This window comes from Amblyraja radiata, chromosome 45 (assembly GCF_010909765.2).
Source record: "Amblyraja radiata isolate CabotCenter1 chromosome 45, sAmbRad1.1.pri, whole genome shotgun sequence".
In the NCBI taxonomy this organism is placed as follows: Eukaryota; Metazoa; Chordata; class Chondrichthyes; order Rajiformes; family Rajidae; genus Amblyraja; species Amblyraja radiata.
In genome coordinates, this window is record NC_046000.1 from 5,335,117 (window position 1) to 5,406,999 (window position 71,883).

The 71,883-nt window shown below is 46.4% G+C and overlaps 1 protein-coding gene and 1 long non-coding RNA gene across 2 annotated transcripts; both read right to left on the minus strand.

Annotated features, from left to right (window-relative positions):
• Window positions 1–13,944: 13,944 nt before the first annotated feature.
• On the minus strand, window positions 13,945–14,673 carry LOC116968438 (zinc finger protein 436-like; the record flags this gene model as incomplete). The annotated part of the gene is made up of 2 exons (XM_033015205.1): window positions 14,538–14,673; window positions 13,945–14,417 (listed from the first exon to the last, which is right to left on the minus strand). Coding segments are annotated over exons 1-2 (609 nt in total), but the record flags the coding sequence as incomplete, so codon positions are not given.
• Window positions 14,674–14,900: 227 nt separating this feature from the next.
• On the minus strand, window positions 14,901–40,725 carry LOC116968637. The gene is made up of 3 exons (XR_004410494.1): window positions 40,599–40,725; window positions 37,104–37,106; window positions 14,901–14,947 (listed from the first exon to the last, which is right to left on the minus strand). It is a non-coding gene; the product is annotated as an uncharacterized LOC116968637 (long non-coding RNA).
• Between the last annotated feature and the right edge of the window lie 31,158 nt (window positions 40,726–71,883).

The window sequence follows — 71,883 nt, forward strand, 5'->3', positions numbered from 1 at the left end:
CCATTTTGCAACGCATTGCCTCATCCAGCTAAATTTCAAATGTCTATGAAGCCTGTGAGCGGAAATGCTCACATGGAAGTTATTCAGAAATGTCTATGCTGCACATGCAGGTTGAAGCTGTTGACAATGAACAGTCCATATCTCCCATAATTGTGAGCCTGCCTTGAAGGCAACTCCAACCATACCTGCTGTGCAGTATAAACTTATCTCATGTTATCCCAAACCAGTGTAAATATTCAAACCAGTGTAAATATTACCAGCTTGTATCCGTGACAGGAGGCATCATCGATGTGGCTCGAAAACTTCATACCGCCGGATGGGGAACCAGTTGTGTCATCCTTCCACATCCGAATGGTAGGACTTATGCTAAACGACCCAGTAGCTGCCTTAACCTTGTGTGCATCATTTTGCACATTCTGCTCCTGGGAGGTAGAGGAGCTTCGAATACGGGGTTGGCGCATCTTCCAGGAAGGCCGTCCTGGTTGTACGGCCTTCAAGCTTTCACCAGTTTCCATGGTTTGCTGGTGGGTGTGTAGGGGTGCTGCCACCGGAGATGTCATTCACAGCCTTACTGCTGGTTGTTGTTCCTGCACCCCCAGCACACTTGTGGTATCTTCAGCCAAACCCCTGTCTTCATAGTCAGCCCAGAAATGACTGCTAATGCTCCCCTCTGTCGAGGGAGATGTATTATGCAGCCCTCTATTAGGTGCAGCCATGGACTATACTCCACATACTGGAGCATGTCACGTTGGAGCATCTGCTCCTTCAACCTCTCCATGCGGGATATGCGATCACAGTCTTCACAGCCCGACTCCCTTCGGTCTGTCCGACTTCTGCTTGGACTTCCCGCCAGTCTGTGATGTCCATATGGACTGTGCAGGTGCCAGGTCGGAGACTGATGATCGATTAGCGGTCCAGGTGTAGCCAACCGCTGCTGACTGCCCGCACTCCCGCAGTCTCCGCAGACAGTCTCCATTTGGACTTAGTTCATGGTTCCTTTCCTGAAACATCCTCACAGAAATAGAATTAAACAACCTGAGAGTAAAGAATTTACCTGCAGGTCCTGTTTAAAACCTTCTGCTGCGGGGGCAACAGTCCTCCCCCCCCCCCACCTCGAGCTTGGCCTCGAGGTCCTTGTATGCAGCCGGGGTTCCCTTTATAGTCGAGGCTTCCCCCCGCCGAGCTGGGTATCCCCGCGGTTCCTGCAGCAGGGATATCCCCGCGGTCCCTTTGAAAAGGGATAGCCTCGATATACATTGTCGGGGGGTATCCCCGCTGTACCAGTATGAAGCCGCTGGTTCCAACGCCAACGGCCCGAGAGGCGACTTCTCCGCCGCCCGCTACCCGTATTCCGTGGTCTTTCAAGTGGCTATGTGTCGGGGTAACCCCGCTGTGTTTTCCCAGGTGCCACCGGCACCAGTATGAGGCTGCTGGCTCCAAAGCCAGCGGCCCGAGAGGCAAATTCACCGCCGCCCGCTCCGGCATTCCACTGTCTCCAAGCGATCCCTTGGTCCGTGGTCAGGTATCCCCGAGGTCATGACCGGTATTCCCTTGACTGGGTCCTCCGGACTTCGCCCCGGGCTTTAGCAGGACCTCAAGTAGAGGTTCCTGCAGGAAGATAAAACCTGGAAAAAGTTTTAAAAAACTTACCTTCAGGTCTGACTGCTGGCAGGAATCTCCAGAGGATGGAATTCCAAACACATCCTTGGGCCTCTTTATGACTCCTCACCAACAGCATTACAGATCAAATGAAATGTTACAGCTGCAGACACCACTATCACTATCTCAGAGTAAAGCCACCTCAGTTTTTATAAACATAATAAATCCAACATACAAAGGTCACATAAACCTCACCCGAACACCTTTCACTTCACATATGTCTTATCTCTTATCTCAACATGAGTATAATTAAACATAGCAAACTAAATACAGAATCCATTATTATTCCAGCCTTGTTGTCTTGGACGTATAAACAGTCATAAATCCTAAGCCATGTCATTACAACACTTCACAAGCATGTGACATCGAGAAAGAACAAATGGCCTGTGACCAAATGGCCTGTGCCCCACTGACAAACTACTTTTAAAAATATAACTTATTTTCAATACAAGATTATACAAGATACATTTAATATAAAATATACCATATATCCCCCCTTTGAGACCAAAAATTGTCTCACAGAAAAAGAAAACCACAAGCTGCACATATCTGTCGTCAAATTAAACTCAGGGTCCTTAAATTTGTAATGCTCAGCCTTATTGTGTTCTTTCTCTGGAATCCTGGATAACTGGGCCAAAAACCTACCCTCACTATACTAGGGTGGGGAACAAGATCCAGCCCTCCTCACAATCTATAGTTTAATATTTATCTGGTATGTCTTGCACATCATCATAGTATTCTATCTTCGGGGTCTGCTTCTTAGAGGAAACAGTTTCACCTTTATCCTCGATCAACGAAAGCTGCTTGGCAGTGGCTCTTACTAGAAAAAAAATTAACACAGGGTAAGACACAACATAGCGCCACAAGAACCCCCAGCAGTGCAGCTCCGCCTCCAATAGTCACCCCCATCTTAATCAGCCATGCTCCCCAACCGCCTAACATATTTTCCAGCCAATTAAAGACATCATGTCCAAAACCCACATTCTGCTTGTTCTCTTTTATCAGATTTCTCAACTTATCCATTGCTTTAGTGAAAGACCTCTCCGGGCTAGTATTATTAGGTATGAAGGTGCAGCATTATTCCCCAAACAAGCCACATACACCCCCTCATTCTGACCTTATTTACACCAGTCTCAGTCACTAAACCCTCACTTATTATCTTGTTAAAGCTCTGCTCTGCCCTCACTTCTTCGTCCTCCTGTTCACTTACCTCGGGGCTATTATCGAGTCGAACCTGTGGGGCAGCCCCCATGTAAGGATTGAGATGGTACCAGGTAGATCAACTTTCTACCTGAACAGCGGTGGGTGGTTCGGAAAGCTCATACATACACCTTGTCTCCGGGTTTAAAGGGTCCTTCCTCCTGGTCCACCTCCAACTGCTTTTGCTTTGCCTGTGCATAAATAGCCTTGTGTATCATAATTAACTGTTGCATATACAGCTTAAATTCTACCTCTAACTGTTCCAAACTCGGTCCCTTGTAGGGACCTCTCATATATAACATATAACATATAACAATTACAGCACGGAAACAGGCCATCTCGGCCCTTCTAGTCCGTGCCGAACACTTATTCTTCCCTAGTCCCATCTACCTGCACTCAGATCATAACCCTCCATCCCTTTCCCGTCCATATACCCATCCAATTTATTTTTAAATGATAAAATCGAACCTGCCTCCACCACTTCCACTGGAAGCTCAGTAGTTGGCTCGAGAGCCTTCGGCGAGGAGGCTGAGGAGAGGGAGAGACGAAATATGGAGGTCAGGCAAGCTGATTCAGTGTGATGCTTGCAGTATGTGGGAGATCAAGGACACTGCTGGTGCCTCTGGCTGCTACAAATGTGAGAAGTGCATCCAGGTACAGTTCCTGAAGGGCCGTGTTGGGGAACTGGAGAAGCAAGTGCATGACCTCAGGTTCATCCGAGAAACTGAGTCGTTCCTCGACAAGTCCTACAGTAAGATTGTTACACCTAAGGTACTGGAAGAGAGAAGGTGGGTGATGGTGAGAAAGGGAGGGAAGCATGGAATGCAAACGTCCCCGGGTGTTGTACCTCTTGTGAACAGGTTCGCCCAGTTAGAAGCTGTCGGGACAGAAGATGTTATTACACTGAGCGGCGGACTGGCTTGCGAAGCAAATAGGGCTGTTGAGCCAAACCCAAATAGGCCAACGTCAGGCAACGCCATTTTTGTGGGAGACTCCATTGTGAGAGGTACAGACAGGGGTTTCTGCGGCAACAGATGGGATTCGAGGAAGGTGTGCTGCCTTCCTGGTGCCAGGATCCAGGATGTCACGGACAGAGTGCAGAAAATCGTCAAGGGCGAAGGTGAACAGCCCGAAGTAGTAGTGCATGTCGGCACAAACGATGTCGGAAAGAAGGGGATTAATATTCTGCAGCGTGACTTTGGAGAGCTCGTAAAAATGAAGAAAAGCAGGACCTTCAAAGTTGTTATCTCCGGTTTGCTTCCAGTTCCTCGTGCTGGCGAGAGCAGGAACAGGGAGATACGGGACCTGAAAGTGTGGCCGAGGAACTGGTGCATGGGGCAGGGATTTATATTCTTAGATCACTGGGATCTGTTTTGGAGTAAGGGGGAACTGTACAAAAGGGACGGATTGCATCTTAACATGTGGGGGACCAGCATTCTGGCAGGCAGGTTTGCCACTGCTACACGGGTGGTTTTAAACTGAATAAGGGGGGGTGAGGTGTCAAATGGGATAGTCGAGGATGGAGTTAAAGGGAAAGGGTTTCTTAAATGTGTGAGCGAAGAGACAGAGGGGTGTAAAATGAGGGTAGAAGCAATAGGTTGCAAGGTGAAAAGTGGCAGGCAGCCAAATCCAGGGCAAAAATCAAAAAGGGACACTTTTCAACATAATTGTATAAGGGGTAAGAGTGTTGTAAAAACAAGCCTGAAGGCTTTGTGTCTCAATGCAAGGAGCATTCGTAATAAGGTGGATGAGTTGCATGTGCAGATAGCTATTAATGACTGTGATATAGTTGGGATCACGGAGACATGGCACCAGGGTGACCAAGGCTGGGAGCAGAACATCCAGGGATATTCAATATTCAGGAGGGATAATAATAATAATAATGGATGGGATTTATATAGCGCCTTTCTAGAATACTCAAGGCGCTTTACATCGCATTATTCATACATTCCTCAGTCACACTCGGTGGTGGTGAGCTACTTCTGTAGCCACAGCTGCCCTGGGGCAGACTGACGGAAGCGTGGCTGCTAATCTGCGCCTACGGCCCCTCCGACCACCACCAATCACTCACACACATTCACACACAGGCAAAGGTGGGTGAAGTGTCTTGCCCAAGGACACAACGACAGTATGCACTCCAAGCGGGATTCGAACCGGCTACCTTCCGGTCGCCAGCCGAACACTTAGCCCATTGTGCCATCTGTCATCCCGAAAGGAAAAGGAGGTGGGGTAGCGTTGCTGGTTAGAGAGCAGATTAACGCAATAGAAAGGAAGGACATTAGCTTGGAGGATGTGGAATCAATATGGGTAGAGCTGCGAAACACTAAGGGGCAGAAAACGCTAGTGGGAGTTGTGTACAGGCCACCTAACAGTAGTAGTGGAGTTGGGGATGGCATCAAACAGGAAATTAGAAATGCGTGCAACAAAGGTAAAACAGGTGTAATGGGTGACGACGAAGAGGATTTCTTGTAATGTATGTGGGATAGTTTTCTAAACCAACATGTCGAGGAACCAACGAGAGAGCAGGCTATTCTAGACTGGGTATTGCATAATGAGGAAGGGTTAGTTAGCAGTCTTGTTGTGCGTGGCCTCTTGGGCAAGAGTGACTATAATATGGTTGAGTTCTTCATTAGGATGGAGAGTGACATTGTCAATTCAGAAACAAGGGTCCTGAACTTAAAGAAAGGTAACTTTGAGGGTATGAGACGTGAATTGGCCAAGATAGACTGGCAATTGATTCTTAATGGGTTGACTGGATATGCAATGGAAGGCATTTAAAGACTGCATGGATGAACTACAACAATTGTTCATCCCAGATAGGCAAAAAAATAAATCAGGGAAGGTAGTGCATCCGTGGATAACAAGGGAAATCAGGGATAGTATCAAAACAAAAGATGAATCATACAAATTAGCCAGAAAAAGCAGCCTACCAGAGGACTGGGAGAAATTCACAGTCCAGCAGAGGAGGACAAAGGGCTTAATTAGGAAAGGGAAAATAGATTATGAAAGAAAACTGGTAGGGAACATAAAAAACTGACTGCAAAAGTTTTTATAGATATGTGAAGAGAAAAAGATTAGTTCAAGCAAATGTAGGTCCCTTGCAGTCAGAAACAGGTGAATTGATCATGGGGAACAAGGACATGGAAGACCAATTGAATAAATACTTTGGTTCTGTCTTCACTAGGGAAGACATAAATAATCTGCCGGAAATAGCAAGAGACCGGGGGTTAAATGAGATGGAGGAACCTCTCAAACGGCTCTCAGGCCATTCTCTCTGTCTCTCTATCTGTCTCTCTCTCTGTCTGTCTCTCTTTCTCTCTCTCTCTCTCTCTCTCTCTCTCTCTCTCTCTCTCTCTCTCTCTCTCTCTCACTCTCTCTCTCTCTCTCTCTCTCTCTATATATCTATATATATATATATATATATATATATATATATACCTCTCTCCCTCTCTGTCTCTATCTCGCTGCCTCTCTCTCCCTCTGACTCTCTCTCTGTCCGTCTCTCTCTCTTTGTCTCTCTCTCTCTCTCTCACACTATCTCTCTCTCCGTCAAATGAGATGGAGGAACTGAGCGAAACCAGGTTGGCCGGGAAGTGGTGTTAAGTAAATTGAATGGATTAAAGGCCGAAAAATCCCCAGGACTAGATAGGCTGCATCCCAGAGTACTTAAGGAAGTAGCCCCAGAAATAGTGGATGCAGTAGTGACAATTTTTCAAAACTCTTTAGATTCTGGAGTAGTTCCTGAGGATTGGAGGGGAGCTAATGTAACCCCACTTTTTAAAAAGGGAGGGAGAGAGAAAACGGGGAATTACAGAGCAGTTAGTCTAATGTCGGTAGTGGGGAAACTGCTAGATTCAGTTATTAAAGATGGGATAGCAGCACATTTGGAAAGTGGTGAAATCATTGGATAAAGTCAGCATGGATTTACGAAAGGTAAATCATGTCTGACGAATCTTATAGAATTTTTCGAGGATGTAACTAGAAGAGTGGCTAAGGGAGAACCAGTGGATGTGTTATATCTGGACTTTCAGAAGGCTTTCGACAAGGTCCCACATAAGAGATTAGTATAAAAACTTAAAGCACACGGTATTGTGGGTTCAGTATTGATGTGGATAGAGAACTGGCTGGCAGACAGGAAGCAAGGAGTAGGAGTAAACGGGTCCTTTTCACAATGGTAGGCAGTGACTAGTGGAGTGACAAGGCTCAGTGTTGGGACCCCAGCAATTTCAATATATATTAATGATTTGGATGAGGGAATTGAATGCAACATCTCCAAGTTTGCGGATGACACAAAGCTGGGGGGCAGTGTTAGCAGTGAGGAGGATGCTAGGAGGCTGCAAGGTGACTTGGATAGGCTGGGCGAGTGGGCAAATGCATGGCAGATGCAGTATAATGTGGATAAATGTGAGGTTATCCACTTTGGTGGCAAAAACAGGAAAGTAGACTCTTATCTGAATGGTGGCCGATTAGGAAAAGAGGAGATGCAACAAGACCTGGGTGTCATGGTACACCAGTCATTACAGGTAGGCATGCAGGTGCAGCAGGCAGTGAAGAAAGCAAATGGTATGTTAGCATTCATAGCAAAAGGATTTGAGTATAGGAGCAGGGAGGTTCTACTGCAGTTGTATAGGGTCTTGGTGAGACCACACCTGGAGTATTGCGTACAGTTTTGGTCTCCAAATCTGAGGAAAGACATTCTTGCCATAGAGGGAGTACAGAGAAGGTTCACCAGACTGATTCCTGGGATGTCAGGACTTTCATATGAAGAAAGACTGGATAGACTCGGTTTGTACTCGCTAGAATTTAGATGATTGAGGAGGGATCTTATAGAAACTTATAAAATTCTTAAGGGGTTGGACAGGCTAGATGCAGGAAGTTTGTTCCCGATGTTGGGGAAGTCCAGAACAAGGGGTCACAGTTTAAGGATAAGGGGGACATCTTTTAGGACCGAGATGAGAAAAACATTTTTCACACAGAGTGGTGAATCTCTGGAATTCTCTGCCACAGAAGGTAGATGAGGCCAGTTCATTGGCTATATTTAAGAGGGAGTTAGATGTGGCCCTTGTGGCTAAAGTGATCAGGGGGTATGGAGAGAAGGCAGGGTACACGATACAGAGTTGAATGATCAGCCATGATCATATTGAATGGCGGTGCAGGCTGGAAGGGCCGAATGGTCTACTCCTGCACCTATTTTCTATGTATAATCTTGTATTGAAAATAAGTTATATTTTAAAAAGTAGTTTGTCAGTGGGGCCCGTTCTCAGGTCACAGGCCATTTGTTCACAGGCCATTTGCTCTTTCTCGATGTCACATTCTTGTGAAGTGTTGTAATGACATGGCTCAGGATTTATGACTGTTTATACGCCCAAGACAACAAGGCTGGAATAATAATGGATTCTGTATTAAGTTTGCTACGTCGAATTATACTCATGTTGAGACAAGAGATAAGAAGTGAAAGGTGTTCAGGTGAGGGTTATGTGACCTTTGTATGTTGGATTTATTATGTTTATAAAAACAGAGGTGGCTATACTCTGAGATAGTGATAGTGGTGTCTGCAGCTGTAACATTTCATTTAATCTGTAATGCTGTTGGTGAGGAGTCATAAAGAGACCCAAGGATGAGTTTGGAATTCCATCCCCTAGAGATAACAAGAAGGGTGTGTGAGCTAGCCAAGAAGCAATTATCATTTATCAAGTGTGACATTTATACGACCCTGTGTGATTGGAGATAGGAGGTGTGTGTTTGGAATCAGCTTAAAAATCTTTGTAGATTTTACAAAAATAAAGCAATTTATACTTTTCAGGTTTATAATACATAGTTAATTATATTCGAACTATGTGATGTGTAATACAACCATCTGTGCTCTGGGGGTGAGGTACGTTGTGTTTGAAAGGATTATAACCATTAGGACCCTGGATTTAGGTTTATAGGTTAAGAGATAACATTCTTCCCTGAGACGTACAGAGTCTAATGGGTACAATGGGTCTTGTGTATATAAAATGAGTGACCACTGTATCTCTTATATTTTGAGGTGGGTTCTGGGAATTGAGTCCACTTTTCTTTGATTTCACTTTGTTACAATGAGACGACTGAACAAAGAAGTCAAGAGCACATGGCTGACAGAGGCCATAACAAGGGAGTCATGTGACTTTAAATATTGTAAGCATGGAAAAATACTGTGAAGGAGGAGATAAGTGGGAGCAAGTGATTGGCTGATGATGAGGGAATGTTGGCAAATGATTGGATATGGAAATGTAACAGGGGTGGGGCATGCAGAGTTGGACATGGTATAAAAAGAGATGATCCTTTGTATGTGGCTCAGAGAGCTCCACGCGGACTGATGACGTGGGGGATCCAACTCTTGTTTGCAAATACAAGTTTAAACTTCTTCTGAAGAATTCTCCACATTGCCTGAGTTAATTTTGAGTATTGGAAACCACGACACCTCCCATCCTTAACTCCACCACGCTGGCTACCTCCCATTCCCCTTACTCCCACAAGCTGGATATCTCCCATCCCTTATTCCCCAAGCTGGCTCCCGCCGCACTGTCACGGGCTGTGGGACGGCGGCGTACTCACACACGGGGCCAGGTAGAGCGGGGCCAGCGGACACACGCGGCCATAACCCCCGACACACACACCGGGGTAATTCACCCCCCCCCCCCCCCTCCCCCCGCCGCTGTGTTTCAGCCGCTACACACCAAACGATATAGGCAAGTGCAGGAACTATCTTTGAAGTAGTGAGGAGGTGTCCGACTGCACTACGGCTACAGATATGCATAGAGGCGAGAATAATTTCTTATCATTTCTGGAGATGGTTGGCATTTTCTTTCATTATTGATAGCACAACCTGAATTCGTCAGAATTCCAAAGAGCACAGTTGTCAAAGTTCGTCTCTTAAAGAAAGCAGACAGCAACAAAATTGTTAAAAGTAAACCAAAGCAAACTTTTAATCAATTTGCCAAACGGGAGTGGCGAGCTCTACAAAGAGCACACACGTTGCTCAGTGCTTCTCGGGGTCCACTCAAAGAACAAAGGAAAGTTAGTGTAATTATACATTTTCTTATCAATAAAACACACCTTCTAAATCTGATTATTCTCAAATCTTGGCATAGCTTCAGTACAGCTGCCTATTCCGGAAGGACATTTTGTTTTCAAATGACTTCCATCTTGGTTCCAGAATGGGCATCCGTCTGCGAACTAAAACAAGCTTGTAAGACTTGGATGAAAGCCATTACCTTGTCCTTAGCTGGGACAGGCAGTTCAGACATATCTAATATGGTGCTGTGCCCAGACAATACATCTCTATGTTAATACATTGTTAATACATTGTTTCAATGATTAGTATAAACCAAGCTTCCTGGTGGCGGCGCGACTCGTTGCAGCGGCTCCTACAGCCTGTCTGTCTTTTTTTTTATTTTTTGTCTAGTTAAATGTAGTGTTTGGTGTTTTTTAATACTGGTTTTTAAATGTGTATATGTGGGGGGCGGGGGAAACCGTTTAAAATCTCTTCCCTGTCCGGGAGACCCGACCTTTTCCCTGTCGGGTCTCCGTTGTCGTTGGGGCCTAGCACCGTGGAGCGGCCTCCAACCTGAACGACCCGGGGGCTCGAGAGACTGCGGAGGTGCGGACTACTCACCATCGTGGGGCTGGCCGGCCTCGGAACGTGGGGAGCGGTGGTGACTCGCTGCTGCGACTCGACTCCTGGGGCTCGGAGGCTCCCGCAACGCGACTTCTCCAGCCCGTGTCGCGGGGTTTGGAACGACCCGGAGCGGGGAAGTACATCACCCGGCACGGCTTCGTGGCCGTGGGACATTCCAGCGCCCGCCGGGGGCTCCAACTTCGAGACTTCTAGACCGGGAGCGGGGCCGTAAATCGCCCGGCACGGCCTAAAATGGCCGTTGAACTTATCATCGTCCGCCTGGGGCTTCGACATCGGGAGAGACATGGAGAGCAGGGGAGAGAAAAGACTTTTGCCTTCCATCACAGTGGGTTCACTGTGATGGATGTTTGTGTGAACTTAATTGTGTGTATGTCTGTAGGACATTGTTTTTGTTTGTATGGCTGTGGAAACAAAATTTCGTTTGAGTCTCACTGGGGATCAAATGACAATAAATTTGTATTGTATTGTATTGCTTCCAAGATTTTCCCAGACTTTATTCTGCTGGGAAAATTCTCTTTTAAATTTGACTGCTTTCTGTTTTTCAGCAAATCTCCATTTTTAATTTACGAACCAAACCTGACCAAATTAAACTCACAGTGAGATCAGGATAAACTTGCTTTATTTGTTACGTAATGCGTCAAAACTTTATTTAAAAAAACACTTTAAAATGCCGAAGAAAGAACAGCAGATGCTGGAAAATCGAAGGTAGACAAAAATGCTGCAGAAAGTCAGCGGGTGAGGCAGCATCTGTGGAGCTAAGGAAATAGGCAACGTTTCAGGTCGAAACCCTTCTTCAGACTGATTTGAGGGTGGGGCGGGAAGAAGAAAGGAAGAGGTGGAGCCAGTGGGCTGAGCGAGAGCTGAGAAGGGGAAGAGAAAGTAGTGACTGCCTGAAATTAGAGAAGTCAATGTTCATACTGCTGGGGTGCAAACTACCCAAGCAAAATATGAGGTGCTGCTCCTCCAATTTACAGTGGTCCTCACTCTGGCCATGGAGGAGGCCCAGGACAGAAAGGTCGGATTACGGATGGTAGGGGGAGTTGAAGTGCTGAACCACCAGGAGATCAGGTTGGTTATTGCGAACCGAGCTGTGTTCGGCATGTGTGCGTAAGAGTGTGAGTGAGTGTGTGTGAGAGAGAGTGCGTATGTGAGTGAGAGCGTGAGAGACGGACTGTGAGAGAGAGGGGGGAGTGTTGTGTGTGTGAGAGAGGGACAGTGTGTGTGAGAGAGCGCGAGTGAGTGTGTGAGAGGGCAAGATAGAGGGTGTGTGTGAGAGAGAGGGAGTGTGTGTGAGAGGGAGTGTGTGAGAGAGAGCAAGAGAGAGGGTGCGCGCTAGAGCAAGGGAGAGGTTGTGTGAGAGACAGCAAGAGAGGGGTGCTTGTGTGAGAGGAAGTGTGTGTGAGAGAAAGACGGTGTGTGTGTGTGAGAGAGGGAGTGTGTGTGTGAGAGAACAAGAGAGGGAGTGCGTGTGTGCGTGCATGTGTGAGAGAGGGACAGAGAGAAGGTGTGTGTGGATAACATAGAAACATAGAAAATAGGTGCAGGAGGAAGGCATTCGGCCCTTTGAGCCAGCACCGCCATTCATTGTGATCATGGCTAATCATCTCCAATCTATAACCTGTGCCTGCCGTCTCCCGATATCCCTTGATTCCACTAGCCCCTAGAGCTCTATCTAACTCTTAAACCCATCCAGTGATTTGGTCTCCACTGCCCTCTGTGGCAGAGAACTCCACAAATTCACAACACTCTGGGTGAAAACGTTTTTTTCTCACCTCAATCTTAAATGGCCTCCCCTTTATTCTAAGACTGTGGCCCCTGGTTCTGGACTCGCCCAACATTGGGAACATTTTTCCTGCATCTAGCTTGTCCAGTCATTTTATAATGTTATATGTTTCTACACCAGTGAATACAAGCCTAATCTTTTCAATCTTTCCTCATATGCCAGTCCCGCCGTCCCAGGGATTAATCTCGTGAACCTACGCTGCACTGCCTCAATCACAAGCATGTTCTTCCTCAAATTACGAGACCAAAACTGTACACAATACTCCAGATGTGGTCTTACCAGAGCCCTATACATCTGCAGAAGAACCTCTTTACTCCTATACTAAAATCCACTTGTTGTGAAAGCCAACATTGCATTAGCCTTATTCACTGCCTGCTGTACCTGCACACCAACTTTCAGTGACTGGTGTACAAGGACGCCCAGGTCTCGCTGCACCTCCCCCTTACCTAACCTAACCCCATTGAGATAATAATCTGCCCCTTTGTTTTTCCCACCAAAGTGGATAACCTCACATTTATCTATGTGAGGGAGAACAAGACAGAGAGGGAGTGTGTGTGTCATAGAGAGGGAGTGTGTGTGTCATAGAGAGGGAGTGTGTGTGAGAGAGAGGGAGTGAGAGAGGGTATCTGAGTGAGGGGGCAACAGAGGGAGTGTGTGAGAGAGACAGGGAGTGAGAGAGGGTGTGTGTGAGAGAGAGGAGGGGGGGCACGAGAGGGGGGGAGTGGAGAGAATTTGTGTAGGAGTGGGTGGAGAGAGTGGAGGGTGAGGGGAGAGAGGAATGTATATGTGCAGCTTTAAGGGATATTGGTCAGATAGCATTTGGAGTATTGTATACAGTTCTGGTCACTCCATTACAGGAGTGATGTGGAGGCTTTGGGGAAGGCGCATAGATGGTTAACCAGAATGGTTTAAAAACCAGCAACTGCAGATGCTGGTTTACAAAAAGGACACAATGTGTTGGAGTAACTCTGCGGGACAGGCAGCATCTCTGGAGAGATCGAATGGGTGACTGAAGAAACGACCAGAAACGTTACCCATTCCTTCCAGCATTTTGTGTTTACCTAAACAGCGCCTATCCATCCACGTGGCGGTGTGCCAGCAGGCTGGCGGAGCGGGCAAAGGCCTTGCCACAGAGCGGGCAGGTGAAGGGGCACTGGCCGGTGTGGACTCGCCAGTGCTCCAGCAAGTGGTCAAGGCGGGTGAAGCCCTTACCACAGGACGGGCAGGTGAAGGGACGCTCACTGCTGTGGGTACGCCGGTGCTGCCACAGGCTGGACATGCGGGTGAAACCCTTGAACACTCAGCGCACACAAAGGGTCTCTCTCTGGTGTGTATCTGCTGGTGCTCCTGCAGCCTCCGTGCTCTCTTGTCACAGTGGGAGCAGCTGCTCGCTGGCGTGGGACCGCCGGTGCTGCCGCAACCCCCGCGAGCTGTCAAACTCCTCACCGCAGTACGGGCAGTCGTAGGGCTGGACACTGGTGTGCACGCGCTGGTGAGACAGGGCGTGGGAGCCCCTGGCAAAGTGCTCTCCACACACCGGGCTGGGGAAGGGACGGTCGCCAGTGTGCACCCGCTGGTGGGACAGCAGCTTGGAGGAGTGGGTGAAGCCCTTGCCGCACTAGGCGCAGGTGAAGGGGCGCTCGCCAGTGTGGGTGCGCTGGTGCTCCAGCAGGTTACTGGACCGGGAGAAGCCCTTGCCGCACTGGGCGCAGGTGAAGGGGTGCTCGCCGGTGTGGGTGCGCTGGTGCTCCAGCAGGTGACTGGATCGGTTGAAGCTCTTGCCGCACTGGGCGCAAGTGAAGGGGCGCTCGCCGGTGTGGGTGCGCTGGTGCCTCAGCAGGTTGCTGGAGCGGGTGAAGCTCTTGCCACACTGGGCACAGGTGAAGGGGCGCTCGCCAGTGTGGATGCGCTGGTGCTTCAGCAGGTGATTGCGCTTTGTGAAGCCCTCTCCGCAGTCTCTGCAGGTGCAGGGGCGATCGACACTGTGGGTATGCTGGTGCTTCAGCAGCTTGCTGGAGCGGGTGAAGCCCTTGCCGCAGTCGCTGCAGGTGTAGGGCCGCTCCCCGGTGTGCACGCGCCTGTGCCTCTTCAGGTCCGTGGAAGACTTGAAGCCTTTGCCGCAGTCAGAGCAGGTGAAGGGCCGTTCACTGCTGTGCACCCGCCAGTGCTCCCGCAGCCCCGACATCCGGGCAAAGCTCTTGCCGCAGGTGAAGCAGCAATAGGGCTTCTCGCCCGTGTGCAGCCACCGGTGGGCCTTCAGGCCATTCATCCTCTTGAAGCTCATGCCGCAGTCGGAGCAGGTGAAGGCCCTCTCAACGGTGTGCGCGCGGTTGTGCTGCAGCAGGTTGTCGTAGCGGATGAAGCTCATGTCACACTCCGAGCAGTCGAAGGGACCTTCTCCCGTGTGCACCCGCCGGTGGGTCTCCAGCCGGCTCGGCTTCTGGTAGGCCTTGCCACACACGTCACACTCATAACGCTTCTCCTTGTTGTGTTCCGTCATGTGGTCCTCCATCGAAGCTCAGCCCCTCGAAGCTCAGCCCGCACACCGAACAGATGGGGGGGAGGGGCTCACCGGCGCCCTGGCCGCCCTCAATGGCCGCTCACGTCCGTGTCTCTCCGTCCACAGCAACGGCTCCTAAACCCTGCAGGAGGGGAACACAGAGGGTCAACAAGCTGGCAAACGGGACATTACTAGCACATATTGGGTGCGTTTATGGCGGAGGAAACCGTTATCTATATTACTTAAACTCTGATCTTGACCGCTTTTGACCCACTGTGGCGCGATTTCCAACAGAACGCCGCCACCTACCGCCGTCATTTTTGGCCACCTCGCTAAGTGCCCCCCTCCGCGGAGGATGAAAAATGAGAGATATTAATGTTTTTACAAAATTCCCCATTCTGTGTGCTTCCCCCTGCTGGCATCAAGGGGAGGGACTATAAAGCCCGGAAGTGTCGTGCCTCACTCAGTCTCTGCAAAACTCAGGAAGCGAGAGGGTCACCGCTCTCTGAGCTGCGAATAACACTGAACGCACGTCACTCCACGGTGAGTCCCCACGATGCGGCTGTAAAGTGGCTGCTGCCCAATTATTTGCCTCGCCTTTTTTAAAAAAAGTTTGTGTTCACAAAATGGATTTTGGTTGTCAGGTGGCTGCTTGCTGCCCAATTGTTTGCCTCGCCTTTTGTTAAAAAAAGTTTATGTTCAGAAAATGAATTTTGGTTGTCAGGTGGCTGCTTGCTGCCCAATTGTTTGCCTCGCCTTTTTATATGAAGTTTGTGTCCAGAACATGAATTTTGGTTGTCAGGTGGCTGCTTGCTGCCCAATTGTTTACCTCACTTTTTTTTTAATAAGTTTGTGTTCACAAAATGAATTTTGGTTGTCAGGTGGCTGCTTGCTGCCCAATTGTTTGCCTCGCCTTTTGTTAAAAAAAGTTTGCGTTCACAAAATGAATTTTGGTTGTCAGATGGCTGCTTGCTGCCCAATTGTTTGCCTCGCCTTTTTATATAAAGTTTGTGTTCACAAAATGAATTTTGGTTGTCAGCTGGCTGCTGCTCAATTGTTTGCCTCGCCTTTTAAAAAAGTTTGTGTTCACAAAATGAATTTTGGTTGTCAGGTGTCAATTTGTGAGGTAAGGGAAACAAGTAGTGTATCTATGGAAACTATGAGATTCAAAGAAGAGGAAATGCTGACTTTTGAAAAATATAAAAGTGGATAAGTCTCCAGGTCCTGACAGGATATTCCCTAGGACATTGAGTGAAGTCGGTGTAGAAATAGCAGGGGCTATGACAGAAATATTTCAATTGTCATTAGAAATGGGAATAGTGCCGGAGGATTGGCGTACTGCGCATGTTGTTCCATTGTTTAAAAAGGGTTCTAAGAGTAAACCTAGCAATTATAGAACTGTTCATTTGACGTCAGTGGTGGGCAAATTAATGGAAAGGATACTTAGAGATTATAGATATAAGCATCTGGATAAACAGGGTCTGATTAGGAACAGTCAACATGGATTTGTGCCTGGAAGGTCATGTTTGACTAATCTTCTTGAATTTTTTGAAGAGGTTACTCGGGAAATTGATGAGGGTAAAGCAGTGGATGTTGTATATATGGACTTCAGTAAGGCCTTTGACAAGGTTCCTCATGGATGGTTGGTTAAGAAGGTTCAATTGTTGGGTATTAATGGTGGAGTAGCAAGATGGATTCAACAGTAGCTGAATGGGAGATGCCAGAGAGTAATGGTGGATGGCTGTTTGTCAGGTTGGAGGCCAGTGACTAGTGGGGTGCCACAGGGATCTGTGTTGGGTCCACTGTTGTTTGTCATGTACATCAATGATCTGGATGATGGTGTGGTAAATTGGATTAGTAAGTATGCAGATGATACTAAGATAGGTGGTGTTGTGGATAATGAAGTGAGTGAGGGCAGAGAGAGAAGGGGCAGAGACAGAGAGAGAGACAGAGACACAGAGAGAGGGGCAAGAGGGATAGGGGGGTGGAGAGGAGGATAAGAGGGTGGGTGGGTGAGGGAGGAAAGGTGGGGGAGGAGAGAGAGAGGGTGAGAGAGAGGGGGAGAGAGAGGGGGTGAGATGAGTGGAGGGGGAGAGGTGGGGAGCAGGGAGGGGGGAGGGAAGAGGGTAGGGTGTGTGGAGGGGAGGGTGTTTAGGGAGGGAGGAAGCGGGATGGAGGGGAGATGGCGGGGGAGGAGAGGAGGGGGGGGAGGGGAGGGTGGGATGGGTGGAGGGAGAGAGAGAGGGGGAGAGGATAGCGGGGAGGGAGACGAGCAGGGGGGAGAGGGGAGGGGGAGAGGAGGAGGAGAGGGCGAGAGGCAGAGGGGGAGGAGGAGGGGGGTGAAGCGGAGAGGGAGGAGGGAGGGAGAGGAGAGGGAGGGTCAAGAGGAGCGGGAGGAGGGCTAGGAGAGGAGGAGAGATCGGGAGAAGAGGAGAGAAGAGGGGGGAGAGGAGCGGGAGGGGGGAGAGGGGAGATGGGGGAAGAGGAGGGGGCGGAGAGAGGAGCGGGGGGAGAGCGGAGAGGGGGGAGGGGAGAGGAGAGGGGGGAGAAGAGGAGAGGGGGATGAGAGGAACGAGGGGGGATGAGAGGAGAGGGGAAGACGAGAGAGAGGGAAGAGAGGAGAGGAGGGGGGGATGAGAGGGATAAGGGAGAGGAGAGGGGGGAGAGGAGGGGAGAGGACAGGGGGGAGAGGAGAGGAGGGACGGGGGGGAGGGAGAGAGGAGAGGGTTGAGAGGAGAGGGGCGAGAGAGGAGAGAAGGGAGAGGGGAGGGGGTAAGAGGAAAGAGGGGGGGAGGAGGATGAGGGGGGGGGAGAGGGAGGAGAGAGGACGAGAGGGGGGAGAGAGGAGAGGGGGGGGAGGGGAGAGGAGGAGGGGGAGGAGAGGAAGGGGGGATGAGAGGCGAGGGGGAGAGGAGAGAGGGGAGAGGAGAGAGGGGGGGAAAGAGGAGAGGGGGGGAGGGAGACGGAGAGGGGGGGAGGGAGAGGAGAGGGGGAGAGAGGAGGAGAGTGGGGAGAGAGGCAGAGGGGGCGAGAGGAGAGAGGGGGGAGAGGAGAGGGGGAGAGGAGAGAGGGGGAGAGGAGAGAGGGGTGAGAGGAGAGAGGGGGGGGAGGGAGGAGGGAGGAGAGGGGGGGGAGAGGAGGGGGGGAGAGGAGAGGGGGAGAGGAGAGGGGGAGAGAGACGAGACAAGAGGGGGGAGAGGAGAAGGGGGGAGGAGGAGAGGGAGAGAGGGGAGAGGAGAGAGGGGAGAGGGAGAGGGGGAGAGGAGAGAGGGGGAGAGGAGAGAGGGGGGAGAGAGGGGAGAGGAGGAGAGGGGAGAGGAGAGTGGGGAGAGGAGAGCGGGGGAGAGGAGAGATGGGGGGGGGAGAGGAGAGGGGGGGAGAGGAGAGGGGGGAGGGAGAGGAGAGGGGGAGAGCGGAGAGGGGGAGAGAGGAGAGGGAGAGAGGAGAGAGGGGGGAGAGGAGAGAGGGGGGAGAGGAGAGAGGGGGAGAGGAGAAGGGGGAGAGGAGAGGGGGTGAAGGAGAGAGAGGGGGGAGAGGGGGGGAAGAGGAGGGGGGGAAGAGGAGGAGGGGGGAGAGGAGGAGGGGGGGAGAGGAGGAGGGGGAGAGGAGGAGGGGGGAGGGGAGAGGGGGGAGAGGAGCGGGGGGGAGAGGAGCGGGGGAGAGGAGAGGGGGGAAAGAGGAGAGGGGGGAGAGAGGAGGGGGGGGAGAGAGGAGGGGGGGAGGAGGGGGGGAGAGGAGGGTGGGGGAGAGGAGAGGGGGGTGAGAGAGAGAGAAAGAGAGAGGGATAGGGAGAGAGAGAGGAGACAGTGTTTTTTTACTTCAAACTAACTATATTTTCATTTTCAAACCAAATTAAGGATACTCACAGTGCTGTAGACATTTGTTCAGTGTCATTCATAGCTCAGAGTGACAGAGACTAATTGACAGAGCTCCAGCTTGCAGAGACTAATTGAGGCACACCACTTCCTGGTTTTATAGTCCCTTCCCCTGCCTTCAGCGGGCACAGCAGAGAGAATGGGGAATTTTGTAAAAACATTAATATCTCTGTCATTTTTCATCAACAGGAAAAATCCTCGGCACACATACGGCGGAGGGGGGCTCTGAGCAAGGTGGTCAAAAATGACGGCCGTAGGTGGCGGCTTTCTCTCGGAAATCGCAGCACAGATGGCCAAAACCGGTCAAGAACAGACAGACAGACAGACAGACAGACAGACAGACAGACAGATAGATAGATAGATAGATAGATAGATAGATAGATAGATAGATGTCAACAAAATAGAGAGAGTACAGAGGAGATTTACTAGAATGTTGCCTGGGTTTCAACAACTAAGTTACAGAGAAAGGTTGAACAAGTTAGGTCTTTATTCTTTGGAGCGCAGAAGTTTAAGGGGGGACTTGATAGAGGTCTTTAAAATGATGAGAGGGTAGACAGAGTAGACGTGGATAAGCTTTTCCCACTGAGAGTAGGGAAGATTCAAACAAGAGGACATGACTTGAGAATTAAGGGACAGATGTTTAGGGGTAACATGAGGGGGAACTTCTTTACTCGGGGTGTGGTAGCTGTGTGGAATGAGCTTCCAGTGGAGGTGGTGGAGGCAGGTTCGATTTTATCATTTAAAAATAAATTGGATAGTTATATGGATGGGAAAGGAAAGGAGGGTTATGGTCTGAGTGCAGGTAGATGGGACTAGGGGAGAATAAGTGTTCGGCACGGACTAGAAGGGCCGAGATGGCCTGTTTCCATGCTGTAATTGTTATGTGGTTATATGGCTGCTTGCTGACCAATTGTTTACCTCGCCTTTTGTTTAAAAAATTTGTGTCGAGAAAATGAATTTTGGTTGTCAGGTGGCTGCTTGCTGCCCAATTGTTTGCCTTGGCTTGGCTTTTAAAACCATTGCAACCGTTGGCTGCCAGTCCAAGAATCCATTAGGCCCACAATGCCTATACTAGCTCTCTGGAAACCAGTACCTTTGGCCCGCAACAACCAACACTCCCCCCAATGGCGAGCAATATTGGAATTGATGGAGAGGTGGAGTATTGCGTTGGTGACCAGCCCTCCCGTGTGATGCTGGGACTCAACGGGTCCCACTTAGTCTAGTATAATTCTACGTGGCACAGTGGTACAGCTGCTGCCTCACCGCCAGAGACCCGGGCTCTCTCTGTCACTGTCTCTCTCTGTCACTGTCTCTCACTCTCTCAATTTTCAATTCAATTAAAAAACTTTATTGGCATTTTTAAAATACATCGCTGTCCATACAGGCTTGCTGTCTCTCCCTGCGGGGCTTGCTGTCTCTCCCTGCGGGGGAATGCAACCTTTTTGTCGTATTCCCCTTCTCTGCCTCCGTCTGCGCTGAGGCCTAATGGCGGAGCTGGTGACCCCGAGGCTCAGGAGGCAGAGCCCGCCAGGACTCGCCCTGAGCTCGCTGACGTGACGACGGTCCGGCTCGGGGCTGGAACAGGGCTTCCGTGAGGGACTGTGACGATCCCGTGAGGGCGGCCAGCACGAGGGAGGAACGGTGCTCCCGTCGGAGTGGCCGAGCTCGGGGAGGTACGGCGCTCCCAGCCCGAGGGAGGAGCGGCGCCCAGTCGGGGCGGCCCAGCCCGAGGGAGAAGCGGTGCCCATGTCGGGACAGCCCAGCCCGAGGGAGGAGCCGCGTCCATGTCGGGGCGGCCTGGCACGAGGCTGAGACGGTGGCGGTACTCACGTGAGGGCGGTCCGGCTCGGGGCTGGAACGGTGCTCCGGTGGCTGGGACGGCGTTCTGGCGGCGGTGACCCGAGTCCGGGGTTCAGCCGCGAGCCAGCGGCTGCGTCAGCAGGACTGGTGGACAGCAGCTTCGACCACCCCGGGCCGCGGTGATTGAGCCGCGGGACTGTTTTTAACATCGCCCGGTGGGGTATCGCCTCAGCGCAGAGGGAGAAGAGGAGGGAAGAGACTGCAGCCCTAAGACTTTTGCCTCCATCACAGTGAGGAGGTGCTATGTGGACTCACTGTGGTGGATGTTAATATGTGTTTATTGCTGTTTTTTATTGTATTGTATGTATGTATGACTGCAGGCACGAAATTTCGTTCAGACTTCGGTCTGAATGACAATAAAGGAATCCCTGTAACCCTGTAACATTGTTGTATTGCCAAAGTATAAAACATGAGATACCTACATGTCTCTCTGTCTGTCTGTATCTCTCTCTCTGTCTCTCCCTCTGTGTCGGTCTCTCTCTCTTTCTCTCTCCGTGTCTCTCTCTCCCTCTCTCTCTGCCTCTCTCTCACTCGGTATCTCTGTCTCTCTCTGTCTCTGTATCTCTCTCGCTGTATATCTCTCTCTCTGTCTCTCTCTTTCTCAGTCCCTCCCTCTCTGCCTCTCGCTCCCTCTGTATCTGTCTTTCTCTCTCTCTCACCGTCTTTCTCTCTCTCTTTCACCATCTTTCTCTCTCCCTCTGTCTCTCTCTGTCTCTATCTCTCTGCCTCTCGGTCTCTCTTTGTCTCACTCTCTGCCTCTCACTCTCTTGTCTCTCTCTGTCTGTCTCTCTCTCTCTCTCTGTCTCTCTTTCTCCCTGTCCCTCTCTCTCCCCGCCTCTGTCTCCCTCTCATGGTCTCTATGTCTGTCTGTCTGACTCTCTGCCTCTCTCTGCCTCTCTGTCTCTATCTGCATCTCTCTCTCCCTCTTGTCTGTCACTCTTTCTTTTTCTGTCTCTGTCTGTCTGTCTGTCTGTCTGTCTCTCTCTCTCTCTCTTTGTCTCTGTCTCTCTCTTGCATTTCTCTCTATCTCTATATCTGTCTCACTGTTTCTCGCTCTCTCTCTCTCTCTTTCTCTCTGTCTCAGTCTGTCTGTCACTGTCACTCTCTCTCTCTCCCTCTGTGCCTCTCTTTCTCCGTGTGTCTGTCTCTCTCTCTGTCTCTCCCTCTCTGCCTCTCTCTGTCTAACTCTGTATCTCTCTCTTTCTGTCCCTCTTTCTCTGTATCTATCTCTCTCTGTCTCTCTCACCCCGTCTCTCTCACCCTGTCTCTCACTCTCTTTCTCACTGTCTCTCTCCATCTGTCTCTCTGTATCTCTCTCTCTCCCCCCCTCTGTGTCTGTCTCTCTCCCTCTCTCTCTTCTCGCTCGCTCTGTCTGTATCTCTCTCTCCCTCTCTGTCTCTCTCACCCTCTCTCTGTCTCTATGTCTCTCTCTCTCTCTCCCCTCTCTTTCGGTCTCTGTACCTCTCCCTCCCTCTCTGTCTCTCTCACTGTCTCTGTCTGTCTTTCTCTCTCTCTGTCTCCATCTCTCTGGCTCTCTCTCTCTCTATCTGTCCCTGTCTGTCTCTCTCCCTTTCTCTCTCTTTGTCTCACTCTGTCTCTCTCTCTTGCATCTCTCTCTCTCTCTCTCTCTCTCTCTCTCTGTCTCTCTGTCTGTCTCTCTCTCTCTCTCTCTCTCTCTCTCTCTCTCTCTCTCTCTCTCTCTCTCTCTCTCTTGTTCTCCCTGTCTTCCTCTCCCCGCCTCTTACTGTCTCTCTCTCATGGTCTCTCTCATTCTCTGTCTGTCTGTCTCTCTCCCTCCCTCTCAGTCTCTCTCTCCCTATCTCTGCCTTTCTCTCTCTCTCTCTCTCCCTCTGTCTCTCTTTGTCTCTCTCTCTATCTCTATCTCTGTCTCTCACTCTCTCTCGCTCCCTTTCTCTCTCCCTCTGTCACTCTCAATTTTAAAACTTTATTGGCATGATAAAAACATTGTTATATTGCCAAAGTATAAAACATGACATACATATTTAAGATGCATAAGTATAAATACAAGTATACAGTGCATGGATACCTCCTCTCTCTCTCTCTGTCTGTCTGTCTCTCTGTCACTGCCTCTCTCTCTCTCCCTCTGTGCCTCTCTCTCTTTCTCCCTGTGTGTGTGTGTGTCTCTCTCTGTCTCTCCCTCTCTCTCTCTGCCTCTCTCTCGGTCTCACTGTATCTCTGTCTCTCTCTCTGCCTCTCTCCCTCTGTGTCTGTCTCTTTCTGTCCCTGTCTTTCTCTGTATCTCTCTCTGTATCTCTCTCTGTCTCTCTCCATCTCTCTCACTCTCTTTCTCACTGTCTCTCTCCCTCTCTCTCTCTCCATCTCTCTCTCTCCGTCTCTCTCTCCCCCTGTCTCTCTCTCTCTGCCTCTCTCTCTCACTCTCTCTTTCTCAGTCTCTCACTCTGTCTCTCTCCCCATCTCTCTCTCTCTATGTCTCTCACTCTCTCTTTCAGTGTCTGTCTGTCTCTCTGTATGTCTCTCTCTCTCTGTCTCCCTCTCTCTCTGTCTCACTATGTGTCCCTCTCTCTGTCTCTGACTCCCTGTCTCATCTCTCTCTCTCTTTCTCTCTCTCTCTCTCTCCATCTATATCTCTCTCTGTATCTCTCTGACTCCCTGTGTCTCTCTCTCTCTGTCTCTCTCTCTGTATCTCTCTCTTTGTCTCTATCTCTCTGTCTATCTCTCTCTCTCTCTCTCTCTGCCTCTCTCTCTCTCTCTCTCTCTGTCTGTCCCTGTCTCTCTCTGTCTCTATATGTCTCTCTCTTTCTCTTTCTGTCTCTCTCTCTGTCTGTATCTCTCTCTTTCTCACTGTTCCCCTTTGTCTGTCTGTCTCTTTCGCTCTCTTTGTCTGTCTATCTCTCTGCCTCTCTCTCGGTCTGTATCTGTCTCTCTCTACCTCTCTGTCTCTCTCTCTGTACGTGTATCTCTCTCGCTGTCTCTTTCTCTGCCTCACTTTCTCTCTGTGCCTGTCTCTCTCTTTCTCTCTTCCTCTCTCTCTATGCCTATCTCTGTCTCTTTTCTCTTTTAAAAAAACTTTATTGGCATGATAAAAAAACATTGTTATATTGCCAAAGTATAAAACATGACATACATATTTGACATGCATAAGTATAAATACAAGTATACAGTGTATGGATAGATATGTCCCTGTACATAAACTTGCAATAGGCCGATAGCCCTTTATTGATTGCTACACGTTCTTGCAGCTGTAAGCAGTACAACACAATAGCAAGTTTAGCAATTCAATATTAATTTCTTAGTGTTAGATAATGTCGATTAGTGTGTGCGTACATATGTGCATGTTGGTCATTCACCGTCTCTCAGGTTATGGCATGCTGTTACCAAGTGTAACACCAAGATTTGCCGTATTTCCTTCGCCAAGGAATATTCTTAGTTTTGATGTATCATCTAGTTCTTTAAAGTCAGGGGTTGCCACACTGAGTTTGTCAAAGTATGCTTTCTTGTTTTGTCAATTTTTTTGCATTTTAGGAGGAAGTGCACCTCTGTTTCAACCTCATCTGTCAAACAGTGGCCGCATATTCTGTTTTCTCTTGGTTGCCAGAATCTCTTCTGTCTTCCTTTTTCAACTGCCAAATAGTGGTCACTTAACCTGTATTTGGTGAGGGTCTGTCTCTGCTTTATGTCTTCATGTCACATCTAGTGGCGGCGCGGCTCTGGCTGCAGCGGCTCTCCGGCAGTCCTGTTTGTTTTGTGTTTTTTGGGTTGTTTATTTTCGTTTTGGTTAGTCTAGTTTTGGTTTTTGGTTTTGTTTGGGGGGGGGGTTGAAACGGGGCTTGCTGTCTCTCCCTGCGGGGGAATGCGACTTTTATGTCGTATTCCCCTTCTCTGCCTCCGTCTGCGCTGAGGCCTAATGGCGGAGCTGGCGACCTCGAGGCTCAGGAGGCAGAGCCCGCCAGGACTCGCACTGAGCTCGCTCCCGTGAGGACGGCCCGGCTCGGGGCTGGAACAGGGCTTCCGTGAGGGGCTGTGACGCTACCGTGAGGACGGCCAGCCCGAGGAAGGAACGGTGCTCCCGTCGGAGTGGCCGAGCTCGGGGAGGTACGGCGTTCCCAGCCCGAGGGAGGAGCGGCGCCCAGTCGGGGCGGCCCAGCCCGAGGGAGGAGAGGTGCCCGGTCGGGGCGGCCCAGCCCGAGGGAGGAGCGGCGCCCAGTCGGGGCGGCCCAGCCCGAGGGAGGAGCGGCGCACGGTCGGGGCGGCCCAGCCCGAGGGAGGAGCGGCGCCCAGTCGGGGCGGCCCAGCCCGAGGGAGGAGCGGCGCCCAGTCGGGGCGGCCCAGCCCGAGGCTGAGACGGTAACGGCACTCACGTGAGGGCGATCCGGCCCGGGGCTGGAACGGGCTTGCACGGTGTTCTGGCGGCGGTGGCCTGAGTCCGGGTTTCGGCCGCGGGCCAGCGGCTGCGTCAGCAGGTCTGGTGAGCGGCAGCTTCGACTACCCCGGGCCGCGGTGTTTGAGCCGCGGGACAGGTTTTAACATCGCCCGGGGGGTATCGCCTCAGCGCAGAAGGAGAAGAGGAGGGAAGAGACTGGAGACCTAAGACTTTTGCCTCCATCACAGTGAGGAGATGTTGGGTGGACTCACTGTGGTGGATGTTAATATGTGTTTATTGTTGTTTTTTATTGTATTGTATTGTATGTATGACTGCTTCAATTTCGTTCAGACTTCGGTCTGAATGACAATAAAAGGCTATCTATCTATCTATCTATATCTATCTATCTATCTATCTATCTATCTATCTATCTATCTATCTATCTATCTATCTATCTATCTATCTATCTATCTATCTATCTATCTATCTATCTATCTATCTATCTATCTATCTATCTATCTATCTATCTATCTATCTATCTGTTGAGAGATAGTCTGCCAATTTATAATCTCTTTTTAGGGAACGATAACATTCTAATCTGCTTTGGCTTTTGGTTTCTTTATCCCAATGTTCCAAGTACGTTTCTTTACATTGTTTGATAATTTGGTTCACTCTAACTGGTGATTGGGGGTCAGTATTGATCTGGAGCCGGTCAGAGTTTAACTGGATAGGGTTTAACTGAATAGGGGTAGTTAGTCTCAGTACCAACTGACACAGGGAACTCTTTTCTGGGTTCCCCTCTTGTGTTTGAAGGGCTTTAAACTGGAGGGTATCTGGGGGGCTAGATTTAAGGTGATTCCAAAAATTTAGTGCTCTCTTCTGGATATTTATCTCTCTCTCCCTGTCTGTATGTCTCTCTCTGTATCTCTCCCCCCTCTGTGTCTGTCTCTCTCCCCCTCTCTGTCTCTAGCTCTCTCTTCTTCGCGCTCGCTCTCTGTCTCTCTCGCTCTCACCCTCTCTCTGTCTGTCTCTCTGTCTCTCCCGCTCTCCCCTCTCTTTCTGTCTCCCTCTCTCTGTACTTCTCTCTCCCTCTCACTGTCTGTCTCTCTACCTCTCTCCCTCTCACTGTCTCTGTCCCTCTCTCTCTGTCTCTCACTCTCCGACTCTCTCCCCCTGTGTCTCTCTAGCTCTCCCTGTCTCTCTCTCCCTCCCCGTCTCTCACTATCTCTCTCTCTGCCTGTATCTCTCTGAGTCTCTGTGTCTGTTTGTCTATCTCTGTCTCTCACCGTCTCTCTCTCTCTCTCCCCCTCTCTCTGTCTCACTCTCTGTCCCTCTTCCTCTGTCTCTCTCTGTCTGTGTCTCTCTTGGACTCTCTCTCTCTCTGTGCCTCTCTCCCAATTAGCCTCTCTCTCTGAGTCTCTCTGTCTCTCACTCTCTCTTTCTCATTGTCTATTTCACTCTGTCTCTCTCCGTCTTTCACTCCGTCTCTCTCTCTCTCTCTCTCTCTGTCTCTCCGTCTGTCTCTCTCTGTCTCTCTGCCTCTCTGTCTCACTCTCTGTATCTGTGTCTCTCTCTCTGTATCTGTATCTTTCTCGCTGTCTCTCTCTGCCTCACTGTCTGTCCCTCCCTCTGTGTCTGTCTCTCTCTTTCGATCTCGCACTCTGTCATAGAAACATAGAAACTAGGTGCAGGAGTAGGCCATTCGGCCCTTTGAGCCTGCACCGCCATTCAATATGATCATGGCTGATCATCCAACACAGTAACATAGAAACATAGAAACATAGAAAGTAGGTGCGAGAGTAGACCACCAGGTCCGTCGAGCCCGCACCGCCATTCGCTCATGGCTGAACACTAAACAGACACACTTACCCACAAACAGTAGACACAAGACACAGAACACAAGACACTACCCTCCCCCTTTATACCGCTATCACCCCTCTCCACCCCAAGAACCTCGTGATCTCCTGGGGGAGGCAAAAAAACGGATAAAAACCCAGGTCCAATTCAGGAAAAAAATCCGGGAAATTCCTCTCCGCCCCAATCCAGGCGATCGACACTTGTCCAGGAGATCACTCAGGTCTTACTATACTAACCATACCTAGGTCCATATCCCTGCCCTCTCCCCGTAGCCCCTTATCCCCTTGGCAGCTAAAAAACCATCTATTTAGATTTAAATATATTTAACGTTTCTGCTTCCACTGCTCCCTGGGGCAGTGAATTCCATAAATTAACCACCCTCTGGGTGAAGAAGTTCTTCCTCATCTCAGTTTTAAAAGAGCCCCCCCTTATTCTGCAACTATGTCCCCTAGTTCTAGTTTCCCCGATCATTGGGAACATCCTCGGTGCATCCACCCGATCAAGGCCCCTCACGATCTTATATGTTTCAATGAGATCGCCTCTCATTCTTCTAAACTCCAAAGAGTAGAGTTCCAGCCTACTTAACCTTTCCTCATATGTCAATCCCCTCATTGCAGGAATTAATCTTGTAAACCTTCGCTGCACTGCCTCCAGGGCTAGTACATCCTTTCTTAAGTATGGACCCCAGAACTGTACACAGTATTCCAAATGTGGTCTCACTAATACTGTGTACAGCTGCAGCAAGACCTCCGTGTTTTTATACTCAATCCCCCTAGCAATAAAGGCCAAAACTCCATTGGCCTTCCTAATTGCTTGCTGCACCTGCATACTAACTTTTAGTGATTCATGTACTAATACCCCTAGATCCCTTTGCGTTGCATTACAACGCAGCTCCTCCTCATTTAGAAAATAACTTGCCCTATCATTTTTTTTCCCCAAAGTGAATGACTTCACATTTATTAGTATTAAATTTCATCTGCCAAGTTGTTGCCCACTCACCTAGCTTATCTATATCCTTTTGCAGACTCTTCCTATCCTCCTCATCCCCTACTTTTCCTCCCATTTTTGTATCGTCCGCAAATTTTGATATATTACACTTGGTTCCCTCCTCCAAATCATTTATATAAATTGTGAACAACTGGGGTCCCAGCACCGACCCTTGCGGAACCCCGCTAGTTACCGGTTGCCATCCCGAGTATGAACCATTTATCCCCACTCTCTGCTTCCTATTTGTTAGCCAATCCTCTACCCATGCTAATATATTACCCCCAATCCCATAATTTTTTATTTTTAGCAATAGTCTCTTATGTGGCACCTTGTCAAAAGCCTTTTGGAAGTCCAAGTATACCACATCCACCGGTTCCCCTTTATCCACCCGGGTTGTTACTTCCTCAAAGAATTCGAGCAGATTCGTTTAAACAGGACTTCCCCTTCACAAAACCATGCTGGTTCTGTCCGATGAAGTCATGTTTATCCAAGTGCCCCGTTAGTGTTTCTTTAATAATTGTCTCTAACATTTTACCCACCACCGATGTTAGACTAACCGGTCTATAGTTACCCGCCTTCTGTTTACTTCCTTTTTTAAATATAGGTGTTACATTGGCCATTTTCCAATCCACTGGGACCGTTCCTGCCTCCAGGGAGTTTTGGAAAATTATCACCAATGCATCCACAATCCCCACCGCTATCTCCCTCAAGACCCTTGGATGTAATCCATCAGGCCCAGGGGATTTATCCTCCTTCAGTCTCATTAATTTCCCTAATACCACCTCCTTGGTGATCTTAATAGTATTTAGCTCCTCCATTCCTACCGCCCCCTGTTTATCCAGCGTTGGAATATTTTTTGTGTCTTCTATGGTGAAGACTGATACAAAATACTCGTTTAATGCCTTTGCCATTTCCATGTTCCCCACCAACAACTCTCCAGTCTCACCCTCCAATGGACCAACGTTCACCTTAGCCACCCTTTTTCTTTTTATATAGCTATAAAAACTCTTACTATTAGTTTTTATGTTGTTCGCTAAATTCCTTTCATAGTCTATTTTCCCCGTCTTAATTAATCTCTTAGTTATTTTTTGCTGACCTTTAAATGCTTCCCAATCCTCTACCCTCCCACTATCTCTGGCTACCTTATATGCCCTTGCCTTCAGCCGAATACTATCCTTTATAGTTTTACTGAGCCATGGCTGACTGTTCTTACCCTTACCCCTTTTTTTCTTCATAGGAATAAATTTTTCTTGAAGGTTATACAGTAGATCCTTAAACGTACACCACTGCTCATGTACCGTCTTATTCTTGAGTCTGCTATCCCAGTCAACTTTGATCAGTTCAGTCCTCATACCTTCATAATCCCCCTTATTTAGACTAAGCACCCTAGCCTGAGTTTCAACCTGCTCCCCTTATATTTGAATATGGAATTCGACCATATTGTGGTCACTTGTTCCCAACGAGTCCCTAACTATGACATTTTTAATTAATCCTGCTTCATTACACAGGACCAGATCCAAGATTGCCTCCCCCCTTGTCGGTTCTGTGACATACTGTTCTAGGAACCCGTCTCTAATACATTCTATAAACTCTTCCTCTAGTCTACCCTGCCCAGTTTGGTTTGCCCAATTAATATGAAAATTGAAGTCCCCCATGATTACAGCAGTTCCCTTTTTACATGCGTCAACTATTTGCAGATTTATCTTCTGACTAACAGCGTCACAGCTATTTGGAGGTCTATAAATTATCCCATACCTCTCCATACCCCCTGATCACTTTAGCCACAAGGGCCACATTTAACTCCCTCTTAAATATAGCCAATGAACTGGCCTCAACTTACCTGTGTTTAAGAAGGATCTGCAGATGCTGGAAAATTGAAGGTACACAAAAAAGCTGGAGAAACTCAGCGGGTGCAGCAGCATCTATAGAGCGAAGGAAATAGGCAACGTTTCGGGCCGAAACCCTACCTTCTGTGGCAGAGAATTCCATAGATTCACCACTCTCTGTGTAAAAAATTATTTTCTCACCAGTCCTAAAAGACTTCCCTCTTATCCTTAAACTGTGACCCCTTGTTCTGGACTTCCTCAACATCGGGAATAATCTTCCTGCATCTAGCCTGTCCAACCCCTAAAGAATTTTGTAAGTTTCTATAAGATCCCCCCTCAATCTTCTAAATTCTAGCGTGTACAAGCTGAGTCTATCCCGTCTTTCTTCATATGAAAGTCCTGCCATCCCAGGAATCAGTCTGGTGAACCTTCTCTGTACTCCCTCTATGGCAAGAATGTATTTCCTCAGATCAGGAGACCAAAACTGTACGCAATACTCCAGGTGTGGTCTCACCAAGACCCTGTGCAACTGCAGTAGAACCTCCCTGCTCTTATACTCAAATCCTTTTGCTATGAATGCTAACATACCATTCGCTTTCTTCACTGCCTGCTGCACCTGCATGCCTACTTTCAATGACTGGTGTACCATGACACCCAGGTCTCGTTGCATCTCCCATTTTCCTAATCGACCACCATTCAGATAACTTTCCTGTTCTTGCCACCAAAGTGGATAACCTCACATTTATCCACATTATACTGCATCTGCCATGCATTTGCCCACTCACCCAACCTATCCAAGTCACCTTGCAGCCTCCTAGCATCCTCCTCACAGCTAACACTGCCCCCCAGCTTCGTGTCATCCGCAAACTTTAGCAATGTTACAAAATTTTGAGATTTTAAAAATCAAGTCTGCAATTTATCCCATCAGATAAAGCATAAAAATAAGTTTAATTTGACACCTAATTCACTTTCATATCTCAAGTATTTAAAAAGTTATGGCCATTTTCATACTCGGAAATGAGCATCTTGTTCCCTATTGATTTTCTATGGACATAACAAAAAAGCTGTGATCGTGAACAGTCAAAAGCCCATAACTTTCTTAAAAATTAAGAGAACTGAATGAAAATTTCAGTTATCATAGATTGAAGCATTCTGAAACAAATATAAAATAATCTTACTTGGATGACCTGAAATTAAAGCATATAATTAGTTAGTTACCTAATTGTAGCTAATTTCAGACTTCAATTACTAGATCTAAACGTCTATCCATTTCTTAATAAATGATTAACATTTTTAAATAGCCTAAATGTCCAAATAATATTCACAAATAATTCACAATAAAACATGATTTTTAAATCTCATTTACATTAATTTATAGGCCAAATGGAAGGAATTTAGTGTTCAATTGCTGTAAATAAATGCCCATTTAAATCAGCTTTCTAGTGGGTCCCTGTGGAACGCGCTGGTTTAGAACGTTCACATTGCGGTAGATTTGTGCCCCCAAATGCCGAGAAAAATACTACGGGATATAATGGGCCCAAAATGAGTTACTCGCAATATTAAAGTTTGTATAAAGGAATCTTTAGAAGCCCTTTTTTATGTAAAAATATACAGCCTACCTTCAGATGTTTGCTTTATGAGACCCTGCGGTTGCTGGTGGTCGCGGGTTTAGAGATTGATTTTTAAACTACTATAACTATTATTCAAGGCCTTTAAAACTAATAATAGCTTTTGCGACGGGGTCTTTCAGCGATTTTTCGTTAATAATTAACTAGGCTGAACATCTTCGATTTGAACAGCCTAGAGAAAATCGCGTTTTAAACCCGCCCCCTCTAAACGGCGCCAAAATCGCGCACACCCGCAGCGACAGATTTTCAGCGACGCTTCAGGTAGGCTTTGCAACATACCTACAAACATGGAGATGTTGCATTCAATTCCCTCGTCCAAATCATTAATATATATTGTAAATAGCTGGGGTCCCAGCACTGAGCCTTGCGGTACCCCACTAGTCACTGCCTGCCGTTCTGAAAAGGACGCGTTTACTCCTACTCTTTGCTTCCTGTCTGCCAGCCAGTTCTCTATCCACATCAATACTGAAACCCCAATACCGTGCGCCTCTCTGTCTCTCACTCTCTCTGTTTCTCACTCTCCCCATCTCGCACTGTCTCTCTCTGTGCCTCTATCTCTCATGGTCTCTATCTGTCCGAGTCTCTCTGTCTCTCTCCATCTCTCTATCTGTCTCTCTCTCTCTTTCTCACTATCTCTCTCCGTCTCTCCGTCTCTCTCTCTCTCTCTCCGTCTCTCTCTGTCTCCCTCCCTCTGTCTGCCTCTCTTTCTCTCTCTCTGTCTCTGTACCTCTCTCTCCCTCTATCTCTCTGCCTCTCTCTCTTTGTATATCTCTCTCCCTCTGCGTATCTCTATCCCTCTCTCTCTCTCTCTCTCTCTCACAACTCTCTCCCTCTCTCTCTCTCCGTGCCTGTTTTAGCCTCTCTCTCTCTGCCTCACTGTCTCCCTCCCTCCCCGTGTCTGTCTCTCTATTTCTATCGACCTCTCTCTCTCTCTCTCTCCCCCTGTCTGTTTGTCTCTCTCTGACCCTCTGTCTCACTTCTCTCTCTCTCTGTCTCTTCTATCTCTCTCTCTCCTGTCTGTCTCTCTCCCGCTCTGTCTCTCTCCCTCTCTGTCTCTTCTTCTTGCTCGTTCTCTGTCTCCGTATCTCCCTGTCTCCCTCTCTCTGTCTCCCACCTCTTTCTTTCTGTCTCTGTCTGTACCTCTCTCTCTGTCTCTCTCATTGTCTCTGTCGCTCTCTCTGTTCATGTCTCTCTTTCCCTCTGTCTCTTTGTCTCTCTGTCTCTCACGCTCTTGTGCCTCTGTTTCTGTCTCTCTCACTATGACTCTCTCTCTATCTCTCCCTGTCTCTCTCAATCTCTCCCTCTCTCTCTCCCTCCCTGTCTCTCTCTGTCTGTTTCACTCTCTCTGACTCTCTCTGTCTGTCTCTCTCTGTCTCTCTCTCCCTCTGTCTGTCTCTTTCTCTCTCTCTGTACCTCTCTCCCTCTCTGTCTCTATCTCGCTGCCTCTCTCTCTCCCTCTGACTCTCTCTCTGTCCCTCTCTCTGTCCATCTCTCTCTGTCCATCTCTCTCTCTTTGTCTCTCTCTCTCTCTCACTCTCTCTCCCTCTTTCTCTTTCCCTGTCGCTGTCTCTTTATGTCTCTCTCTCCGTGTCTGTCTCTCTGTGTCTCTCTCTCCGTCTCTGCCTCTGTCTCTCTCCCTCCGTCTCTCTCTCTCTCTCCGTCTGTCTCTCTCTATCTCTGTCTGTCTCTCTCCCTGTGTCTGTCTTTCTCTCCCCCTCTGGCTCTCTCACTCTGTATCTCTCTCTGTCCCAGTCTCTCTATATGTCTCTCTCTCTCTCTCTTTCTCCCTGTCTCTTTGTATGTCTGTCTGTCTCTCTTTCTGTATCTCTCTCTGTCTGTCTGTCTCTGTCTGTCTCTCTCTCACTGTCTGACTGTCTGTCTCTCTCTCTCCCCTATCTCTTGCTCTGTCTCTCTCTCTCTTACTCTCTGTCTCTCCCCCTTTCTCTGTCTTTGTACCTCTCTCCCTCTCTCTCTCTCAATCTCTCTGCCTCTATGCATCTTTCTCTTTCTCTCTCAGTCTGTCTCTCTCCCTCTCTCACTCTCCGTCTCTCTCTCTCTGTCTCTCTGTCTCTCTCTCTCTGTCTGTCTTTCTGTCTCTATCTCTGTCTCACTATGTATCTGCCCAGGGAGCCGTTGGTGAGAGGAGGAGTTACCTGGGCGGTGAGTTAAAAATCGAGCGCGGGGCTTGCTTTCACAGAGGCCCGGGGAGCCATTGGAGCGAGAGGAGTTACCTGGGCGGTGAGTTAAAAATCGAGCGCGGGGCTTGCTTTCAGAGGCCCGGGGAGCCGTTGGAGCGAGAGGAGTTACCTGGGCGGTGAGTTAAAAATCGAGCGCGGGGCTTGCTTTCACAGAGGCCCGGGGAGCCGTTGGAGCGAGAGGAGGAGTTTCCCAAATCTGCAACGTTCCCTCTCACTTGCAGAGAAGGGGTCTGGTGGAAGAGGACCAGAGGAAGCAGCTGATTGGGTGCAACCCCAGGTTTGCATTTCTGCTTTCAGGTTAAGGGTTCTGTGAGTTAAGGGTTCTGTGAGTTAAGGGTTCAGTGAGTTAAGGGTTCTGTGAGTTAAGGGTTCTGTGAGTTAAGGGTTCAGTGAGTTAAGGGTTCTGTGAGTTAAGGGTTCAGTGAGTTAAGGGTTCTGTGAGTTAAGGGTTCAGTGAGTTAAGGGTTCAGTGAGTTAAGGGTTCTGTGAGTTAAGGGTTCAGTGAGTTAAGGGTTCTGTGAGTTAAGGGTTCTGTGAGTTAAGGGTTCTGTGAGTTAAGGGTTCTGTGAGTTAAGGGTTCTGTGAGTTAAGGGTTCTGTGAGTTAAGGGTACAGTATTTATTAGTAAAGGTACAGTTTAAAGGATAAAGATTTTTATAGTGTGAGGGAGTTGAGTTAATTTGGGAGTAAGCTATGTCAGTGGAGATTGGCCCCGTGGTTTGCTCAACCTGCAACATGTGGGAGATCAGGGATATGGTCGGTGTCCCTGGTGACTAGGTTTGCAGGAAGTGTGTCCAGCTGCAGCTCCTGGCAGACCGCATTGAACGATTGGAGCTGCGGTTGGATTCATACTGGAGCATCCACGATGCTGAGAAAGTCGTGAATAGCACGTACAGTGAGTTGGTCACACCGCAAGTAAAAGGTAAGAGGACAGAAAGGGAACGGGTGGCCAATAGCCAGCATAGCAGTAGGCAGGTAGTGCAGGAGTCCTCTGTGGTCATCTCCCTCCTAAACAGGTATACCATTTTGGATACTCTTGGGGGAGATGGCTCATCAGGGGAAGGCAGCAGCAGCCAAGTTCATGGCACCATGGGTGGCTCTGCGGCACAGGAGGGGAGAAAAAAAGAGTGGAAGGGCAATAGTAATAGGGGATTCAATTGTAAGGGGATTAGATAGGCGTTTCTGCGGCCGCAAACGAGACTCCAGGATGGTATGTTGCCTCCCTGGTGCAAGGGTCAGGGATCTCACTGAATGGCTGCAGAACATTCTGGAGGGGGAGGGTGAACAGCCAGTTGTCGTGGTGCATATTGGCACCAACGATATAGGTTAAAAAAAGGGATAAGGTCCTACAAGGTGAATTTAGGGAGCTAGGAGATAAACTTAAAAGTAGGACCTCAAAGGTAATAATCTCTGGATTACTACCAGTGCCATGGGCTAGTCAGTGTAGAAATAGGAGGATATTGCAGATGAATACGTGGCTTGAAAAATGGTGCAAGGGGGAAGGATTCAAATTTCTAGGGCATTGGAACCAGTTCTGGGGGAGGTGGGACCAGTACAAACAGGGCGGTCTGCACCTGGGCTGGAATGGAATCAATGTCCTTGGGGGAGTGTTTGCTAGCGCTGTCGGGGAGGATTTAAACTAATGTGGCAGGGGGATGGGTGCAAGAGCAGAGAGGCAGAGGGGTGTAAAATGAGGGTAGAAGCAATAGGTAGCAAGGTGAAAAGTAAAAGTGGCAGGCAGACAAATCCAGGGCAAAAATCAAAAAGGGACACTTTTCAACATAATTGTATAAGGGGTAAGAGTGTTGTTAAAAAAAAGCCTGAAGGCTTTGTATCGTAATGCAAGGAGCATTCGTAACAAGGTGGATGTTGAATGTGCAGATAGTTATTAATGAATATGATATAGTTGGGATCACGGAGACATAGCTCCAGGGTGACCAAGGCTGGGAGCTGAACATCCAGGGATATTCAATATTCAGGAGGGATAGACAGAAAGGGAAAGGAGGTGAGGTAGCGTTGCTGGTTAGAGAGGAGATTAACGCAATGGAAAGGAAGGACATTAGCTGGGAGGATGTGGAATCGATATGGGTAGAGCTGCGAAACACTAAGGGGATGAAAACGCTAGTGGGAGTTGTGTACCGGCCACCTAACAGTAGTAGTGGAGTTGGGGATGGCATCAAACAGGAAATTAGAAATGCGTGCAACAAAGGTAAAACAATTATAATGGGTGACTTCAATCTACATATAGATTGGGTGAATTCAATTGGCAGGGGTGCTGAGGAAGAGGATTTCTTGGAATGTATGCGGGATAGTTTTCTAAACCAATATGTAGAGGAACCAACGAGAGATCAGGCTATTCTAGACTGGGTATTGAGTAATGAGGAAGGATTAGTTAGCAGTCTTGTTGTGCGTGGCCCCTTGGGCAAGAGTGACCATAATATGGTTGAGTTCTTCATTAGGATGGAGAGTGACATTGTTAATCCAGAACAATGTCCTGAACTTAAAGAAAGGTGACTTTGAGGGTATGAGACGTGAATTGGCCAAGATAGACTGGCAAATGATTCTTAAAGGGTAGACGGTGGATATGCAATGGAAGGCATTTAAAAACTGCATGGATGAACTACAACAATTGTTCATCCCAGTTTGGCAAAAGAATAAATCAGGGAAGGTAGTGCATCCGTGGATAACAAGGGAAATCAGGGATAGTATCAAAACAAAAGATGAAGCGTACAAATTAGCCAGAACAAGCAGCCTACCAGAGGACTGGGAGAAATTCAGAGTCCAGCAGAGGAGGACAAAAGGCTTAATTAGGAAAGGGAAAATAGATTATGAAAGAAAACTGGCAGGGAACATAAAAACTGACTGCAAATGTTTTTATAGAAATGTGAAGAGGAAAAGATTAGTTAAAACAAATGTAGGTCCCTTGCAGTCAGAAACAGGCAAATTGATCATGGGGAACAAGGACATGGCAGACCAATTGAATAAATACTTTGGTTCTGTCTTCACTAGGGAAGACATAAATAATCTGCCGGAAATAGCAAGGGACCGGGGGTTAAATGAGATGGAGGAACCTCTCAAACGGCTCTCAGGCCATTCTCTCTGTCTCTCTCTCTGTCTCTCTCCCTCTGTCTGTCTCTCTTTCTCTCTCTCTCTCTCTCTCTCTCTATATACCTCTCTCCCTCTCTGTCTCTATCTCGCTGCCTCTCTCTCTCCCTCTGACTCTCTCTCTGTCCGTCTCTCTCTTAGTCTCTCTTTCTCACACTATCTCTCTCTCCGTCTCTCTTTCTCTTTCACTGTCGCTCTCTCTCTATCTGGCTATCTCTCCGTGTCAGTCTCTCTATGTCTCTCTCCCTCTGTCTCTCTCTTCGTCTCTGCCTCCGACTCTCTCTCTCTCTGTCTGTCTCTCTCTATCGCTCTGTCTGTCTTTCTTTCGCTTTCTCTCCCTCTGTGTCTGTCTCTTTCTCTCCCCCTCTCTGTCTCTCTCACTCTGTATCTGTCCCACTATCTCTATATGTCTGTCTCTCTCTCTCTCTCTTTCTCCCTGTCCCTTTGTATGTCTCTGTCTCTCTCTCTCTGTCTCACTCTGTCTCTGTCTCTCTTTCTGTATCTGTCTCTCTGTCTGTCTCTCTCTCTGTCTCTTTATCTCTCTTACTGTCTCTATCTGTCTGTCTCTCTCTCTCCCTCTCTCTCTTGCACTGTCTCTCTCTCTCTTACTCTCTGTCTCACCCCCTTTCTGTCTCTGTACCTCTCTCCCTCTCTCAATCTCCCTGCCTCTATGTATCTTCCTCTTTCTCTCTCCCTCTCTGTCTCTCTCCCTCTCTCACTCTCCGTCTCTCTCTCCGTCTCTCTCTCTCTGTTTTTCTATCTCTATCTCTGTCTCACTATGTATCTGTATCTCTCTCGCTGTTTCTCTCTGTGTCTGTCTCTTTCTCTCCCCCTCTGCCTCTCACTGTCTCTCTCTCCTTGGCTCTCTGTATCTCTGTATCTCTCGCTCTCTGTGTCTCCCTCTCGTTGTGTCTCTCCCTCTCTGTCTCTCTCCGTCTGTCTCTCTCTGTATATCTTTCTCTCTGTATCTCTCACTGTCTGTCTGTCTGTCTCTCTGTCTCTCCCCCCTCTCTCTGTCTCGTTCTCTGTCGGTCTCTCTCTCTCTCTCCCTCTCTCTCTCCCCCCTCTCTCTCTCTTTCTCTGTGTCTGTATCTCTCTCTCTGTCTCTCTTTCTCCGTTTCTCCCCCTTTATCTCTCTCTCCCTCACTCTCTCTCTCATTCTGTCTCTATCTCTCTGCCTCTATGTATCTCTCTCCCTCTCTCTCTCCATGTCTGTCTCTCTCCCTCTCTCTCTCTCTCTGTCGCTCTCTCTCCATCTCACACCCTGACTCTGTCTCTCCCTGTCTCTCTCTCTCTTAGTCTCTGTCTGTCTCTCTCTCATTGTCTATCTCTCTGTCTCTCCTTCTGTCTGTCTCTCTCTCTCTCTCTTTGTATCTCTCTGTCTCTCTCCGCCTCTCTCTCTCTCTCTCTCTCTCTCTCTCTCTCTCAATTCAATTTCAATTTCAATTAAAAAACTTTATTGGCATGATAAAAAATACATTGTTATATTGCCAAAGTATAAAACATGACATACATATTTAAGATGCATAAGTATAAATACAAGTATACAGTGCATGGATAGATATGTCCCTGTACATAAACTCACAATAGGCCGATAGCCCTTTATTGATTGCTACACGTTCTTGCAGCTGTAAGCAGTACAACACAATAGCAAGTTTAGCAATTCAATATTAATTTCTTAATGTCAGTTAATGTCAATTAGTGTGTGCGTACATATGTGCATGTTGGTCATTCACCGTCTCTCAGGTTGTGGCATGCTGTTACGTATTGTGCACCAAGGATTTGCCAAGGATTATTCTTAGTTTTGATGTATCATCTAGTTCTTTAAAATCAGGGGTTGCCACACTGAGTTTGTCAAAGTATGCTTTCCTTGTTTTGTCAATTTTTTTGCATTTTAGGAGGAAGTGCACCTCTGTTTCAACCTCATCTGTCCACATATTCTGGTTTCTCTTGGTTGCCAGAATCTCTTCTGTCTTCCTTTTTCGACTGCCAAATAGTGGTCACTTAGCCTGTATTAGGTGAGGGTCTGCCTCTGCTTTATCCTCTGCTCTATCCGACAAAATTCCGCATGCAGGGCCTCCGTTGTATGTTTCTCTCCCTCTCTCTCTGTCTCTCCCTCTCTGTGTGTCTCTCTCTCCTTTTCTCTATCTCGCTGTCTCTCTCTCTTGCCTATCTGTCACTCTCAATATCTCTCTGTCTCTGTTTGCCTCTCATTCTGTCTTTCTCTCCCTCTCCCTCTCTCTCTCTCTCGCTCTCTCTGTATATCTATTTTTCTCTCTCCCTCTCTCTATCTCTCTTTGTCTCTTTCTCTCTCCGTCTCTTTTTCTCTCTGTCTCTTTCTCTCTCTGTCTCTCTCACTCTCTCTGTCTCCCTCTCTGTCTCTCTTTCTCTCTTGGTCTCTTCGTCTCCCTCTCTGTCTGTCTCTGTCGATCGATCTCTGTCTCTCACTCACTCTCTCTTCTTCTTCTACGTATGGCATGCACAGCCTAAAGTTGTAGGACAACTTGTTCTAAATGATCTTATTTGATTGTGCACACCAGGTTGATTGAAACAGGGCAGACTGCGTGAAGGTTGCAATCTCCACTACGCCTTCTCTCTCTCTCTCTCTCTCTCTCTCTCTCTCTCTCTCTCACGTCTCTCTTTCTGCCTTTCTCTGTCGCTCACTGTATCTCTCCCTCTCTCTCTCTCTCTCCCTCTCTGTATGTCTCTCTCTCTGTATCTGTATCTCTCTCGCTGTCTCTCTCCCTGTGTCTGTCTCTCTTTCTCTTTCCGCCTCTCTCTCTCTCTCTCTGTATGTCTCTCTTTGTCTTTCTCTCTCCCTCTCTCTGCCTGTCTCCCTCTGTGTCTGTCCCTCTCTCTCTCTTCCTCTGTCTCTCTCTCTCCCTCTCTCCCTCCTCTCTCTCCCTCTCCGTTTCTCTGACTGTCTTCCTCTCTGTCTCTCCCCCTTTCTCTGTCTCCCCCTCTCTCTGTACTTCACTGTCTCTCTCTCTCCACCTCTGCCTCCCTCTCCCTGACTCTGTACCTCTCCCTGTCTCTCTCTTTGTGTGTGTGTGTGTGTGTGTGTGTGTGTGTGTGTGTGTGTGTGTGTGTGTCTCTCTCTCTCTCTCTTTGTTTCTCTCTCTCTGTTGCTCTCTCTCCCTCTGTGTCTGTTTCTCTTTCTCTGTCTCTCTCTGTTTCCCCCCCACACTCTCTCTGTCTCTCTCACTCTCCGTACCTCTCCCCCTCTCTCTCCGTCTCTCCCTCTCCCACTCTCTTATTCTCTCTGTCTCCCTCGCCCTCTGTCTCTTTCTCTGTCTTTGTCTCTCTATCTCTGTTTGACTCTCTCTCATGGTCTCTCTCTCTCTCTCCGAGTCTCTCTGTCTGTCTCTCTCTGCGTGTCTCTCTCCCTGTCACTCTGTCTCTCTCTCCCTGTCTGTCTCACTTTCTCTCTATCTCCATCTCTCTATCTCCCTCTCTCGCTCACTCTGCATCTGTCTCTCTCCCTCTGACTCTCTCTCTGTCCCTCTCTCTGTCTGTTGTCTCTCTTTATCTCTCTCTCTGTCTCTCTCTCCCTGTCTCTCTCTCTCCCTGTCTCTCTCTCTGCGTCTGTCTCTGTCTGTCTCTGACTATCTCTCCCCCTCCGTCTATCTCTCTCTCTCTCTCCCTCTCCCTGTGTCTGTCTCTTTCTCTCCCTCTGTCAATTCAATTTCAATTCAATTCAATTCAATTTAAAAACTTTATTGGCATGATATAAAAAACATTGTTATATTGCCAAAGTATAAAACATGACATACATATTTGAAATGCATAAGTATAAATACAAGTATACAGTGCATGGATAGATATGTCCCTGTACATAAACTCGCAATAGGCCGATAGCCCTTTATTGATTGCTACACGGTCATTTAGATGTAAGCTGTATCTCTTGTCTCTCCCTCTGTCTCTCTCTGTATGTCTCTCTCTAAGTCTCTCTGTGTCTCTCTCTAAGTCTCTCTGTGTCTCTCTCTGTCTGTCTTTCTGTCTCTCTGTCCCGCTCTCTCTGTCTCTCTATGTATCTGTATCTCTCTCGCGGCCCCCTGATCCACCGGAGCCTCTCACTCACTCACTCACCGGGTTCACGGATCACCCCGCGCCCACGCCTGGAGGACCATCGGCGCTCGGCTCAACCCGCCTGGAGGACCATCGGCTCACCCCGCCTGGACGACCGACTGGCCCGGGAAGAGAGAGAGCGTTCACCCTCCCATTGGGAGACGAGACCGAAGCAGGGCCACAGCCCGGAAAATGACGTCACAGCTGCGCTGCCTTCCACAAGATAGACCAATGGACTGACGTGTAGTAAGCAACGGAACGTCACTCCGCCATTTTAGGAATAAGACCCCGATCCCCGTTCTGCCTCTCGCAGTTTAATCCACGTCAGTCCATTGGATTTTGCAGTTTATCTTGGTCTATGATGCAACCATTATGATCTTTGTTTATAATAAATAAGATGCTTCTTTTAAAAAAACAATTAAAAAAGGAAACTGCGTATAAAATGAGCGATAATGCTCAATGAAAGGTCTCTGGACCATATGCATTCTATGACATTTGGTTTAATTAGTGTTGTGGGGGAACGGTATGTGTGTGTTTCTGTGTGTGAGGGGCAAGATAGAGATAATAGATTTCAAAGTTCCTCATGGATCAGAAGCAACTTTGATTTAAAGCAACTCATGATGTACATAAGCCATAAAGGCACTTATATTTGCCTTTATTTTTTTTTGCCTATAAGATATAAGGAACATAAGCCATTAAGGCTTATGTACATATGTACTAAATATATATACATTAGAAACACGTATATATATTATATTAGACTAATTGGGACCCGTTGGGTCCCAGCATCACACGGGAGGGCTGGTCACCAACGCAATATTCCACCTCTCCACCAATTCCAATATTGCTCGCCAGTGGGGTTGGGGGGTGGGGGTGGGGGTGGGGGCTGTTTGTTGTGCTAGTATGGGAGTTGTGGGCCGAAGGTACTGGTTTCCAGAGGGCTAGTGTAGACATTGTGGGCCGAATTGATTCTTGGGCTGGCAGCCAACTGTTGCAACGATTTTAAAAGCCAAGGCAAGGCAAACAATTGGGCTGCAGCCACCTGACAACCAAAATTCATTTTGTGAACACAAACTTGTTAAAAAGGCGAGGCAAACAATTGTGCTGCAGCCACCTGACAACCAAACTTCATTTTGTGAACACAAACTTGTTAAAATGGCGAGGAAAACAATTGGGCTGCAGCCACCTGACAACCAAAATGCATTTTGTGAACACAAACTTGTTAAAAAGGTGAGGCAAACAATTGGGCTGCAGCCACCAGACAAACAAAATTCATTTTGTGAACACAAACTTGTTAAAAAGGCGAGGCAAACAATTGGGTTGCAGCCACCTGACAACCAACATTCATTTTGTGAACACAAACTTTTTAAGGATTTAGTGTACCTTCACACACTTTTTAACGATGCCTCATAATTTTACATGCTTCTATCATGTCATGTCAGCTTCCTTTACTCCAGAGCATATAGAATACAGCCTGTCCAATCTCTCCTGATAACTCAAGCCATCCCAAGCAGGCAACATCCTAGTGAATCTTTTCTTCACCTTCTCCAGCTTAATCACATGCTCTCTGTGGTGTGATGACCATCACTGCACACAATACTCCAAGAGCAGCCTAACGGACCATTAGTACAACTATAACATGGCGTCCCAATCCTTGTACAGTGCCTCGGCTGATGAAGGTGTTCCTTCCCACTCTTTCAGTGAATCCTCTTCAGATCATATAAAAACACATAACCATATAACAATTACAGCACGGAAACAGGCCATCTCGACCCTTCTAGTCCGTGCCGAACACGTATTCTCCCCTACTCCCATATTCCTGCGCTCAGACCATAACCCTCCATTCCTTTCCCGTCCATATAACTATCCAATTTAACTATCCAGATCCTTCTCACTTTTCACATCCAGCCTTGATTACCGTCATCTATTGAGCTGGGGTCAAGGAAAGAGCGTTCACGTCGCGGCCCTGTTTCCACCAATCTTTCCACCACCACGCACACGAAGCACAAGACAGACACCATTGTATGCAGTTACCTAGAATCACTACCAGGTAAGGAAGGCGAGAATTACACTCAGAACGTGGTTGCAATATGGGACATGGTGCCTGAGAATGTGGTGGATGCAAGAACACTCACAGTAGTGAACAAGTATCTGGAAGAGCACTTGAAGCTTTGAAGTGTGGAAGGTTATGGACCAAGTGTTGATAAACTGGACTGGTACAGTGGGGCTCTTGATCGTCAGTATGGAGGGCCACATGGGCCGTCTCTGTACTGTACAATCCCATTACCGAGAGGTGTGTTCAGCTCTGGCTGAACAACTTCTAATCTTGTGTGTGGACTCGATAAGAAGATCTATTGAGCTGGGTTTCGTGTGACATCAGTGACAGAGCCTCCACACTCTCAAGGTGGACAGTCATAAAGATTGAAAGAGTCAAAGAATCATAAAAGAAACAGGCCCTTCAGACCAACACGTCCATGCCGACCAAGATGCCCCACCTGAGCTGGTCCCATATATCCACATTTGATTCATATCACTCTGAACTGTCCAGACCTACATACCTGTCCAAGTGTCTTTTTAAAGTTGTTATTGTCCTTGACACTTCCTATACAAGTAACCACCAACCTCTGTGGGGAAAATCAGTGCACTCCTGGTGAGGCGATTTTACACCAGTCCAAAATGCCTGCCCCTTACTCTGAACGTTGAATCCAGACATTTACCCTGAGGAAATGCTGGGACTGCAGTTATTTACAATATACATCAATGATTTAGATGAAGGGATTCAAAGTAACATCAGCAAATTTGCAGATGACACAAAGCTGTGTGGCAGTGTGAACTGTGAGGAGGATGCTATGAGGGTGCAGGGTGACTTGGACAGGTTGGGTGAGTGGGCGGATGCATGGCAGATGCAGTTTAATGTGGATAAATGTGAGGTTATCCACTTTGGTGGCAAAAACAGGAAGGCAGATTACTATCTGAATGGTGTCAAGTTGTGAAGAGGGGAAGTACAAGGAGATCTGGGGTTCAACACTCACTGAAAGCATGCAGGTACAGCAGGCAGTGAAGAAAGCTAATGACATGTTGGCCTACATAACAAGAGGAGTTGAATATAGGAGCAAAGAGGTCCTTCTCCAGTTGTACAGGGCCCTAGTGAGACCACACTTGAGGCAGGAAACATGTTCCCGTTGTTGGGGGAGTTCAGAACCAGAGCCACAGATCACGAATAAGGGGTAGGCCAGTTGGAATGAAGATGAGGAAAAACTTTTTTACCTATAGAGTTGCAAATCTGTGGAGTTCTCTGCCTCAGAAGGCAGTGGAGGCCAATTTTCTGGATGCTTTCAAGAGAGAGTTAGATAGAGCTCTGAAAGATAGCGGTCAGGGGACATGGTGAGAAGGCAGGAACGGGGTACTGAATGTGGATGATCAGTCGAAGTGGCTCGAAGGCCTCCTGCACCTATTTTCTATTGAAACCCCTGGGTCCCTCAGAATATTAACATAGAATGATCCAGCTGGAAAACAGGCCCTTCGGCCCAACTCACCATGCTGATTAAGAATATAATCCAACCAAATCCCATTTCCTCTTATTTGACCCATATCCCTCTAAACCATTCCCATCCATGTACACATCCAAATACATAGATACATAGACAATAGATGCAGGATAATTTTATATGCTTCTATAACATCCCCTCGAATCCTTCAAAATTCCAGTGAATACAAGCCCAGTTGCTCAGTTCTTTCATCAGATGACAGTCCCGTCATCCCGGGAATTAATCATGTGAACCTACATGGCACTCCCTCAATAGCAAGAATGTCCTTCCTCAAATTAGGAAATGTCCTAATGTCTTAAGTTTCCTAAAATGTCTTTAAATATTGTGATCGTGCCTGCCTGAACTATTTCCTCAGTTAACTTGTTCCATATGCCATCACCCTCCATGTGAAAACAATGGCCCTTGGGTGTCTATTAAATCTTTCTTATCTCACCTCAAATCCATGCCCTCCAGTTCCTGATTTCCATACCCTGGCAAAAGGACTATGTGGGATCACCCTCTCTACGTCCCTCAGAATTTTAAAAACCTCGAAGACCAATTCTCAGATTTCCACGATCTAAGGGATAAGGTTCCTGTCCAATCTCACCCCATAACTTCAGGTTCAGACAACATCCATGTAAATCTCCTCTGCACTCTTTCCATTTTACTGGCATCTTTCATTGACCTTGGTGACTAAATCTGAACACAATACATATGCAGCACCACCAACATTGTGAACAACATCAACATCAACATCAACGAGCAGAGATTTCAGGGGGTCACTAGAAATGGAGGAGATTACAGGCAGAGTGAGGGGAGAGGGTGAAGGAGGGGTTGCTGCACAAGGATGAGAATGGTAAAAGTGAGTGAGGGAGGGAGGGGGCCGATAGAGTGAGGCACTAACACACACTCACTGTTCACTGCCCGGCAAGGAGGAAGAGAAGACCCCGATGGATGTCCACAGTGGAGGAGCAGTTAGGCCCACAAGACTCCACCAGTCAGGCCGCAGATCCACACGAGAATGGCAGAGAGCAAGGACCAGCTCGTCTGATACAATCGCCGCCTTCTCTATCTCTGTAAACCACAAGAGCATCCGTGCGATCACCTCTCATTCGTCTAAACACCACAAGTACCGAGCGAGCGAGCGAGCGAGCGACCCCACTTCAGTTCCGTCCTTAACCTCAGGCTCCATCCCCGGGCCCAGGCCGCTCCCCCTCCATGGGCCTCGTCGCCGACCCGCGCCCGGACCGGCCGGTTGCCGTGGCAACGACGTCAGTGACGGGACGCGGCCTCTGTGAGTGACGTCAACGCGCAAATTGCTTAGTGAATGTGGACACAAAATGATGTAGCAACTCAGCGGGACAGGCAGCAGCATCTCTGTAGAGAAGGGATGGGGGACGTTTCTGGTCCACACCCTTCTTCACACTGGATGGGGATAAGGGAAACGTGAGATATAGACGGTGATGTGGAGAGATAAAGAACAATGAATGAAAGATATGCAAAAAAGTAACGATGATAAAGGAAACAGGTCATTGTAAGCTGTTTGTTAGCTATATTTAAGAGGGAGTTAGATGTGGCCCTTGTGACTAAAGGGATCAGGGGGTATGGAGATGGGATACTGAGTAGGATGATCAGCCATGATCATATCGAATGGCGGTGCAGGCTTCAAGGGCCGAATGGCCTGCTCCTGCACCTATTTTCTATGTTTCTATGTTTATAGGGTGAAAATGAGAAGCTAGTACAACTTGGGTGGTGGAGGTTGCACGGCAGTCGGGTCACGACCCATGACCTGTAATGTTGCCACACAACACCAACTGGAGTACACACGGTTAACTGCAGGTAAACACTTACCATGGATTCCAGTGTAGCGGGCCCATCTTCTGTCCCAGCATCCAGACTCCACGCTGACTGGTTCCACACTCGCGGATCCCGGGCCGTCTATCCCCGCGGCCGGGGGTGGGGAGGAGTTCGGTGGGGGGGGGGGGGGGATGCTGATATAGCGCGGTCAGTGAATCTGGGTGGCGGAGGATGGGCAGTGGGGGGGGAGGGTCAGTGACTCTGGGTGGCGGAGGGACCAGACTGTCCCCAACTCTGCTGCAGCTGACGGGGACGATGCCTGGTGGGCAGGGATGGCCAGTGGGGGTGGGTGGTCATTGGATGGGGGGGGGGGGGGGGGTCAGTGACTCTCGGTGGGTAGAGAGACCAGGTTGTCCCCAACTCTGCTGCAGCTGACGGGGAAGTTGCCAGGTTTTCGTCCGCGTGTGTCCGCTGCCCGGAGCCGTGGCCCCGCTCCACCCGGCCCCGTGTGTGGGGATTGTTGATCCAGAGCCCGTGACAGTGCGGCCACACAGGGGGCAGGGTGGGTATAAGGTGGCCGTGGCCGGACAATGCTGACCCCGGGGAGAGAGTGGGGGCTGTCCCGAGGGATGCGCTCCTTCAGCTGCTTACACCTTGGTGCTCGGGTTTAGAGCAAAAATACTAGAGCATTTGTTTCAGAGCGCTCTGTCACCTTCCACAATTATTTACAGTGGAAAATTGGCCATTTCGGCGGTTTTTAACAGGTAACAATGTACTGTTTCATGTGTAAACAGTGTATGCCGGAAGCTGCCATGTCCTCCAAATGGATTGAGCTGCTCCGTGCATCACGCGCTTTGACCCGATGACCTTGCGTGCAACCCCCATATCGAGCAAAGTTCCCATAGCAGATCTTTGATATCGAGAGGGAATGCTGGGGCTTCCTGAAGTGAGATAAATCAATATTAATACCACTGGGCTGTAAGCTGCCTAAGAGGAATATGAGATGCTGCTCCTCCAATTTGCGTTTAGCCTCACTCTGACAATGGAGGAGACCAAGGACAGAAAGGTCTGCGCAGGAATGGAAAGGAAAATTAAAGTGTCCAGCAATCGGGAGATCAGGTTGGTTCATGTGAGCTGAGCGAAGGTGTTCCGCGAAACGATCGCCCAGTCTGTGTTTGGTATCGCCTGTAAGTCGACATCTTGAAATATGGATACAGTAGATGAGGATGGAGTTGGTGCAAATGAACCTCTGCCTAACCTGAAAGGACTGTCAGGGTCCCTGGACAGGGTCGACAGAGGAGGTATAGCGACAGATGTTGAATCTTTGCAGTTGCATGTGAAGGTACCTGGGGAGGGGGTGTTTTGGGTGGGAAGGGATGAATGAACCAGGGAGTTGCAGAGGGAATGGTCTCTGCATCAGTCGGAAAGGGGTGGAGATGGGAAAATGTGGCTAATGCTGGGATCCCGTTGGAGGTGGCGGAAATTTCAGAGGATTATGTGTTGTATGCGACGGTTGATGGGGAGGAAGGTAAGGACTAGGGGTCTCTGTCTCGGTTGTGACTAGGGGAGGGGGAGGAAGGTCAGAGCAAGCGGTAGCGAGGAGACATGAGTGAGGACCTCGTTTATGATGGGAGAGGGGAACCCCCATTCCCTAAAGAATGAGGACATCTCGGATGTTCTAGTATGGAACATCTCATCTTGGGCACAGATGCATGGACGGGCATTGACAGAGGAATTGGCAGTAAGGGATAGAGTCTTTGCAGGAAGCAGGGTGGGAAGATGCGTAGTCGAGATGGTTCTGAGAGTCAGTGGGTTTGTAATAGATGTCAGTCAGTCTATTTCTTGTGATGGAGACTGTGAGATCAAGAAAGGGGAGGGAGGTGTCAGAGATGGTCCAAGTACATTTTAGTGCAGGATAAAAATTGGTGGTGAAGTTGGTCCATGAGTTCTGCATGAATACAGGAGGTAGCACCGATGCAGTCATCAATGTAACAGACATAGAGTTCGGGGATAGGGCCAGTGTATGCCTTGAACAGGGATTGTTCAATGTACCCTTCAAAGAAACAGGCATAGCTGGGGCCCATGCGGGTGCCCATAGCTGGGACGACAATGGGCTACGTGTTCGGCTGGCGACCGGAAGGTGGCCGGTTCGAATCCCGCTTGGAGTGCATTCTGTCGTTGTGTCCTTGGGCAAGACACTTCACCCACCTTTGCCTGTGTGTGAATGTGTGTGAGTGATTGGTGGTGGTCGGAGGGGCCGTAGGCGCAGAATGGCAGCCACGCTTCCGTCAGTCTGCCCCAGGGCAGCTGTGGCTACAGAAGTAGCTCACCACCACCGAGTGTGACTGAGGAGTGAATGAATAATGCGATGTAAAGCGCCTTGAGTATTTGAAAAGCGCTATATAAATCCCATCCATTATTATTATTATTATTATTATAGCTACACCTTGGACTTGGATTCTTCAGTGAAGTTGTCTTGCATCACGTGACACGGGCGGCCGCAGCGCGGGGGGAGGGGCAGAGAGAGCTGTCCATCAGAGGCGCAGCCGCGGGCAGTTACTGCGCACAAGCAAATCACAGGGACGTTTCGCTGTAAAATCTGCAACTGGAGAAGCGAAATAGAAACTAACTGCAATAGAAAAGTGAAAAAAATATAATATCGTTTACGAGCAAGAAGCAATGAAAAAGATCAACGAAAATTAATGATCGAGATAAAGAACAATGAAAGGTGAGAGATGCAGCCAGTCAGAATTGTGTAAACAGTAAACGTGAGATAAAATAAAACTGATCTGATTATGGGGGCAGAGTTAGTGTAGATAGAGACAAATATCCCTACAGACAGTCACCTGAAAATGAGAGGGAGAAAGCATAAAGGACTATGTGGGACAAGTTTTTTACAAAGAATAGTGGGGGTCTTGTTCGCATTGCCTGCGTTGGTGGTGGCAAATAAAATAGTGATGTATAAGAGGCTTTTAGATAAGCACATGGATGTGCAGGGAATAGAGAAGTGTGGATCATGTACAGGCAGATGAAATCAGTTTAATCAGGCATCATGTTTGGCACAAACATTGTGGGCTGAAGGACCCGTACTGTTCTACATTCAATCTGGAAAGAGACACTGGTGGTCTTATACTGCATAAAGAAGAGTAAATCCCAGGGGCCTGGTCAAGGCTATCTTTGGACATTGTGTGAAACCAGGGAAGAAAATGCAGAGGCTCTGCAGAGATATTTGTATTACCGTTAGGCATGGCTGAGATACCGGAAGACTAATGTGGTGCCTTCACTTAAGAAAGACTGTTCAGGAAAGGCGGGGAACTACAGACCAGTGAGCCTAATGTTAGTGGTGGGAAAGTTACTGGTGGGGATTATGAGAGGATCCACTTGCATTTGGAAAGGCAAGGACTGAGGAGGAACAGTCATGATGGTTCTGTGCATGAGAAATCATGCCGGAAGAATTTGACTGGGTTTTTCAAAAAAGGGACCATGGAATTTGGCGAGGGAAGGGCAGTAGATGTTGCCACGTGGACTTTAGCAAGGCCTTTGACATGGTCATGTATGGTACACAGGTCCAGAAGTTAGACCAAAAGGGATCCAGGGTGAGCTATTCAATCGATAGAAAACTGGCTATAGACGTGGTTGTGTTGAGCTGTTTTAGAGTTTGTCCTATGACCAGTGGTGTGCTGCAGGGATCAGTGCTGGGTCCACTGTTGATTATCATCTATGTACATGATTTACATGAGTATGCGATTGCCTTGGTTAGTATGTTGATGGATAATAAATGAGTGGTACAGTTGACAGTGAATACGGTTATCTAAGATTGCCACAGGATTTAAATCAGCTGGGACAGAGGCCCAAGGAATGGCAGATGGAACTTAACTTGGACAAGTGCATAGTGTTTCATTTTGCCTGAACAGTAAATGTCACCAGACTGCAGGAGGGATGTGGTTTTGCTGGAGAGAGTGCAAAGAAAATTCAGCAGGATGTTGCCTGGACTGGAGGACTTTAGCCATGGGGGGAGCTTGGAGAGGCTGGTCTTGTTGTCCTTGCAGCAAAGGAGACTGAGGAATAACCTGATGGCTGTATATGAGGTTATGAAACACATGGAAGGGTAAATAGTTCAATAGGTAAATAGTCAATATTGTTTTCCCATGGCCGGTGTTTCAAAAACATGAGGGGACAGGTTTCGGGTCAGGCACGTGGATTTTAAAGGAAATCTGAAGGCTTTTTTTTTTTTTGCTTTTTTTTTAAACATTTAAAAAAAATTTTTTATTAGAAGTTAATACAATACAAAACAATACAGTGGCACCTAATTTTAGGTGCCAACTATGTCATACCATAATCCATTCCATGTACAACCTCTGGTTTTATGTTATGAGAAGGAAGTAAGCAAGACAAGAAAAAGAAAACAATAGAAAGGGGAAAGAGTGGAAAAATAGATGGTAGAAAGTAGAAAAATGTGAAGTGTGTATATAAAAAATAAAAAAATAAAATAAAAAAGAAAAGGTGGAAAGTAGAAATAGAAGAGAAGGCCCCTTAAAAGAGAATATTTCAAATCTATATTCGGAGATGTAGATCTATCCACGTCATGAACTGAAATCAGCAATCCTTATGGTACCGCTGCATCACATGATTCCAAAAAGTCGATGAAAGGAGACCAACTCCTTAAGAATTGGTCATATTTATCTATTAGTCGGAGTCTCATTTCTTCAAGGCGTGCTATGTCCATCATATTCCTAATCCACATTTTAACAGTTGGTATAGCTGTATTTTTCCAAAATTTAAGTATCAATTTCTTTCCAATTATTAACCCATAATTAAAAAAAACATTTTGGTGTTTATTTAAATTGGTATCTTCTCCTATTATTCCAAATATAATCCATTCCATTTTGGGTTCTATTCTTGACTTGAAGAGCTTTGTAAATATATCAAATATATCACTCCAAAATGTATTCAACTTTGTACATCCTACAAATGAATGTGTTATATTAGCGTTTTGAAACAAACATTTATCGCATCTGGGAGAGACGTTTGGATAAATTTTATTCAACCTCGTTTTTGAATAATATAGTCTATGTAATAATTTGAATTGAATTAAATTATGTCTTGTATTAATAGAACAGTTATGTGTATTCATCAAATACTTTTCCCATCTATCCTTCGAGATCTTTATCATTAGCTCATGTTCCCAATCTTCCCTTAGTGCTTCTGTTGAGGGTGATTCTCTATATAATATATTATTATAAAAGTATGATATTAATTTTTGTGAATCAGCCTTAATATTCATTGCTTCTTCTAAAGGGTCTAAAAATATAGTTTGAAATCTATGTGTATATTTCTTCATAAAGTCACATACCTGTATATATTTAAAATATTGATTATCCTTCAATTTAAATTTTAATTTTAATTGTTGAAATGATAACAGTTTACCCAATTCATACATATCCCCTACTTTCCTAATCCCCAGTCTATCCCATTGTTGATATGTGTTGTCGATGAGAGAAGGTTTGAATGCGGGGTTGTTCAATAGTGGGGTTAGTACTGATAAATTATTTAATTTCAAGGATACTTTTATTTGTTTCCAAATTCTTATTATATTGTGAATAATTGGGTTCTTCTTATATACTATACTATTCAATTTTATCGGTGAGAGCAGGATCGTTCCTATATCGTGCGGATAGCACTCCTCTTTCTCCATTCTTATCCACTCCAACTGCTGAGTGGAACTATCCAGCCAGTACATTATGTTCTTAATATGCACTGCCCAGTAGTAATACATAAAATTAGGTAATGATAAACCCCCAACTTCTTTAGATTTGCACAAATGCTTTCGTTGAATTCTATGTGTTCTGTAATCCCATATAAAATTAGTGATAGTGGAATCTAGTTTTTTGAAAAAATATTTTGGAATATATATTGGGATCGCTTGAAACAAATATATTAATTGTGGTAAGAAAGTCATTTTTATAGCGTTAATTCTACCTATCAATGAGAGCGGAAGTGTTTTCCAAAATTTAATCATATCATTCAGTTTATTTAATAGTGGTATAAAATTGGCACTAAATAATGATTTGTGTCTTCTCGTAATTTGAATACCCAGATACTTGAATTTTTCTGTTGCAATTTTGAAGGGGAATTTTAGTAAATGTCTCGAATCCTGTGGTTTTAAAGACATAATTTCGCTTTTAATTTATTCTATATCCTGAAAAAGAGCTGAATTCCTCAATTAGTGTTAATAAGGTGGGTATACTTGTTTGTGTATTAGTAATATATAAAAGAATATCATCAGCATATAGTGAAATTTTATTCTTTGAATCCTTAGTGTTATATCCGTGAATATTCGGATGATTTCTAATCCTTTCGTCCAACGGTTCTATCATAAGGGCAAATAGCAATGGTGATAAGGCACACCCTTGCCTATTACCCCTTGATAAGTAACATTTTGGAGATAGCGTATTGTTAGTTAATATTCTTGCCGTAGGTCTATCGTAAAGTAGTTTAACCCATCTAATAAAATTCTCTCCCATATTGAATTTTTGGAATACCTTGTATAAATACTGCCATTCCACTTGATCAAATGCCTTCTCTGCATCCAGCGTGACAACTGAAATATCTTCATTGTCCTCATTATGAGAGTACATTATATTGAAAAGCCTTCTCAAATTATTAAATGATTGTCTTTTGGGTATAAATCCCGTTTGATCCGTATTTATTAAATTGTTAATATAATTATTTAGCCTTCTAGCTAGAATCTTTGCTAAAATTTTCTGATCCATATTTAGTAGTGAAATAGCTCTATAAGAACCCGGTTCATCTAAATCTTTATCTTTTTTTGGTATAAGTGTTATTGTTGCTTCTGCTAGGGTTTCTGGTAGTTTATTTTCGGTATAAGCCTGCGTGTATAAATTGAATAATCTTGGTATAATTGACTCCTGAAATCTTTTATAAAATTCATTACTAAAACCGTCTGGTCCTGGGGTCTTCCCATTTTTCAGTGAGTTTATTATTTGTTTTATTTCTTCACTAGTAATCCGTGCTCCTAATTGCTCTTGTTCTAAACTATCCAATTTTGGGAGCTTGCAATTATCTAAAAAATTTGTAATTTTACTTACATCTGTATTTATTTTAGATGTATATAAATTGTGATAAAATTGGGCAAACCTCTTATTAATATCCTTAGGCAGTGTTAAAAACTCACCCTTATCCGATTTAATTTTAGTAATAGTTTTTTCCTTTTCTCGTTGCCTCAGTTGCCTCGCAAGTAGTTTATGTGGCTTATCCCCAAATTCGAAGTGTGCTTGTTTTGTAATTTGGAATAATCTTATTACTCTAGCCGATAGTATTCTATTAACTTTATATTTCAATAAAGTTATCTTATTATGTTTATTTATGGTTGGGTCAGTTGCATTGTCCAGTTCTAGTAGTTTTATTTTCTGTTCTATCCGCTGAAGTTCTCTTTTATTTTCCTTATTTTGAAAACTTTGGTAAGAAATTATGACGCCGCGAATATATGCCTTGAAGGTTTCCCATAATAGCGGTGCAGAAATACCCGGCGTGTCATTTATTTCGAAAAAAAGTTTTATTTGTTCTTTTATATACTCATAAACCTGCGGGTTATTTAATATATGTACATTGAATCTCCAAAAAGGTTTTATACTCGGCATTCCCTCAATTTTAAGTATAAAAGTCAATGGTGAATGATCAGAAATAATACTATTATGATATGATGGTTTATTCGTATACGGGATTAATTTTGTGTCCAATAAAAAATAGTCAATTCGCGAATAAGTTTTGTGAACTGATGAATAAAATGAGTATTCCCTACCGCATGGATTTGCTATTCTCCAAATATCAGCTATGTTATTATTTTTTATATAAGTATTTAAAAATTCACAGGTCTTAGTTTTAACAAGACGCTTCCCTAGCTTTATTGATTTATCTAAGTATGGATCTATAACAGTTAAAATCTCCCCCCATTATTATATTTTGATAATTATGCTCTGCGATTAAATCTATTATTTTCCTAAAAAATTGTGGGTTATCAAAATTAGGCGCGTAAATATTTATCATAGTTAATGGTGTATTGTAAATTTCTCCCGTGACTATAACATATCTTCCCTCTTTATCAGATATAGATTTCTTTAATTTAAAAGGTATACCCTTCCGAATTATAATAGCCGTGCCTCTTGCTTTAGAGGTGAATGAGGAGTAATAGGTTTGACCTATCCAATTTGCCCTTAATCTGATCTGAGTTTGTTGTTTCAGATGTGTCTCTTGTAGGAAAGCAATATCCATATTTAATGATTTTAATTGTGCCAGAATTTTACCCCTCTTAATTGGCTCATTCGCACCTCTGATGTTCCAACTACAGAAGGTGAGACCTCCAATATTTATTCGACTATTATCTTGCATTGGCTATTATTACCAGACTGCATGATTCATGTGATGCAGCCAAGTACCTCGGAATCCCGAATCCAGAGTTGTCCTTCATAGTTTCTACAGTAGTTCTACATCTCCTGACGCTGTTAAACATAATTAAGGGAAAGAGAAAAACATAAAATAAAGTGTACATAAAAATTGTTAAGTCGCACAACACATAATTGTGAATGAACAAAAAAAGTGAATGTAATTTATCAAAAAAGCGATAAATTACAAAAAAGCCACCTAAGGTAGCTAGATTTGTTTTTAAATTGACCTCCGTCGATGAGATTATGCACTGGGTCTTATCCCCCTATTAGAGTTTGACCCAACGTTAGTCAGTTCCCTCTAATTGTTACCAAAATTATCATATCAGGTCAATTAATCGCTGAACAGTTTAAAATAGAATAAAATAAAAGGGAAGGTAGAAGATTTGGATTAAAATTAAAGAAATTATGGGTTAAAGTACCTCATCAATAATGACACTTTTCATTTACCTGTATGTTAATTAATTCATAATTAGTATTTAGTATTTAAAATATATGTCTAACCTCCCCCATCCTTCCTGCTATATAGTTAGTCGTGTTAGTATAGTACATTGCGCCTTTAACATTAGTTGAGTTTATTACGCGTAAGTGGTTAATTAGTTAGTTAATTATATATATAAATAATAGGTCATATAGTGTGGAACAGATGCCTCATAATGGCCATTTCAAAAGGAGACGGTCTCATAGTTCTCCGTGCTGAGGGGTTTGTTGACGAGCTTGCGACCTTGAGCTTCCATCTGTGCTTTCAGTTCAGAAGTTTAATTCAGCCTCTGTTATTAAACAACACATTCTTGCCAGATAAGCCTGTCTGGTAACCGTCTGAAGCGTTCCAGTGTCTTAATTGAAACAGAAAAAACAAAGTTCCACGGATAAAATGTCTATTATTCTGTTCCTCCTTGAATTTTGTTTTAAATCTCCTGGGCGTATTTGCAAGCAGAGTCCGGGTCCGTAAATGAGCGTTGCTTGTCCTTAAACGTAATTAGCATTTTCGCTGGATAGATCACGCCATAACGAACTTCAGAATGTCCATATAAAATACTGCTTGCCCTTTTAAACTCGCGTCTTTTTGCCAAAATTTCCCGAGGATAATCCCTGTAGAATCTTACGATATTATCAGCAAATGTAAGATTTTCTCCATAGGTTATCTTCTTTAATAGAGTTTCCAAAGTTGAAATATCCAGGAACTTTACAATGATTTGCCTTGGTTTAGCATTATCATGTTTTTGGAAGTGACCCACTCGATGAGCCAGATCTATCTTTGGTTTTTCTGGAAGTTTGAAAACATCTTTAAGTAGATTAGTAATAAAATCACGCATTTGAAGGCCGTGTTCAGCACCCTCTTTAACTCCTACTATTCTCAGATTTTGCCTCCTTGACCTGGCCTCTAAATCTTGACATTTCTCATTCAGTTTATTCGTTAGCTCCCAATTAGCATCGTGTTGTTTTTTCAGCCCTTGTATTTCTTGGCTCATCTGTTCCATTTCACCATCCATCTCATCCATCAGTTTTTCCGAGTCTGTTAATTGCTTCAGCAGGGTGTCATGTTTATTGTTATAATCTTTCTGGATACTTTCCAATTCCTTCGCCGTCCTGGACTCCAAATCTTTAAACTGCTGGTTCAGGGCTACATAAAGCTCTTTTACTTCGCCGCAGCTATTATCAATTTTCTTAGAAAGATTGCCCTCCATAGTGGAGAAGTTGTTCTGAATTGTAGAATTCATTTTGGCAAATTGCTTCTGAAGATCTTTAGTAATATCTTTAAGAATATTAGCTCTTACCGTTTCTTCCCAGCTTTTCATTTCTTTCTCCTTTGTATCACTTCTCGCAGCCATATCGCTTGTAGGTTGTTGAGGTTCCAGCTCCTCTTCCAAACTTTCAAAAGTGAGTTCCGGGGTGGTTTCAAGCTCATCCAGAGCTTTTTGGAGCTGGAAACTGATTGTAGTCTTCTTGGGTCCTCTCTGACCTCTTCTCTTTCTCATTCAGTTTTTACGATAAGATCGTTTTAAATCCCAAATCCACCGGTACCGTTTGATGGAGTCAGTACCCTTGACGTTCAGCAAACCTGATAAGATTTTTTAACTCGATCCTGGCATGGGAGTCGACTTTAAACACGATTTGTTGGAGGAGAGCTCAGTGCAGCTGCCTTCACTGCTTCATAGCAGCCACCGGAAGTCATCTGAAGGTTTTTTTTTACACAGGGATTGAATGATGTCAGAATCATGTGCCAGAGAAGGTGGTGCAACTGGATACACACTGTGTTTAAGAGACATTTAGACAGATGGATAAATAGGTAAGGCATAGAAGATGAAGTCCCAATGCAAGCAAATGGGATTAATATACGTGGGCAAAAAGATCAGCATGAATGCGGTGGTACAAAGGCTCCATTTATTGACTGTACAACTCTGTCCATCTGAATATAAAATAATCATATTTGGTGGGGAAAAGAAGCATATTCTCCAAACATATCACCAACTATTTGTCCTGGTACAACCACATTGTTAGTAGGTACACAAAATGCTGGAGAAACTCAGCGGGTGCAGCAGCATCTATGGAGCGAAGGAAATAGGCGACGTTTCGGGCCGAAACCCTTCTTCAGACTGATGGAGGATGGGGGGGGAGAAGGAAGGAAAAAGGGAGGAGGAGGAGCCCGAGGGCGGGGGGATGGGAGGAGACAGCTCGAGGGTGAAGGAAGGGGAGGAGACAGCAAGGGCTAGCAAAACTGGGAGAATTCAACGTTCATGCCATCCGGACGTAAGCAACCCAGTCGGAATATGAGGTGCTGTTCCTCCAATTTCCGGTGTTGCTCACTCTGGCAATGGAGGAGACCCAGGACAGAGAGGTCGGATTGTGAATGGGAGGGGGAGTTGAAGTGCTGAGCCACCGGGAGTTCAGGTAGGTTATTGCGGACTGAGCGGAGGTGTTCGGCGAAACGATCGCCCAACCTCCGCATAGTCTCCCCGATGTAAATCAGCTGACATCTAGAGCAGCGGATGCAGTAGATGAGGTTGGAGGAGATACAGGTGAACCTTTGTCGCACCTGGAACGACTGCTTGGGTCCTTGAATGGAGTCGAGGGGGGAGGTGAAGGGACACGTGTTGCATTTCTTGCGGTTGCAACGGAAAGTGCCCGGGGAGGGGGTGGTGCGGGAGGGAAGGGAAGAATTGACAAGGGAGTTGCGGAGGGAGTGGTCTTTGCGGAAGGCAGACATAGGGGGAGATGGGAAGATGTGGCGAGTGGTGGGGACACGTTGGAGGTGGCGGAAATGGCGGAGGATTATTTGTTGTATTTGCCGGCTGGTGGGGTGAAAGGTGAGGACTAGGGGGACTCTGCCCTTGTTGCGAGTGCGGGGATGGGGAGAGAGAGCAGTGTTGCGGGGTATGGGTGAGACCCTGGTGCGAGCCTCATCTATGGTGGCGGAGGGGAATCCCCGTTCCCTGAAGAACGAGGACATTTCCGATGCCCTGGAACGTCTCATCCTGGGAGCAGATGCGGCATAGGCGGAGGAATTGGGAGTAGGGGATGGAGTCTTTACAGGGGGCAGGGTGGGAAGACGTGTAGTCCAGATAGCCATGTGAGTCAGTTGGTTTGTAGTGTATGTCGGTCAGAAGTCTGTCCCCTGCGATGGAGATGGTGAGGTCAAGGAATGGTAGGGAAGGGTCGGAAATGGTCCAGGTGTATTGGAGTGCCGGATGGAAGTTGGTGGTGAAGTGGATGAAGTCAGTCAGTTGTGTGTGGGTGCAGGAGGTGGTCCCAAAGCAGTCGTCAATGTAACGGAGGTAGAGGTCGGGGATGGGGCCCTGGTACGTATTGAACAAGGATTGTTCAACGTACCCGACAAAGAGGCAGGCGTAGCTGGGGCCCATGCGTGTGCCCATAGCTACGCCTTGTGTTTGGAGGAAATGGGAGGAGTCAAACGTAAAGTTGTTGATTGTGAGGACCAACTCCGGTAGGCGGAGGAGGGTGTCAGTGGCTGGGTATAGGTTGCTCCTCTGGTCGAGGAAGAACCGGAGGGCTTTGAGGCCATCCTGGTGGGGGATGGAGGTGTAGAGTGACTGGACATCCATGGTGAAGATGAGGGGGTGAGGGCCTAGAGAGTGGAATGCGCGGAGGCGGCGGAGAGTGTCTGAGGTGTCTAGAACATAGGTGGGAAGGGATTTGACTATTCCCACCTCCCTTGTCCATTCTTCCCTTCCCTCCCGTACCACCCCCTCCCCGGGCACTTTCCGTTGCAACCGCAAGAAATGCAACGCCTGTTCCTTCACCTCCCCCCTCGACTCCATTCAAGGGCCCAAGCAGTCATTCCAGGTGCGACAAAAGTTCACCTGTATCTCCTCCAACCTCATCTACTGCATCCGCTGCTCTAGATGTCAGCTGATTTACATCGGGGAGACTAGGCGGAGGTTGGGCGATCGTTTCGCCGAACACCTCCGCTCACTCCGCTATAACCTACCTGAACTCCCGGTGGCTCAGCACTTCAACTCCCCCTCCCATTCACAATCCGACCTCTCTGTCCTGGGTCTCCCCCATTGCCAGAGTGAGCAACACCGGAAATAGGAGGAACAGCACCTCATATTCCGCCTGGGTTAACCATATAACCATATAACCATATAACAATTACAGCACGGAAACAGGCCATCTCGGCCCTACAAGTCCGTGCCGAACAACTTTTTTCCCTTAGTCCCACCTGCCTGCACTCATACCATAACCCTCCATTCCCTTCTCATCCATATGCCTATCCATATTATTTTTAAATGATACCAACGAACCTGCCGCCACCACTTCCACTGGAAGCTCATTCCACACCGCTACCACTCTCTGAGTAAAGAAGTTCCCCCTCATGTTAGCCCTAAACTTCTGTCCCTTAATTCTGAAGTCATGTCCTCTTGTTTGAATCTTCCCTATTCTCAAAGGGAAAAGCTTGATCACGTCAACTCTGTCTATCCCTCTCATCATTTTAAAGACCTCTATCAAGTCCCCCCTTAACCTTCTGCGCTCCAGAGAATAAAGACCTAACTTATTCAACCTATCTCTGTAATTTAGTTGTTGAAACCCAGGCAACATTCTAGTAAATCTCCTCTGTACTCTCTCTATTTTGTTGACATCCTTCCTATAATTGGGCGACCAAAATTGTACACCATACTCCAGATTTGGTCTCACCAATGCCTTGTACAATTTTAACATTACATCCCAGCTTCTATACTTGCTTGCTTGCGTCCGGATGGCATGAACGTTGAATTCTCCCAGTTTTGTTAGCCCTTGCTGTCTCCTCCCCTTCCTTCACCCTCGAGCTGTCTCCTCCCATCCCCCCCGCCCTCGGGCTCCTCCTCCTCCCTTTTTCCTTCCTTCTCCCCCCCACCTCCCATCAGTCTGAAGAAGGGTTTCGGCCCGAAACGTCGCCTATTTCCTTCGCTCCATAGATGCTGCTGCACCCGCTGAGTTTCTCCAGCATTTTGTGTACCTTCGATCTTCCAGCATCTGCAGTTCCTTCCTGAACACATTGTTACTAGGGCTAAGGGGGCGCTCCTCTGTGTGCAGCCATGTCAGCAGCGCGTCAGTTTTTCCAGCTTTTTTTTATTTTTTAGTATGTTTTAAAGTGTGTATTTTGTGTTTCTTCGTGTGTTTTATGTGGGGGGTGGTGTGGGGGGGGTAAGGGGGAAACCGCTTCGGTCGCCTCCTCCATGGAGAGGCGACTTTTTCCAGGTCGCCTCCCCCGTGGCCTAACATCAAGGATCGACGCGGCCTTTCCCGGAGACGCGCCCGGGGCTTCAGCGGCGGGCGCAGCGTGGACTCTCGGCGTGGAGCGGGTGAACCCTCGTTGGGGCTCGCTGGAGGGGAGCGCTCCGTTTCGCTGGCCCGGGGCAGCCGGCAGCCTGAAGTCGCAGCCTGAAGCCGCGGTCTGCAGAGCTCCAGCTGGTGCGGCGTCTACAGCCCGGGATCTCACGTTGGGGACTCGGGTGAAGAAGAAGCCATCACTGCCGGCCCGCGGCCAACTTCTACCGCGGGTGCGGCATGGACTTACCATCACCCCTGGAGGGGAGCTTCGACCGCCGGCCCTGCAGGCTACGGTGCTTCTGGCTGCGGCGGGGACTTTAAATCTCGACCGCCGGCCTGCGGCCTACAACAATCTAAAGTCGCGGTCTCCAGTGAGGAAGAGCCGATCCTGGACTGACTGGACTCTGGTTCTGTACACGGGGGGGAAATGGAGGAGGACTGGCCAAATTGTTGTACCTTCCACCACAGTGATGAATGCTGTGGTGGATGTTTGTGTTACAGTTTTATTGTGTGTTCTTTATTATTGTACTGCTGCTGACAACCCAAATTTCCACCAACCCTGGTTGTGTGGCAAATAAATTATATCTATCTATCTAAGGTGCCACACCAGCGCCTCTACTTCTTCAGAATAACAAAGCATTTTAGCAGCTCTCCAGTGACTATCAATTTCTGCTTATGCACCACTATAGAAATCATTTGTCCAGCAGCATCATAGCTTGCTGGTCTGTCCGGTATCTCAAATAATACAGAGAGTTGTGCAAACAGCACAGTCCAACACAAACCAGCCTGCTCCATCAACTAGAACTACAGTTCATGCTACCTCAGGAAAGCACCCAACATAATCCAAGGACCACTCACAACCTGGTCATTTTACTTCGGAGTCATGTGAGTGACTACGTGAAAAAGGCCGTCCAGGCGCATGCGCGTCATCTCGTTAGTCGCATTGCGCTGCGACCGCGGTAGGAGGTGTGGAACCTCCAAGCCGTGAGTCAAAGAAAACCTGAATGTAAGTATTTTCTACTTTTACTTTCAGGCTGCTTTTCTCCGGAGACTGCGTGCAGAGACACAGGCAAGTCTGCTGTATGGTGGGAGGAAGAATAGTAAACGCACTTTTCATACATGGTCGTGTGTTAATGAGATGAGACGTCAGATAATGTGATGGATACAGGCAAAGTAACCATGTTTAAAATGCCATTTGGACTGTTAGAAGGATAGGAAAACTTCAGAGTGGTGTAGGGCAAACACAGATACACAGGACTAACTTAGATGGCAGCCTGGTTGGCAGAGACAAGTTGGGCTGCAGAGCCTGTTTCTGTGCTGTATGACTGATATGAGGATACGAGATTGAGGAAGGGTGTAAAAGTGATGGCATTTAACTTCCTCAATATTGACGGAGATTGCCTCGGTAAAAAGGGTTTTGATGGAAGAATTTGTAAATGCCATCCGAGAGCATGTTTTGAAGCAGTATGTAGAGAATGCTACTGGGGAGGGGCAGTACCGGACTTTATCTTGGGGAACGAGGATGTGAAGTTGATAAGTGTATCTATGGCAAAAACATTTTCTAAACAGAGGCCATGGTTCGATCTGTTTCAAGTTAGTCGTGAAAATAATTTGTTTTGTTTGTAAAACAGGGTCTTTAACTGGGAGAAGTTGGAGTTCAATAGTGTTCACCACCGTTGTTGGATGAATTACAGATGGTGATGAGTCAGATGGTGAGATTGACCGATTGACCAAATGGTGCCAGCACAACAATCTGGCTCCCAATACCAGTAAAACCAAGGAACTGACTGTTGACTTTGGAACAGGAAGGACCAGGACCCACAATCCTGTTTATATCAATGGGACGATGGTGAAGAGAGTCAAAAACTTCAAATTCTTGGGCGTGCATTTTTTTGAAGATCTATCCTGGACACAGCACACTGATACAATTATAAAGAAAGCACATCAGCGCCTCTACTCCATAGTCCTACTCTACCTCTCTAATTTTACATAGCCATTGCTTTCTCCCTCCCCCTTCCCAGCTCTCCCACAAAGCCTAATGTCTCCGCCTCTTCCTTTCTTTGCCCCCCCGACATCAGTTTGAGAAAGGGACTCGACCCAAAATGTCGCCTGTTCCTTCTCTCCATAGATGCTGCCTCACCGCTGAGTTTCCCCATCATTTTTTTTCTACCTTCGATTTGTAGTTCTTTCTTAAACATCAGCGCCTCTACTTTCTGAGAAGATAACGGAGATTTGGTATGTCAAAGAGGATTTTACTTCGGAGTCACGTGAGTGACTACGTGAAGAAGGCCGTCCAGGCGCACGCACGTCATCTCGTCAGAAGCATTGCGCTGCGACCGCGGTTGGAGGTGTGGAACCGCCAAGCAGTGAGTGAAAGAAAATCTGAATGTAAGTATTTTCTACTTTTACTATCAGGCTGCTTTTCTCCGGAGACTGCGTGCAGAGACACAGGCAGTCTTATGTATGGAGAAAGGTGGGAGGAAGAATAGTAAGCGCACCGCAGTAAGCACTCAATAAGACAAAGTGTCTGAGAGTGGCGGGCGCCCGACTTAAAAGTCGATTGTAAAGAAATAACTATTTTACACGGGAGGGGAAAAGTCCCGTTGAAACTCCCATAGGGAGCAAGGCCATAAATAAATAACAGGCCTGGAAGACTCTGAGGAGTCTGAACTATAGAATTTATAAACTGGAATTCCTCATGGGTAAAACAAACTCCAGAATGAGTATAAAAGACGCGGGCTTAAAGAGCAACGCATTGAACACCCAGAAGAGGTTCTGGGAAACGTTGGTCCAGATTTGAGCCAGCGACCGAAATGCCTGATGATCAAGATGAATATATGGGCTGACCTGACAGGGAGGCAGCACCAGAAATGTCTGAAAGACAATACAGGCGTTGGTCTACAGGAGACCCAGTATATGGAGCAGCACCCAAAAGTGGGCTGCCAATATACAGCTCAATGCAAGAGCTCGATGTACCTCAAAGAGGAAAAAGGGCTGGCCTGACAGGGAGGCAGCACCAGAAATGTCTGAAAGATAATACAGACGTTGGTCTACAGGAGACCCAGAATATGGAGCAGCACCCAAAAGTGGGCTGCCAATATACAGCTCAAATGAAGGGCTTGATGTACCCCAAAGAGGGACAAAAAAGCGTCGGACTATAATAGAGCCATCGCATGAAATACCTGATGATGAATATCCAGGTGAAACCCATTATGAGGAATATCCAGAATACTCTGATAATGAACCAGTAGAGGGCCAGAACGCAAAGCAAAACAAAAAAAACCAGAGAAAATAGCAGAGAGTATAAATTACCTGCTTTCCCATCAATCAGTAGATACAACAATGGATGAAGTTATGAACAAATATGAAATCCCGCAGAACTGTGCTCTGCTAGGAGTGCCAGCTGTTAACAAAGAAGTGTGGAAGTATATGGGCATTGCAGTAAGAGCTCAATAAATGAGATTACAGCGGGTATTAAGATTGATTGGGTCAAGTATTACGGCATTTGCCAAATATCTGGAAGAAGGAAATGTGACAATGGCACAACAGGATGTAATGGGAATGATGTGTATTGCACATTTTGAAATAAACTGTATTTGTAAAACTGTGATAAGACCTAACATACATCTTAAGTTTGCAGGGCTCTGTAAACCATCTAATATACAATTGCCAAATTTACTCTTTGGAGAAGAGCTTGCCAAAAAACTAAAGGTTCTCAACAAAGAATCAAAAATCATCGGGATGATGAAACCACCGATGTTTGGCAGCACAGCTAGAAGCCAATATCCATACCGATGGGGAACTGGTGAAGGAACAAGTCGCTCGTACTCACATACAAGATATGGACATACAACCCCAGGACGTGGAGGTCATGGTATTTCCACAAGGGGCAAGGTACAAAAAGTGACATCAGTAAACTCCCAACAAAAGAATGGAAACTAATAACATCTGATGCATATATACTGTGCAGTATTATGGGGTTTAGAATTGAATTTTACCAGAATGAAAATCCCCTACACAACATACTCCAAAAAGAATATATTCCTTCTCTAAAGAAGCGATGAGAAGAATTCAAATAGAAATTGAGATTTTGAGTAAAAAAGGGGTAATAGAGAAAACAACTTATCAAAACCATCAGTTTGTATCTAGTATTTTCTCTAGAACAAAAAAGGATGGGTGTACTAGAATCATTTTGGACCTCACAAGTCTTAACTCTTTTGTACAGTATAAACATTACAAAATGGAGACTTTTCCTAATGCTTTGCAATTAATTTCAACAGAATGCTATATGGCAAGCATAGATCTCCAAGATGCACATTATTCTGTTGCGGTGCATGTGCAACATAGCAGATATTTGAAATTTGTCTGGATGTCTCAAATGTGGCAGTTTAAAGCATTACCAAATGGATTGGCGTCCGGCCCCAGATTGTTTACAAAACTGTTGAAGTCAATTTTAGCATTGTTAAGAACTCAAGGCCATTTGATAATGGCTTATTTGGATGACATTTTAATTGTGGGAGATACTGAAGCCATGGCAACAGCTTCAGTTTTAAAAAGTAAACCTCACATTTCAAAGAATGGGATTTGTCATTCATTCAGAGATATCCAAACTAATACCTAACAAAATAATTGATTACTTGGGGTTCACTATTAATTCACACCATATGACAGTGAGCTTACCCAAGGAAAAGAAACTGCAATTGATTGAGGGTTGCAAGGAACTAATTGCAGGCAAACAACCATCAATCAGGAAAGTGACTTGTCTGCTGGGTAAGTTAATTGCTTCGGTTCCAGCTGGGGCCACTGCACTATCAGCAATTGCAGAGAGCTAAAATTGCAGCATTAAAAAGACATGCTGGACATTTTGATAGACCTATGCATTTACCGAGCACAGCAATTGAGGATATAAAATGGTGGATTAAAAATGTGGATTGTTCCTACAGGAAAATAATGATTGAATCACCAGCTACCATTTTACAAACAGATGCAAGTGCACTGGAATGGGGAGCTGCGGATGCCATCTCAAGCTGTGGAGATAGATGGAATGCAGAGGAAGAACCTTTGCTTGAGACACATGGCATAAATTATCCTTAATTACTAAGCGTATTGCATGGGTTGAAAGCCCTTGCCGAAAGGTACAAAATTTGCATGTACAGGTTCAGATTGACAACACTACGTCAGTGGCACATGTCAATCACATGGGTGGAATCAAGTCAGAAGCATGTGACAGATTGGCAAACATGATTTGGCACTGGTTCATTGAGAAAGATATTTGGCTTTCTGCAAGTTACCTACAAGGTAAATTCAACATAATTGCAGATACTAGGTCAAGAAATTTCAATGACAACACAGAATGGATGTTAAATCGTGATATTTTCCACAAAATTATGGGGGAAATTTTTTTTTTTTAATTGGGAAACACCCAAAAAGGGGGTAGATGAGTTTACGTTAAATTGTGGTGGAATGTTTTGGATGCATTTCCTCCCTTTTGTCTCATCAATAGGTGTCTACAGAAGATCAAACAAGATTATGCTTCAGGATTGTTGGTTGTTCCAGATTGGCCCACACAAACATGGTATCCATTAGGGTTAAAAATGGTGACTGAACCCATTATGGATGTCTTTAGACAAGAAAACCTACTTGTGCACCCTGTAACTGGTGAATTTCATCCTTTACATGATCGTGTTGATTTATTGATTTGCAGATTCTAAAAAGTACCTAGAAGAACATTTCTAGAAGAACATTTCTAAGAAGAACATTTTCGTACATTAAGAAATGGGAACAGTTTCTTCAACACAAAATGTTCTTACCACACTGCAGACGCTTCAGATGTTGTAGAAATTTGTCAAAATTACATTTTGATGATAATTTAAGCTATAGTGTGATCAATAATAATAATAATACATTTTATTTGTATAGCGCTTTTCAAGGACTCGAAGTCGCTTTACATGGTGAGTCAAGAACAAAACAAAATAGAGCAGTAAGACAGAGATGCAAAGGGGAGGAGGACATGGGACTAAGGGTATGCAGAGGTGAAGAGATGGGTCTTGAGGCGGGACTGGATGATGGTGAGGGACTCAGAAGTTCGGATCAATTGTGGGAGGGAGTTCCAGAGCCTGGGAGCTGCCCTGGAAAAGGCTCTGTCTCCAAAAGTGCAGAGGTTGGATTTCAGAGTGGAGAGGAGACCGGCTGAAATGGATCTGAGGGACCGTGAGGGTTGGTAAGGAGAGAAGAGGTCAGTGAGATAAGGGGGGGCCAAGTGGTTGAGGGCTTTGTAGGTGAGGACCAGGATTTTGTAGATGATCCGGTGGGAAATGGGAAGCCAGTGAAGTCCTTTGAGGACTGGGGTGATGTGGTGCCAGGATTTGGTGTGAGTAATGAGTCGGGCGGCTGCATTCTGGACCAGTCGGAGTCGGTTGATGTTGCTGGAATTGATGCCAAAGAGAAGAGAGTTACAGTAGTCCAGTCGGGAGGAGATGAAGGCATGGATGAGTCTTTCAGCAGCGGGGGGGGGGGGGGTTTGAGAGAGGGTCTGATTTTGGCAATGTTGCGGAGGTGAAAAAATGATGTTTTGACAACATGGCGCATGTGAGGCTCAAGGGAGAGGGTTGAATCAAAGATCATGCCAAGGTTGCGGGCCTGAGGAGATGGGGAGACAGTGATGCCGTCAATAATGAGAGTGGGGTTGTTAATTTTGGTTGGTGTTGATTTGGAGCCAATGAGGAGAAATTCTGTTTTGTTACTGTTTAATTTAAGGAAGTTGAGTTGCATCCAAGATTTGATGGCTGACAGGCAGGAGTTGATAAGGGAGAGGGACTTGGTGCTGAGATAGATCTTGGTGTCATCAGCATAGCAATGGAGCAACACAGCAAGGAATGCTTTAACCATATAACCATATAACAATTTACAGCACGGAAACAGGCCATCTCGACCCTTCTAGTCCGTGCCGAACACATAATCTCCCCTTTGTCAGCATACTTATCGAAACCATCGGAACATTAAATTCTAGGATCACATCCTTTGACTTGTAGATACATGAAGGGCATCTTTAATGCTACTTAGGGATTTGGATCCCATCTCAAATTTGTCGTTAGACAAAATTACGATAAAAGCAGTCATGTTAATGGCATTAGTATCAGCTCAAAGAGTACAAACATTACACAAGTTAAGGATAGACAGAATGGGAATGAAAAGAGAGGAAATTACATTCTATGTCTATGACCTGCTAAAACAGAGCAGACCAGGAGTCTCGGGGTGTAAATTGATTTTCAGCTTATCCTGTAGATCAAAGACTTTGTGTAGTTACATATTTAAAATACTACATTGAGACTACCAAACATCTTACAGGTGTAGAAACGGGATTATTCATCAGCCATAAAGCCACACAAAAAAGTGACAACACAAACAATTTCAAGATGGCTGAAGAAGGTGCTATTGGATGCAGGAATTGATACTGACAAATTTAAACCTCATTCCACCAGGGCGCGGCAACATTGGCGGCCAAGGATTTGGACATTCCAATAGACCATATCCTTGCGGCCGCAGGTTGGGAAAATGAAAGGATGTCGCACAAGTATTATCACAAAGAAATTGCAGACCCTGGTGTATTTGGTGGTACTATTTTGAATTCAGTATTAAATGTCTCTAGAGATTAAAATGGGGCACATAATGTTTTACCATAAAATAAACCATGCAGTGATACGCCGGAACCCAATCTACGGCCTGAAATCACAGAAGCTTTAAAATCTTCACTCACGTGACTACGAAGTAAAATAGTAAGATTAAACGAGCTTACCAGTTTGAAGTTTGATCTTTATTTTATGAGAAGAATAGAATAGAATAGAATCTTTAATTGCCACGCAACCAGGGTTGGTGGTATTTGGGTTCGGTACATGATGGTACACTGCTTTTGTTACATACCACTAATAACACAGATCACTGTAATAAAGTGCATCCATACCACATCACAAATCACAAATCTCACCAACAATACTTGGTGTTTGAAGTTTGATCTTTATTTTATGAGGAGTTACGTCGAGGGACTACGTGCCCTCCGCTCCCACCCTAATAAGATCAAAGGTAAGTTAAGTTTGTATCACGTAGCTTACTATTATGCTTCGGAGTAGATCATCTGTGATTTCACACCGCTGCTTTGAAGTTTGACGCGCGTGCGCCTGGACGACCTTCTTCACGTAGTCCCTCAACGTAACTCCTCATAAAATAAAGATCAAACTTCAAACTGGTAAGTTCTCGTTTAATCTTACTATTCTATGTCCTCTACTCTGCTGTCAGGTGGAAAATATGACAGTTTGGAATCACGTAGCAACAGATTCAAGAACAGCTATTTGCCTGCTGTTATCAGACTGTTGACACCTTTCATATGTTTCCAATTTTCCAATCCACCTCGTTGTGCCCCCTTGCACTTTATTTTCTTTTTGCACTAATAGAAACATAGAAATTAGGTGCAGGAGTAGGCCATTCGGCCCTTCGAGCCTGCACCGCCATTCAATATGATCATGGCTGATCATCCAACTCAGTATCCCGTACCTGCCTTCTCTCCAAACCCTCTGATCCCCTTAGCCACAAGGGCCACATCTAACTCGCTCTTAAATATAGCCAATGAACTGGCCTCGACTACCCTCTGTGGCAGAGAGTTCCAGAGCTTCACCACTCTCTGTGTGAAAAAAGTTCTTCTCATCTCGGTTTTAAAGGGTTTCCCCCTTATCCTTAAGCTGTGACCCCTTGTCCTGGACTTCCCCAACATCGGGAACAATCTTCCTGCATCTAGCCTGTCCAACCCCTTAAGAATTTTGTAAGTTTCTATAAGATCCCCTCTCAATCGCCTAAATTCTAGAGAGTATAAACCAAGTCTATCCAGTCTTTCTTCATAAGACAGTCCTGACATCCCAGGAATCAGTCTGGTGAACCTTCTCTGCACTCCCTCTATGGCAATAATGTCCTTCCTCAGATTTGGAGACCAAAACTGTACGCAATACTCCAGGTGTGGTCTCACCAAGACCCTGTACAACTGCAGTAGAACCTCCCTGCTCCTATACTCAAATCCTTTTGCTATGAAAGCTAACATACCATTCGCTTTCTTCACTGCCTGCTGCACCTGCATGCCCACTTTCAATGACTGGTGTACCATGACACCCAGGTCTCGCTGCATCTCCCCTTTTCCTAGTCGGCCACCATTTAGATAATAGTCTGCTTTCCTGTTTTTGCCACCAAAATGGATAACCTCACATTTATCCACATTATACTGCATCTACCAAACATTTGCCCACTCACCCAGCCTATCCAAGTCACCTTGCAGTCTCCTAGCATCCTCCTCACAGCTAACACTGCCCCCCAGCTTAGTGTCATCCGCAAACTTGGAGATATTGCCTTCAATTCCCTCATCCAGATCATTAATATATATTGTAAATAGCTGGGGTCCCAGCACTGAGCCTTGCGGTACCCCACTAGTCACTGCCTGCCATTGTGAAAAGGACCCGTTTACTCCTACTCTTTGCTTCCTGTTTGCCAGCCAGTTCTCTATCCACATCAATACTGAACCCCCAATGCCGTGTGCTTTAAGTTTGTATACTAATCTCTTATGCGGGACCTTGTCGAAAGCCTTCTGGAAGTTCAGGTACACCACATCCACTGGTTCTCCCCTATCCACGCTACTAGTTACATCCTCGAAAAATTCTATAAGATTCGTCAGACATGATTTACCTTTTGTAAATCCATGCTGACTTTGTCCAATGATTTCACCACTTTCCAAATGTGCTGCTATCCCATCTTTCATAACTGACTCTAGCAGTTTCCCCACTACCGATGTTAGACTAACTGGTCTGTAATTCCCCATTTTCTCTCTCCCTCCCTTCTTAAAAAGTGGGGTTACGTTTGCTACCCGCCAATCCTCAGGAACTACTCCAGAATCTAAAGAGTTTTGAAAGATTATTACTAATGCATCCACTATTTCTGGAGCTACTTCCTTAAGTACTCTGGGATGCAGCCTATCTGGCTCTGGGGATTTAACGGCCTTTAATCCATTCAATTTACCCAACACCGCTTCCCGGCTAACCTGGATTTCACTCAATTCCTCCAACTCCTTTGACCCGCGGTCCCCTGCTATTTCCGGCAGATTATTTATGTCTTCCTTAGTGAAGACGGAACCAAAGTAGTTATTCAATTGGTCCGCTATATCCTTGTTCCCCATGATCAACTCACCTGTTTCTGACTGCAAGGGACCTACATTTGTTTTAACTAATCTCTTTCTTTTCACATATCTATAAAACCTTTTGCAGTCAGTTTTTATGTTCCCTGCCAGTTTTCTTTCATAATCTATTTTTCCTTTCCTAATTAAGCCCTTTGTCCTCCTCTGCTGGTCTCTGAATTTCTCCCTGTATGCTGCTTTTTCTGGCTAATTTGTACGCATCATCCTTCGCTTTGATACTATCCCTGATTTCCCTTGTTATCCACGGATGCACTACCTTCCCTGATTTATTATTTTGCCAAACTAGGATGAACAATTTTTGTAGTTCATCCATGCAGTCTTTAAATGTCTTCTATTGCATATCCACCGTCAACCCTTTTAGAATTAATTGCCAGTCAATCTTGGCCAATTCACGTCTCATACCCTCAAAGTTACCTTTCTTTAAGTTCAGAACCATTGTTTCTGAATTAACAATGTCACTCTCCATCCTAATGAAGAACTCAACCATATTATGGTCACTCTTGCCCAAGGGGGCACGTACAACAAGACTGCTAACTAACCCTTCCTCATTACTCAATACCCAGTCTAAATAGCCTGCTCTCTCGTTGGTTCCTCTACATGTTGATTTAGATAACTATCCGCATACATTCCAAGAAATCCTCTTCCTCAGCACCCCTGCCAATTTGATTCACCCAATCTATATGTAGATTGAAGTCACCCATTATAACGGTTTTGCCTTTGTCGCACGCATTTCTAATTTCCTGTTTGATACCATCTCCAACTTCACTACTACTGTTAGGTGGCCTGTACACAACACCCACCAGCGTTTTCTGCCCCTTAGTGTTTCGCAGCTCTACCCATACCGAGTCCACATCCTCCAAACTAATGTCCTTCCTTTCCATTGCGTTAATCTCCTCTCTAATCAGCAACGCTACCCCACCTCCTTTTCCTTTCTCTATATCCCTCCTTGTATTGTATGTGTGAACGATTCCCGGCATTACATGGAAATGAACTTGTCGCTGTACATTGCTACATTTGACAATAATAAATCAACTCCAAAAACCAAGAGATGACAAAGGTCTGAGGTTCACAGTGATCTTAGGGTCCTGGTGCATGATTTGTAACAACTCGCATGCAGACGCAGAGAATTAGTGAACTTAACAGGTTACCTGATGTAAGGGCGATGGGGTTGCAGAAGGCTGTATGTATAGGGTGATTGCACGAAAGGTCACTGGGTCATAGGTCTTCTTGCACGGAGCCGCAAAATCCAACTGGAGGACATGCGTCACTTCAGCATTTTTGTCTACCCTGTCATCATAAGTTGTGCCCACGGCCAGCCGATTAGTGCTGTCGTTGCTGTTTTATTGTCTTCACCTCTGTAATTGTTCTGAATTGCATTTCTACTCGGCAATTCGTCCAGACTTTCAAGGACGAACATTTCACACAGTCGCACATATTCCGATTTTTGTGAAAATGAACCAGACTATAATCCGACACCGTTTACATAGTGACCGATCGCTAATTGATGCCGAGGATCGTTTTTGTAATCGGTTACGGCCCAAATAAATAGT